Source organism: Psittacula echo (genome assembly GCF_963264785.1).
Source record: "Psittacula echo genome assembly, chromosome: Z".
NCBI classification, from domain to species: Eukaryota; Metazoa; Chordata; class Aves; order Psittaciformes; family Psittacidae; genus Psittacula; species Psittacula echo.
The window spans coordinates 53,883,854-53,955,942 of record NC_137742.1 but is presented as its reverse complement, the minus strand read 5'-3'; positions in this window follow the sequence as shown (position 1 = coordinate 53,955,942).

Here is a 72,089-nt window from a genome sequence, read left to right as displayed (position 1 = left end):
TGCCAGAAGCTGGCTCAGCAAAATCCCAAACCATTCTGTCCTAGCGACACAGGCCCAAGCTTTTGCTGACTGCACTATCACACACACAGACCTGATTTGGTTGGTTGCACATGAATGCTGACATTTTTTAAGAATTACAGCATTTATAGGTAATGCTTACAATAATTGCTAACTGAATTAACTCCCTCTTTTTCTGTGCTTCTTAGTTTCCATCAAACCGTTTGTTTGTTTTTTAGTCTCTCTTTCCCATGTGTGTGTAGTATAGACACTCCATCTATGTAACCATGTCCCCAAAAAGTGACTGGTCTAAAGAGGAAGAGATTATACTCTTTGCTGGGAGCTAATTGAGTTATTTTCTCAGCCTTGTTTGCAAAACTCTTATATACAGGCTTTCTTCTGAGCTCAGCATGGCCCTCAACTGAAAATTTATTGCAGAAGCCAACCTCAGCATCCATGATATACAGCTGCCCTTAGTTACTTATTTATTCCTGCAATGGAGTTACCTATCGTATATCTACGGGTTTTATACACCTGGGACAAAATTGTCCAGCAGGATGGTTGTTAGTGAATACCACTTATGCCTCTGCCCAAAGGTAAATGCCTTATTTTATTCTCTGTTTCAAGCCTGAATAGGACCAGCTGAGTCCTCTGTGAGTGGAAAATACTGACTTTCACAGACATTTGAGTCAGATCTATTGCAGTTGGCCACTCAAACATGCCTGGAGCTTGATGTTTTGAACACAAGGGACTGTAAGTTTAGTTGTTCACATTCCTCCTGATCCAGAAATTAACTGAGGAAAGAAAAGCAAAGTCTATGTTTTCAAATGCATGTTCGAGTGGGCAAGATGGCACAATGTTAATACTCGTTAATGATTTTTTTTTTTTTTAATAAAGAACTCTGTCAACAAATACATCCTTCTTTATGTCAAGCTGCAGCGTTTTCTACCATATAATGATACATTAGTAATGCATGCCTGAACTAGTGATGCTTTTGTGAGAACTGGTAGAGCCTGAAGTAGATCTTGAAAGTTCCATTTTACAAAATATCTGGAAGCATGATGTGGACAGGGAAGAGAGATGGAGAAAAGAGCGTAGATTTTTTGATTAATGTAAAGGGAGACCTGTGAGAAGAACCTTAGCTTAAGAATATGGATTCACACACTGGCTTTCACCACAGACCTCAGCATGACTGGGCAAGTTACTGAATCTCTCTTGGTATTTGTAAATACACACACTCTCTCACAAACAGAAAAACTCTGTGTATGTGATATGCATCAGGACTTTAAAACACTTCTGGAAGAGTATTGGTAAGACTGTTAAGGCAACTGAACCTCAAGAGGTAGGAAACCTTTTCTTCACTTTTAGACACCTGGTTCTGCAGGTGTATAGGAAAATTCACGACATTTAAATGCTGTAGGAAGAGATTAAACTAAGCATCATGAAACTGATTCCCACCCAAATTCTTTGGTATTCAAGAATGCTGCAGTTGGCTTGTTCTGATGGCATTTGGGTGAAACGTATGTTTTTCAGAGTGAAGCACAAATGCTTAAGTATAAACATGCACATAAATGCAAAAGATATGCAATATGGTATTTTATATACACACAAATAAATATATAATACAAATGTCCAAATGCTTCCTCTTCTGGCAAAGAAGCTCACAGCGGGATCTGCATACCACTTTGAAACTCTTCGGAGAGTACTGGGTTTCCTGTGGCCTCCCTAGTTCAGTTGCAGCTCTAATCAGCTTGTGCGCCATAGAGGACCACCAGCAGTGCCATCCAGCCTATGATATCCACGACACTGGAGTCAGCAGAAATCATAGTCTCCAGTGAGCCACATATTGGCACTCATGTTAATTAAAATCAGTTTGCCAACAACAGATGATTTCTTCTACCTGGGACCACAGGGTGTCATGTCCATTTCTGTAGGTACTGTGACAATTTCCACAACAAAAAAACCCCACCACATTATAAATTATTCCTCTAAGCATGGGTTATTAAGCTATAGTAGAGCTTTAGTCTTCTTTTGTGGCAGTCTTAATTTTTGTAATTGACCTGTCTCAGCCTTTCTTTGATCAGGATGGCATCCTTCTTTCTGGGGATGCCTTCTCAATGTGATAGGTTTGGGTGTTTGCAGGAAAGGAGCTGCTGGAACTTTCCATTGCCCTCACAGCAGAAATTTCCTCTGGCTCCTGTAGTCTATACCCTGGGATTTGCAACATACTCACTTAAAGGTGCAAAATCTAAGTTTATGAACAAACACAAGCAGAGGGGTGCATTTGAGCACGATCAGGCTGGCACCAGCAATCTGATCAGCACACCTTAAGTGACTGTTTGCCATTTCAGTGGCAGTGCATAGTGAACTAGCAGTGAGAGGGTGTTCACCAACCATATTTCAGTGGCAGTGGCATCAGTGTATTCCCACCCACCAGTGATCACTTAATCATGCTCTTGGGAACTGCTCTTAACAGCCAATTTTGCAATACTCTGAACATCTTGCAGCATCTGCTAATAGAAAGATAAGAAGTGTCAAAATGCACATACTTCTTAGTACTCAGATGAAACCATGGTATAGACCAGAATTAACTGAATTCATAAATGCAAGATCTGACACAAAAGTTCTCCTCTTGTGAGAATCTGACTGAGTACCAATTTGTAAGGGCCGAGCCCATCAAAACAGCTATTCTTTCTAATAAGTACAAGGTCCAGGGTAACAAGATATCACATTCATAAGTGTATTTTCACAATCAAAGCTAACATGATCTAGCACAGAAGTTTAGTACAGTTATTCATCACCAATACTATTAAACAACTCTCTGGTGAATTACACAGCATGCTTAACTTACAGAATTAGGGTCTATAATAACATGCAGTCATAACATGCCTTTCTTGCAAGATGGCACTTTTGTTGCATGATTGCTGGACCCTACATGCTTGGAAAAACATCCTATGAAAAACTCCAGCCTCTCTTTGAATGAGGCTGAGAAGATAGTTTGACACTAGGATGAAGATAAACAGACTTGGACAATTTCTTTTTGGTGTTAGATAACTTTTGAACAGGTGCTCATTTTTGCAGGAATAACTGTATGATGTCACCAAATGAGGGTTCTAACTGTGTATCCGTATCTTATGCTAACTACATACCTAAAGAAAGTGCACTACAAACTGCACTTCGAAGTTCAGGAGACTTATAATCTAAACAACAAAACTTGTAAGGGGGTAATTTGACAATAAAATTCACAAACATGCATCAGCAACTGATTGCTGTGCAAGTAAGGCTCTGCAGGAATTGGCAGCTCTTATCCTGGACTGAGAAAAGGAGCTCCATACTAAAGTACATAAACAATCAGATGAGTGTGAGAGTAGGACCAAAGGAGTGAACTCCCAAATAAATCTGTAAAATTTAATGGCCCATAACTATCTTGGACCGTTACATACTGGATAGTCCAGCTAGTCAGATGTGGGACTGAGGTTATAATCAACAGGAGGCTGGTCTTAGTAACTGTCATATGAGAAGGGCCTTGTTTTTAAGTTTTCCATCCAAACCGGTGACTTCCAATGTTTTTTGGTGAGGCGGTGTGTGTATGCATTTATTTTCCTCACTGAGTAATTGAGGGATTTTTGAAGTCTCAGTGAAAAGTTGCAGGAACTCTTCTGTGGCCTCAGGTTGGTTTACAGACCTGAGAACAGACACTGATAATGTGGGAATCCCTTTAATTAGTAGGAGAGTTGGTAAGACTTTCTGGTCTTTTTTCATGACTGTGCTATAATGTCAAATAATTGCAATGAGATGCTCTGAAGGCCAGAGCAAATGATACTCTGAAATGAGAAAAAACCTTTTGAAGACCCTGTCTTTTTAATTTCCCTTTCTTTCTGCATGGATTACAAGGTAAATTAACAGCATTTGTTCCTAACAGTTGCAGTAGAAGCATTTAGGATTAAAAGAGAACTAAAAAAAAAATACAGATTATTGGAGGTCTGTCTTTGTACGACAGAAGATGGATTAAAATGATAAACGATTATGTCCCTACTGAAGATTTTATAGATTGTGGTTTATGATGTCTTGAAGCACTTCCACCTCATCGGGAGAAGCTTTTCAGATTAACAACAGACAGTGATGACACAGCATCGTTACAGTGGTAGTAACTCACTTTCCCATGTGATCTGCAAACTGATAATGGAAGTTAGTAACAGGATAAATCCATGGAACAATGGCCCTCAGCTGAACTCTGCTTAATGATTCAAAAGGACATGAGATCTTCAACAGAGTAAAGAGAATATGCTGCAGCTAAAGGTTCCACAACAGCTTTGAACTTCCCATTAGCCAACAGCTACCTAGCACAAACATGTGCAGAAAGGCAGCAAGCAAGGCAGACTACTGGTTTGAACAGCCCGCTGTAGAAATAACTACATGCTCATGAATTCAAATGGGAACAACAGTGAGTAGAAACTCTTTAAACTGAATTCATACTCAAGCCATTTTCCTTCCCTTCCCCTTCACTAGAGATTTTGAAGAGTTTAGCAAATTAATTCTTTTTCCTGTCAAAATCTGAATAAAATGTTCAAACTTACTAAAATTAGGCTGCCAAGCCTATATTTAAAGAATTAAGTATAAAGTCATGTTTCTGTAACCTGTCTCTCTGTAGGTAGATCTCTCCACCTGGCCATACAGTGTGTCATATGCACAGAAATTTGTAGAGGCGAGGACTTCAGCAAATAGAGCTGAGCCTTCGAAAGTGCAGTAAAGCATCTTCCAAGACAATTAATGCACAAAATAAAACACACCGTAGAGTTTTGAATAATCTCTCCCCTTATACCAGGAGAGTGCCTGGAAGCAACATCTCCTATCCAAGTCTCACTGTTCAACACCTAATTTAATGCACAATTATGCCCTGCAAGAGATAAGCATTCTGGACAGCAGAGCAATAGTTTATTTTTAGTTGTTTACACAATTCAGCTGTTTTATGTGGGTTGACCTGTCCAGTCCTAAATTGCAAGTCTGAATGCAAACCTTTATAGCACAAAAAGATCATTCCAGGGGTATTTCTAGTTGGATATTGACGAGTGTCTAGCCAGTATTGTATTTCAATTTTCTGTTTCATTTAGAGAAGTGGAAAACAAAGAGCTGCACTAATTCCTGGGTTAGGCAGGTGGAGACCAGCCTAACTCAGAATAACGCAGTGGGAATACTGCAAACTAGAGAAGGTCTACAGAGGGAAAGCAGCCTTTCCCAATGATTACAATGGCTAGTCCTGTTCCAGTAACATCTTGCTGCCATCAGAAGGGGTTCTTATCAAGACGCTGATATAGGTTTTCAAGAAAAACTGCCAGTAGGACCCTTACCAAAGTTGACTGTTCTTGCGCCCTGGGGTCCACTGTGAAAAATACCCTTTCTCTTTTGCCTGTGCTACTATTAGTTTACAGCCTTCCCTGCTGGCACAGGACCTTTTTAGCCCCATAAACAATGAAAATAAGGGCATAGTTATAATCACAGAAAGCTACTAATATAAGGTGTTTACAGGTATGAGCTTTTCCCCCAAGGAAGCAAAAGGCAATCAGCTGGTTCTTATCAATGACTGGAAATTACCTCAGGGAGATAGGACAACTACACCAAAATGCTAATGATGATGGCAGCTAGGGTGTAGTTTCTGCCATGCTGGTCTTAGGTGAGTATGCTGTATCACGAAAGGGAATGGTGTTAATGTCCATTCAAAGGTCTGGGAGACTTTGCTGGATACCTGATGGTCGCAGCAACATGCAGCTGCTTGGCTGGCTGTCCTTACTAACTTCCTCCTTACTAACTCTCTCCTTCCTGCAGCATGTTGCCTTAGGCAAAAACAAAGGGCTCACAGAGCAAACTGAAAATCAGAATACTCAGATGTAGTAAAAAAGGCTAAAAAAACCCAGACTAACTGGGGGATGGGTATCTGTAGTGGTCTGTGAAAGAAAAGGGAGGGAAATAGCCAGTTTTAAAGTATACAGCAGGTCTAAGGAAGTCTCGATGAAAACTCCCTCCCAGGGTGGAACAGACTGGGAGATGAAAAACTTCTCCCACTGATATTTGACAAAGCAAATCAGCCAGACATACAAGTTTGATTCAGAAGTTGCTGGGTGAAACCATAGCTGAGGCTATTGTACCCTGCCAGACCAGAGGCAAATACCTACTTTTCCTGACAAAAACTGTGCACTTTATACACTGCTGAGTCTCTGGGATTTCCTGTAACTGCTATCAGACCTACAAATATCACTAGCCTTACAGGCTAAAATTTTCAGAGGTGTTCTTAATTCTGCAAGTGTGCAGCTGGACAGCAAATCTGTGTAACTTGAAATATGTCATGGCACTTACCCTCAATGGAGTTTCCTTCTTGGAAAATTATGTTGCAACATACGAATGTGACTTCAAACTTGAGGGGCCATCAACAACCTTGAGAGGAACTGGTTATAAGAATAAATAGATTCCTTATCACATTTCTAACTCTGATCCTTGAGTAGACAAAACTAAAACACTGGGGAGAAGTGCCTTTCAGAATTACCCTGAAAATAACTAAAGTGTCTTTTTAGAAAATACCTGAAGTTTTCTCTTTTTGTGTGTGTGTGCATGAAGAGTTGTGATACTGAGAAAAAATGTCCCTGTGCATGGCAAAGCAAGGAAACCAGTAAAGCCCTTCCTGGAGTTCTTCTGTGAAAATGTTTGCTCTCTGATCTGTGGGAGGGAACCTGAAAAATTCCACAACAGAGTAGTGTAGATCAGATTAGACTAGATTAGAGTACAGTAGAGTAAGTTAGGATAGAGTGGAATGGAGTTGAGTAGGATAGGATAAGATAGGATAGGATAAGGTAGGATAGGATAGGATAGGATAGGATAGGATAGGATAGGATAGGATAGGATAGAATAGGATAGAATAGGATAGGATGGGATAGGATATTTCAGTTGGAAGGAACCTTACAATGATCATCTAGGCCAAGTGCAGATACTATGCTAGTGGCTGCAATTAACAAATTCAGCTAAATATATAATATTGAATTATTTAAGTTCTAGCAGAAACAAGAAGTCTCTTAAATGACTCTTTTGCGAAGCCAAAATTATTTTTCAAAAAGTTCACAGCTTTATCTGGTACAAGAAATGAGTTGGATACTTTCTACTTTCCTATGCTAGGAAGTTGTTCTGGGTTCAGCAGCAGCAGTCAGTTTTTCTCCTTCTTAGTAGCTGGTGCAGCGCTGTGGTTTTGACTTCCGGCCTGGGAATAATACTGATAAAGCTGATGTTTTCAGTTGCTGGTCAGAATGTTTACCCTGACCAAGGACTTTGTGAGTCTCATGCTCTGCCAGGGAGGAAGAGAAGCCAGGAGGAAGCAGGGACAGGACACCTGACCCAAACTAGCCAAAGAAGTATTCCATACCACAGCATGTCATACCCGGGGATGTAACTGGGAGTTACCCGGAAGGGCACGTTCTTTTCTCGGTCGGGCTCATTTCCGTCAGGCGGTATCGTATTCTCTTCCCTTGTTATTTCCCTTATCATTATTATTATTGGTGGTAGCAGTAGTGATTTGTGTTATACCTTAGTTACTGGACTGTTTTTATCTCAACCCGTGGGAGTTACATTCTTTTGATTCCCCTCCCCATCCCTGAGAAACTGTGTGGCTGACTTGCTGACTTGCTTAAACCACGACAGTTCTTTTTGTTGCCCAAAATGGGGCACAAAGGGTTGAAACAACAACAGATCTGACCGGAGTGTGTTTAATCTTATTTGTGATAAGCATTCAGTGTTTTGGATTAATAGTCACTCGTCACAATGCTGATTTATTGGCTCTCAAAGTTGTTGTTTTTGATCTCACAGTTTCAATATGCTGTAGCTTACTTAGAGCCGGTATTTGCTGTGTTAGTGTTTTTCAAGTGTGGGGCTTGGGCTAAGGTTATTGTCTCATTGTATTTTATGGTAATGACTTGTAATGCAATAGAAAAACTGATCATGAAACTGATCTGGCTTATGTTCCCAGTGTGGTTACCACTTTTTTACTTTGGGAAGTATATAATACAAGTGCTTAGCAATTACACATCTTTTTTCTCCTTCCTGGGTGGTCAACCTGTGAAGGAGACACTCTCCTACCCTCCCAGTGCCCCTCCCAGACCATTTACAGCATCGTTTGAGAGTTTTGAAGTTTTTGAATGGCCTTTTAATATTGTTGAGACCTGTTTGCTGATAGTGATGGGGATCACCATGTTGGCACGCATACAGAGTGTGTTTTGTCCACAACTATTACGTCTGATCTCAAGAGTTAAGCAGAGTCAGTTTTGGGTCTTTTCTGGGGTTAGACGACGACATAGGGGAACTGAAAGATTTTCCCCGAGGCTGGACAGCCATGATTGGCAGGGTGTGTGGGATAGTATGGGCAAGTATCTAGGTCAGTGGACCCCTCCAGTGCTTTGCAATTTCACCACTGAACAAGTGCAAAATCCAGAAGAATTAGTAAAACACTTAAACGAGGTGTGCTGTCATCCTGGTCATACCAGAGAGGGACAAATCATGTCAACGTGCTGGGGCTTGGCCTATGCTTACCGGGCCTTGTTCAACACTATCCAGCACCTTCAAAAGGAAAGAAATGTCCCTGGATCTGAGGGCGAAGCAACAGACAGCGCAGCTACTCCAGCTCCGAGCACAGCAGCTACACCACCCCCAGCGACAAGTACAGCAGCTACTCAAACTTTGGCTGCAACAGACAGTGCAGCTACCCCAGCGACAAGTAGAGCAGCTACACCACCCCCAGTGACAAGTACTGTTGCTACTCAAACCACAGTGATAATCACTGCAGCTAAACCAGAGGACCAACTCGTACCAGTATCGATTGCCCCTGTATGCAAGAGAAAAAGCAAAAAAGTGGCAAGAAGGGTGAGACAAGATGAAGAAACAATGTATTCACCACCCGGGCCACCATCTGATCAAGAGTCATCATCACATGATGAAGAAGAGGTGACTTCTCAACCTCGGACCTCAACCAAGCTACGGAATATGCGAAAAGATTATACCCGTCAACCAGGGGAACACCTGGTTGATGCTGGGACAATGGGGCTGATGGTCAAGAACTAGAAGGTATGGAAGCCAAACAGCTGGGATCACTTGCTAGAGAAGGGGGAATTGACAAAGCAATTGCAAGAGAGAAAAAGTCCCTCAGTCTTTGGAGGCGGCTCTTGGCAGCTGTGAAAGAAAGATTTCCATACAAGGACGATGTTACGAGTCGTTCGACCAAGTGGACTACTTTAGACAAAGGCATCCAGTCTCTGAGGGAATCAGCCATCGTAGAGATGATTTATCACACCAAACCGAATAACGAGGATATACCCATAGACCCAGATGAATTCGAATGTACACGGCCCATGTGGCGAAAACTTACACGGAATGCACCATCATCATATGCCCATTCATTGGCAACAGTAACCTGGAATGACGTAGTACCACTAACAGTGGATGAAGTGATTTATAAACTCCAAGAGTTCAAAGACAATCTCACCGCTTACATCATCTCAGCTGTAGAAAAACTGTCCCAGGATCTCAAACAATTGAGGGACGATCTATCTGATTTATCCAGCTGCTTACATGTACCAACACACATCTCGGCTATTAACAAAAGGCATCCTATTGTTCAAGAGAGAAGATACAGAAGGCATACACCACGGGCCACTCTATGGTTTTACCTGCAGGATCATGGAGAAGACATGACGAAGCGGAACGGAAAACCTACTTCAGCTTTGGAGGAACGGCTGCGTGAACTGAAAATAGGAACAAGGGTCAAGGCTGATCATCCCATGAGAGCTGCGGCTTCAGTCTCTGGTGAGCAGGTTCCCAGATGGAGCGGAAGAGCTGATTTCATTCCAGCTCCTGTGATAACGAAGAATAATCCCTTTCAACATGACTTAAGTGTCCAATGCTGTGATGACTGTTAGAGGGGCCCTGCCTCCAGCCAGGTGGAGGTAGGGGACAATCGGATTTACTGGACTGTGTGGGTCAGATGGCCTGGCACATCAGTCCCACAGAAGTATAAAGCTCTAGTAGATACCAGTGCACAGTGTACCCTGATGCCATCAAGCTGTCAAGCAGTGGAACCCATCTATATTTCTGGAGGGACAGGAGGATCCCAAGAGGTGACTGTACTGGAGGCTGAGATCAGCCTGGCTGGGAGGAAATGGTAAAAGCACCTCATTGTGACAGGTCCAGAGGCTCCATGCATCCTCGGCATAGACTACCTCAAGAGAGGGTACTTCAAAGACCCAAAAGGGTACCGATGGGCTTTTGATATTGCTGCTTTGGAGACTGAGGAAATTGAGCAGCTGTCCACCTTGCCTGGTCTCTCAGAGGACCCTTCTGTTGTGGGGTTGCTGAAGGTCGAAGAACAACAAGTGCCAATCGCGACCACAACAGTGCACTGGTGGCAATATCGCACCAACTGAGACTCCCTGATTCCCATCCATAAGCTGATCCGTAGACTGGAGAGTCAGGGCGTGATCAGCAGGACCCGTTCACACTTTAATAGCCCCATATGGCCAGTGCGAAAGTCTAACGGAGGGTGGAGACTAACAGTAGACTATCGTGGCCTGAATGAAGTCACACCACCACTGAGTGCTGCCGTACTGGACATGCTAGAACTTCAGTATGAACTGGAGTCAAAGGCAGCCAAGTGGTATGCCATGATTGATATTGCCAATGCATTCTTCTCAATTCCTTCGGCAGCAGAATGCAGGCCACAGTTTGCTTTTACTTGGAGGGGCGTCCAGTACACTTGGAACCGACTGCCCCAGGGGTGGAAACACAGCCCTACCATCTGCCATGGACTGATCCAGAATGCACTGGAACAGGGGCAAGCTCCAGAACACCTGCAGTACATTGATGACATTATTGTGTGGGGTGATACAGCGGAAGAAGTCTTTGAGAAAGGGAGGAAAATAACCCAAATCCTGCTGAAAGCTGGTTTTGCCATAAAACGGAGTAAGGTCAAGGGACCTGCACAGGAGATTCAATTTTTGGGAATAAAATGGCAAGATGGACGTCGCCAGATCCTCAGAGATGTGATCAACAAAATAACAACGTCTCCACCAACTAATAAGAAAGAAACACAAGCTTTCTTGGGTGCTGTGGGGTTCCGGAGAATGCACATCCCAAATTACAGTTCGATTGTAAGCCTCTCTATATTCTTCTATCGGAAGAAGAATGATTTTAAATGGGGCCCTGAGCAACAACAAGCCTTTGAGCAAATTAAACGTGAGATAGTTCATGCAGTGGCCCTTGGACCAGTCCGGACTGGGCCAGATGTAAAAAATGTACTGTACACCGCAGCCGGGGAGAATGGTCCTACCTGGAGCCTCTGGCAGAAAGCTCCTGGGGAGACTCGAGGTCGACCTCTCGGCTTTTGGAGTCGGGGATACAAAGGATCTGAGGCCAGCTATACCCCAACTGAGAAAGAGATACTGGCAGCCTATGAAGGGGTTCGAGCTGCTTCAGAGGTGATTGGCACTGAAGCACAGCTCCTCCTGGCACCTCGGTTGCCCGTGCTGGGCTGGATGTTCAAAGGCAGGGTCTCCTCTACACATCATGCAACCGATGCGACATGGAGTAAATGAGCTGCACTAATTACACAGCAAGCTCGAATAGGAAATCCCAATCGTCCAGGCATTCTAGAAGTCATCATGGACTGGCCAGAGGGCAAAGATTTTGGAATGTCACCAGAGGAGGTGATGCGTGCTGAAGAGGCCCCACCATATAATAAACAGTCAGAAAGTGAAAAGCAGTATGCCTTGTTTACTGATGGGTCCTGCTGTATCGTGGGAAAGCATCGGAGATGGAAGGCAGCTGTATGGAGTCCTCAACAACAAGTTGCAGAAACTGAAGGAGAGGGTGAATTGAGTCAGTTTGCTGAGGTGAAAGCCATCCAGCTGGCCCTGGACATGGCTGAACGAGAAAAGTGGCCAGTACTTTATCTCTATACTGACTCATGGATGGTGGCAAATGCCCTGTGGGGGTGGCTGCAGCAATGGAAGCAGAGCAACTGGCAACACAGAGGTAAACCCATCTGGGCTGCTGCACTGTGGCAAGATATCGCTGCCCGGGTGCAGAACCTGGTGGTGAAGGTACGCCATGTAGACGCCCATGTACCCAAGGGTCGGGCCACTGAGGAACACCAGAACAACCAACAAGTGGATAAAGCTGCTAAGATAGAAGTGGCTCAGATGGACTTAGATTGGCAACATAAAGGTGAATTATTTTTGGCCCGGTGGGCCCATGACACTTCAGGTCATCAGGGCAGAGATGCAACATACAGATGGGCCTGTGATCGAGGGGTGGACTTAACAATGGACACTATTGCCCAGGTTATTCATGAGTGTGAAACATGTGTTGCAATTAAACAAGCCAAACGGTTAAAGCCTCTTTGGTATGGAGGACGATGGCTGAAGTATAAATATGGGGAGGCCTGGCAGATTGATTATATCACACTCCCACCAACCCACCAAGGCAAGAGCCATGTGCTTACCATGGTGGAAGCAACCACCGGATGGCTGGAAACATACGCTGTGCCCCACGCCACTGCCCGGAACACTGTCGTGGGCCTTGAGAACCAGATTTTGTGGCGACATGGCACCCCAGAGAGAATTGAATCAGACAATGGGACTCATTTCTGGAATAACCTTATAGACACTTGGGCCAAAGAGCATGGTATTGAGTGGATGTATCACATCCCTTACCATGCACCAGCTTCTGGGAAAATCAAATGGTACAATGGGCTGTTAAAAACTACACTGAGAGCAATGGGTGGGAGAACTTTCAAGCATTGGGATACACACTTACCAAAGGCCACCTGGTTGGTCAATGCCAGAGGATCTGCCAACAGGGCTGGCGCAGCCCAGTCAGAACTTTTACATATTGTAGAGGGGGACAAAGTTCCTGTGGTGCACATGAAGAATTTGCTGGGGAAGACAGTCTGGGTTATTCCTGCTTCAGGTAAAGGCAAATACACTCATGGGATTGCTTTTGCTCAGGGATCCGGATATACTTGGTGGGTAATGCGGGAAGATGGGGAAGTCCGATGTATCCCTCAAGGGGATTTGATTTTAGGGGAAAACAGCCAATGAACTCAGTTGTATGTTGTTGCCTGCTATGTAATACTTTTATAGCCCATCAACTAGAAGTCTGCAGGGCACCAGCGACTGGCCCTGACTTCCCTCCAACCATCATCCCAACAGAGAATGAACTTTGATAGAACCGGATGAGTTCTACAGTAAAGGAACGATCAACATCAGCAGGCAACGATCCAACACTGCACACAGCCTCTCCTGCCCTGAAAGACTGTTACAAGGGATGGAGCCCAACATCATGGACCGAATAGACTCAACAGCTTTATAGGAATTGGTCCATGCACTAAGATAACAGTGCACTGAGATGAGAGCGAGGGTATATGGAAAATGTGGGATCTGAGTGTGACGTGAATGGTCTGGAATAAGGGGTGGATACCCCTTACACTCATGACTGTGGCCTACGGCCACACCACCCTGAAAATGCCTGATCTTGTCTAATCTCGGAAGCTAAGCAGGGTTGGGCTCGGTTAGTATCATCGTAGTTATTATCCATCGGTGGATGGGAGACCTCCTGGGAAACCCGGGTGCTGTAAAAAGAACTGTCGTGGTTTAAGCAAGTCGGCAAGTCAGCCACGCAGTTTCTACTCTCCCCCCCGCCAAGGGATGGGGAGGAGAATCAAAAGAATGTAACTCCCACGGGTTGAGATAAAAACAGTCCAGTAACTAAGGTATAACACAAATCACTACTGCTACCACCAATAATAATAATGATAAGGGAAATAACAAGGGAAGAGAATAAGATACCGCCTGACGGAAATGAGCCCGACTGAGAAAAGAACGTGCCCTTCCGGGTAACTCCCAGTTACATCCCCGGGTATGACATGCTGTGGTATGGAATACTTCTTTGGCTAGTTTGGGTCAGGTGTCCTGTCCCTGCTTCCTCCTGGCTTCTCTTCCTCCCTGGCAGAGCATGAGACTCACAAAGTCCTTGGTCAGGGTAAACATTCTGACCAGCAACTGAAAACATCAGCTTTATCAGTATTATTCCCAGGCCGAAAGTCAAAACCACAGCGCTGCACCAGCTACTAAGAAGGAGAAAAACTGACTGCTGCTGCTGAACCCAGGACAGTAGTATAGACAAGGAATAGTACACCTTGCACGATTTAGGAGTAGTCAAACTTACTTGCTAAGAGGCAAGCACAACATGTGCATAGTGCTTCATGTGGCACAGGGATATTTATCACAAGCTCACCCTATGAAGAAAGATACAGATGGAGCGTGTTAGCACAGCATTCAAATCCTCTCACCAGGTACAGGATGCTTGCTACTAGTGACATAATGAAAACAGCTTGAACACAGCCCTACACGCCCTGAAATCCCTCACCTCTAACCCAAACATGCAAAGCTAAAGACACCTAAGAGCTAAAATGATCACAACATATGTCCTTTCTTCTTGGAACTTCCCTGCCTTTACTTTTTCAGTAATATGTGAATGCCTGAAATAAAGCCCCAGGTGCCACTGCCTTTACTGTCCTGCTTAGCTTTTTTTCTTTTTTTGTCTATCATATTGCCATTTCTATTTATTTTTGCAGAAACATTGGCTTTAAAAAAAAAATATAAGTTATAATAAATGGGTGCTGAAAATCCAGCTCCCTCCAGAATTACTGTACAGAAGGAAACAGATGTGCTTGTTATCAACACATGCCTGACCAACTTCTACTTTGCCTGCAGCTCTCTCTTACTCTTGATACAGAATTCAAAGGTTTGATAGAGCAGTCAGGAAAACAAAGAAGAAGTATATTTTCCTGCAGGGCTGTTGCAGCCTTGGGTGCGTTCATAGTGTGCTGGCTCTCTCTGAGAGTTGGAGTGTTGGCAGGTCACATGGAGACCTGATCATGCTTCTTGACACTTGGGAGGGAACTATCTATAGGGAAAGAGAGCTCTGTTTTACTTGAAGTCCACGTTCTCTCTGCATCAGTCTCAGGCTGCTGTGGAGGAATTCACTCTTGACGTACAACAAATAGACCAAAGGACTGTTTTGGTTCATCCCCAAAACATCATAGTGAGGACTGGCATAAGGGCAGGCCTTATTGCTGTAGGAAGAGAGACAATATTCCCTTTGTTCTCTTGAGTTAGGGGCACCAAACTCACCTTGGAGGGGTGTGAACATCTGATACTATAAACAATGTCATCTAAAAGCTGCTTCAGATATATGCCTCCAGATTCAATCAGCGTCATCTTTGCCTTTTCCCTTCATATGCTGTGACCTGCTCTTGCCTGTCAGAGGGGATTTTCCATGACCTCTTTGTAAAGACCACAATGTTTTGCCCCCACTTGCCTTTTCTGGCCTTTACTCACTGAAGTTTAATTGGTACAAAAGAAATAAATTTGAAGGATCCTGTCTAAACTTTGTGCTAAGGAACATTTCCCACAGCCAGAAGCCGAATGACCCGAATGACTGATTTTCCAGTGCATAAGCAGTGCAAAGTCGACACAACCATCTCTGCTTTTCTTCTCATGCACTCTGAGGAAAGATGTTCCTACTTGTCAAATTTGCAACAGGAGGGTGTGACAGACTATTTTTCTGTCATTTCCCATGGCTGGGCAGTTCTGGGCTGTTCAGCAAGCTCTGAATCTAAAACTTCCACAAATCAAAATTGCAGGCCTATCATGCCTATGCCAAAGCCCCAAGCCCAGCTGATTCATTGAACCCTTACAAAGATTAGCCATTAGACAGTGACAAAATCTTCATAGCACAAATTGCAATTAATACAAGCTAACGGGACCTCTTTATCATCAAGCATCTGTTTGCAGTCTATTTTAATCATGGTACATTCAGGTTTCCAAAGACTGGAAATTGAGGGCACAGCTATGTACTCTGAATTTAACAACAGATGCAAACTGATGCCTGCTGGGCATTAACATGCTGGTAACCTTCTGTACCAGAGAGGGAAACGAAACCCAATACAAATGGGATTAGCAAGAAGAGAAGCTAGGTATTTCTCTGCAAGCAAATAGAAACCATTGTGCATTTATTGGAAAGAGGACAGAAAAAGTCTTGCAGCTGAACTCCTTACCTCATACCACTAGGCTTAAGGCATGATAGAAACCTGGCAAACTTGACTTCTCCACTTACTCTAAACAAGAAGCATTTCCATAGGGAGGGACCAGCCTCATGCTGGTGACAGGGTGACAGAATATAGGGCACTCATTTAAAATTGAATACTTGACATTCTGTAAAGCTACTTACTAGATTATCTGTGGCAGCTTGTTACTGTAGTCATAGCCTGGATTGTAGTCCACCTCCTACCTCCCTCCTTTCAGAAAGTAGTGAGTATGCCCTGTCAGTAAACTCTAGACCCAATTACACAGCTAAACATAGCCTTGACCCTTGAAGACAGGAGACCTTTTCTTACACTTGAAATCCGCATAGGAAAAAAGTCGTCTCTGACTGACCCAGATCCAGTCTTTATCTTAAAGACCACATGCATGAGAAAATTCATCATATCCAGCAGGAGGCTGATCTGCTGGTAATTATCTTGTGTTTTGCAGGGGCAGGCATTACATTGTGAACAGACTGATGGAAAGGTAGGAGGACTTTAAGCAGCTGTGGTAAGAGAAATCTATTTGCACTCCTGAGAACAGCCATCTTGCAGAAGGCCCCAACACAGAGGATTGTTTGGTAACGGGCAAAAGCAATGCAAAGAAAAGTCAAGTCATCCTGTTGGGAAGGCAGTCCTATGAAACCTCACCATGCATAAGTGAGTGTCTCCTACATGTTGAGGAGTCACCAATGCCCATGGAAAATGGAAGTGCCCTATTGTGGGCATAAGTATAAATGATGTTTTTCCGTGGTGCTGGATTTCACAGTTAGACTGACCACTTGCGGAAGCTTTTCCCCTCACTCAAACTTTCCACCTTTCTGGTTTGGACCTCAATATCTAATATGGGTTGAGCTGAAATGTCAGCCTTTCACCACCCAGACATGCTGACGGTCTCTTTACTCTGCCATGAATCCACTGATTCACCTGAAAACTACTCCTGCAAAATGAATGTTTTTACTAGTTTCTGAGTCAGGTCTTGCAATTGCAGGAATGGGAGAGAAGACACAAAAGAGGAGTCATGGAATCATGCTTTGGAGTTGGGACAAGCACTGACTTCCCAGATTCTGGTTGGTTTTAGATGAATGTGAAGGTATGGAGGTACAAAAATACAGAAGTATTGAGCTAAGGTTGAATTGCAATGAATTGGGTAAAGTGTTTTAACAATGCATATGTATGTTGATACACAGGTTTTTACTGATGTTGGGTTGGACTTGATGATCTCAAAGGTCCTTTCCAACCTAAATGATTCCATGATTCTGTTTTAGAGACAACAGCTTTCACACCCTCTGAACACCTGTCCTGCCCACAGACAAGCAAGGCTTGTGAGAGGCAAAGTGTACTCCAACAGCACATTAAGACCTTTATGTGAAGGGCTTTTCCCTCTTCTGTTTTTGCTAGATCCCCTGGAGACCTACAGATGTGGTTAGCAGAGGAGATCATTAACAGGAACAGAAGGCACCAAAAAGCTACCCTTGCAAGCATCAGGGTGTTATAGGAGCTGGCCATGCAGCATGGTCATCCCAGAGAGGACTAAAAGGTGGGAAGGCTGACTGGCCATGCAAAGAACATAACTGATTTAATTTGGGGACTGTTCATCTTAAACCTTCTTCCTCATTCTAATGACTGTGCCAACATGCCTGTGTTATCATTGTCCTTGAAAAACAGTGGCAAGATGCATGCTGTAAACACTTTAGCAGTGGAGAGAAAACCTCAAAGGCTATAACTTACTTATAAACACAAGGGGGAAAAAAAAAAGGGGGAAGGGAAGGGAAGGGAAGGGAAGGGAAGGGAAGGGAAGGGAAGGGAAGGGAAGAAGGAAAGGGAAGGGAAGGGAAGGGAAGGGAAGGGAAGGGAAGGGAAGGGAAGGGAAGGGAAGGGAAGGGAAGGGAAGGAAAGGAAAGGAAAGGAAAGGAAAGGAAAGGAAAGGAAAGGAAAGGAAAGGAAAGGAAAGGAAAGGAAAGGAAAGGAAAGGAAAGGAAAGGAAAGGAAAAAAGGAAAAAAGAAAAAAAGACTTAATTCTGCATACTGAAAATATGAAAGCAGACAAAAATCATTGGAGCAGTTTCATAAGAGATTTTGAGTGGTACTTTTTTTTATTTCTCCTTGCTGAATTTAGGTTAACGCCACTAGACATAATTTTATGATTTGCACCTCATTTTGGTCTGGTGGGCCCTATGGACTGATTTACAACATCTAGAGAAAATCAGGACCTTGGCTACATCTATGGTAAGGCACAGGAATATGGCTGCAGCTGGTGGCATGCACACAATTCCCATTGCATTTCTGTAGGCTTGGTCAGTATGATGGCAGGATTTGCCGCATGACAGTGATGAATACATGTAGACTGGTGTAGAGATAGCTAAACAAGAGGAAGCAAAAGACTGTGCTCTTACAGAAAAATACTTTCTCCCTGTAATAAGTGAGGCACATTACGAGTAATGTAGGAAAAGATCCTTATTGACATACTAGTCTGACTAGCCTTTTTGCTCCTGGTATCCTTCAGAATCTTCCCTACACCAGTAACAAAAATCCCTATGCAGTTCACACTACTTGCCCTATCAGCACAACTGGGCTTTACACAAGTGAGGACCCATTCCTACAGGCACCCAACAGCTCACAATTCTTAGCTGTGCATAAATAGAAGGAGCAAGTGAAAAAGAAAGAAGGGAGAGGTATTTTCCTCCCTGATCTATAAAAAGTTGCACAACATGTCCCATTTTATTTCACCAAATACAACCTGGTACTTTGTAAGCTGCTAAATTTAGTTGTTTTTTTTCTGTTGAGCTTACATTGCATACTGGACCCTGACTATCTGATGTTTGGACAACTCTGGATGCTTTTAGCATGTGTCTCACAATTTTTGTGAGGTCTTGTGCTCTTTCCAGTTAAGGATTTAGGTGTAATAACTAAAGATGTGTTGCACCTTTCAGCTGAGTGAACTTGTGTAAAGAAATTACTGTATCTAAGCAGGAAATCCGCTGCTGACTTGCAAGCAGTTAGGTGGTCATCTCAGCCATATCTTTCTCCTGGCTTTCCCCGAACATACTTCCTCTTCTGTTCTTTGTCTAATCTCTTGGAAACTGTCACATTGAAGTTATGTATAAGTGGACCATACCTGCCTAGTGCAAGAGCAGAAAGAGAGCTGCAGCACCCGCTACAGAAAGGGCTTGTAAACTATAGTTTCTTCTAACCTTTCAAGGCAGAAGAAAGGAAGACACTAAAATCGGCCAGAAGTACACAAGAGCTTAGGCAGAAATATAGACAGCAAAACATGGCCCAAACTTTTGATGCTTTTGCATGAGACATCCTTCTCTCTTTTCAGTTCCTCTGCACTTAGTGGACACTAGGTGTTCACACAGGCACTTACTGTGACTAATTGTGCTTCTTACTCTTCAAAGTAACTAGTAACTTTATCTCTCATCTTCAGTTCTGCTGTTCACAATGAAGATGTTTACAAACAGGGACTGTATAGGTTGCTATGTGAAAGGTACATGTGAAACAACCTGCACCATGACTCCTGGGTCTTGCTTCTTCTCATATAAACCCTTTCACATTGCGTTACCTATGAATCATAGAAGGAGAGTGAGCAGCATTTTCTCCTGTTCTGTTCCCTAATGTTACATTTGCTGGGGAGAAAGTCTGTTGCATAATGTGCGTAATAATCCTGGACGTGGATGCTTTATTTGCTACCCTGAGGACCCTTCAAGCAAAGCTGTCTGTTGATTCCCACAGCTTGCTTTTTCACGGCACATTCTGTGATGGACACTTGAACATAGCTTTTATGACAATACTGAACAGTTCCAACCCTACATCTTGATCACTGACTTCACACTAGGCTCGGAATAAGACCTTCTTCTCAGCAGTGTTATTTATGGCAATAATAAGGCTCTAAGCACACCTAGCTCAACATATTTCTTCTGCAAGCTGCATTAAAAAGTTAGGTTTCCTGACTCCGTAAATCAGAATACATTACTCATCAGCAGCTGGACACCTGAAAGGCTGATCTCAGCCAAGATGAGGATGAAGCAGTTCAAAAAAAGAAGCTAGATCAAGGGATATCCTGAATCTGACCCCAAGGTCTTCTAAGGCTTATGTCTCATAGTGATCAATACCAGGTATTTCTCAGGAAATATTCTGCCTACTTCTGGTTGCCTGTCTGCTAGATTATCTCAACCTGATTGAGACTAGCATAATACCCAAAGCACAGCAACTAATATCCTTTCCAAACTTTCATCATAATTATTATGTGTCTAGGTATTCTTGTAATTCATATAAGTTGCTAAAGCTTCTCAGAATTTAACTAAACTCTTAAGTTCAAAATATTTCCATGGCAGTGGATTCCACAGTCTAATTACATATTGTGAAAATGTCACCTTTCATTTCTATTCTGCCTCTGAATTCTTGTATTTTGAGGCAGAAGTGTCTATTCCTTCATGGTTTTTTCACTCCATTTTATATTTTCTTTCACCTCTTGTTTGTCCTATTCACAAAAGAAACAATCAGATGCAAGAGTAATGACTTAAAAAATACGTTAGATTTCCACACAAAGCATGAAATGACAAAGGTTGCTTTAACTTGATCTGAACAACAGCTGCTTCTATAAATCTCTTCAGTTTATGCTGTTTTCCTACATCCATGCCAATTCCTGAGAATTCACACTCTGCAAGGTTAGCTACCTGCTGAGGACCGATTTCTCCCCTGCTGAACACCTGAACGAAATCACTGGATAATGCTCACTTATACTGGCTGAGGACCTGGTTTATAGCACCTTATCTCCATGACCTCTTCACAAAAATTCGGATGAAAGCAAATTCTCTTTCTACCTTCATTGCTTTTCATACCCTGTGTTTGAATTTAACACTTTGTTTTAGTTTAGCTTAATTCTGAGTGAAAGTGCCCACACCAAGTTTAATTCTATATAATAAATGCATTTCAAAAATTAATTCAGATCCTATGGCCTGAATGTCCCAATGTAAGCATGTTCCAGAATATTTATGTGTCCTGGGTTCAGCAGCAGCAGTAATTTTTTCTCCTTCTTAGTAGCTGGTGCAGTGCTGTGTTTTTTACTTTTGGCCTGGGAACAGCACTGATAACACTGATGTTTTTAGTTACTGCTCAAATGTTTAGCCTGACAAGGACTTTGTGAGTCTCATCCTCTGCCAGGGAGGAGGGGAAGCTGGGAGGAAGCAGAGACAGGCCACTTGACCTGAACTAGCCAGAGGTATTCCATATCACAGCATGGGGTACCAGCATTCCATACTGTGCTTGGGGATGTAAATGGGAGTTCCCCGGAAGGGCTGGCTCACTGCTGGGGTTGGGCTAGGTGACGGCTGATGAGGTGTTGTATTCTCTTCCCTTGTTATTTCCTTTATCATTATTATTATTGGTGGTAGCAGTAGTGATTTGTGTTATACCTTAGTTATTGGACTCTTCTTATCTCAACTCATGGGAGTTACATTCTTTTGATTCTTCTCCCCATTCCTCCAGGAGCGAGGGGAATAGAGAAAGGGGGGAGTGAGTGGATGAACTGTGTGGCTGGGTTTAAACCACAACATTATGAAATACACTTGTGAAATACAAGATACGAACAAACCCGCCACAAAGAGCAGACCTCAAACAAACAAGCAAAACAACACAATACCTCCTGCCATCCCCCCAAGGAATTATTGGATGCATTTATCTCTTAAATCCATCACCTGGAGGCTTCCATTAAAAAATTCCACAACCGTGAACATTTCACAGCTTTAACATCCTGAATTATTCAAAGATCAAGTTCTTCTCTTTCTGAACACCATGAGTGCTCCTCCTCTGTCCCGCCATCAAGAACAACAGTCACAAATTTCTTGCAGTGGTACTGACACTGCTGAGCCTCTCCTGACTTTCCAGTCTCCCACGAAGTGCTGGCATGTGATTTTGTCTGATCTTAGCCATCACCTCTGCTTGTTCCTCTCACCTGAAAAGGCAGATTTTTTGCTGTGTTGCTTTAGTGTTGTAAACAAGGAACCTGAGGGCCATGATTCAGCATGCGTCATCACCTCAGGAGTCCAGTGAAGTTATGCCCCTGTCCTGTCACAAATTCGCTCCAGAGTTGTTGAGGCTTATAAAACCCTGAGTGCATTAGGAGCCTGTAACTGCAAAAAAGTGGCATCCAACCGTATCGCTGTCTTTAAAAGTTGCTCCACATGATGGGAGCCATTGACCGTCTCTGTCAGTAGCTGCTGCTTTTCTGCTGTTTGCAGATCTTGGCACCAAAATTTGTGCCAGAGTGACATTTCTATAGCAGCTCCCATTGACTGGAACAAAAACAATAATTTGAAATTGACAGCTGTGATGGAATGAAATGTTTCCACAGAAGGCACTGCACAATTATTTATTGCTAATGCTAAAATCGTGGGCAGTACACTCCTCTGGAAGATTTTCCATCCAATTTGTATTGTGACAGACATGATTATCATGCTGACAAAACCAAGGCATCACGACGTGTAAGTCAGAGCACAGAAAAGATGAGAGTTTAACTCTTGTAATAACAAAATCATCTGGCATCAGTTAGTAATATAGATGTGCTTCCTAAATTTTCCCTATGAACACTACAATCAGAACTAGTGGTCATTAGTTGACTGCAGAAACAATTTGGCACGTCTCAACGAGTCAGCTAGTTTCTTTTTAATGAATGACAATTTGAAAAAGCTAGTAACGTCATAGATAGCAAGAAAGAAACAGAAAACATTATAAATTCAATTATAATCATTAACCTTGCTGACACAATGATTATCCCCAAATCCACTATAATTAATAGCAACCACCCAAGCAGTCTCAGTGGATTCTAAATAGTAATTTTAAGAAGCAAAATACAACACCCAAGAAATCCAGAATGCAGCATGATAACTGGAAATCTCTTGCTTCTGTTTCAGATATGAACAGTGACTAGCGTGTCAGACTTGTTTTCACATCTATGTTGGTTGGTATAACAGAACATCTGCTATTACCTCTTCCCACAGACCCTGCCTTAGGTAACACTTAGGAGCTCAGTATGCACAGCAGGAATTTATGATGAGCTCTCAGTTTAGATTCCCATCACTACAAAGAAAAAAGGCTAAAAAAAAATCAGGAAAGGAAACGCCAGTGTCCATCAAAACCAAGTGGGAGCCCAGGGTTTGAAAACACACAATAAAGGAGCAATGGATGTGATATCACAAGTCATTACATTAAAGCAACAATACTTTCTTCCCACTGAAAGAGACCAGGACTTTATCACAATGTCACATCAGAGTCACTGGCATTTAGCCCTGAGAGAATGTCTACTTCCTTTCTAAATGCCGATGCAAACTTAGCTGGATTGACAGCCTCAGGACCTGACCCTTTCAATTTAGATACACAACAGGAACAATGCTGTCAGAGTGAGATGCCTCTAGCTCTGATCGCCAGGACACCTGTGAAAGGACAGTTTTGTCCTTCTGCCCTTGAGAGGGTTCAGTCAGTTTTAGTCTTATTGAGAGCAAGATTTCTTTGCCTGTTTGTCAATTCACCCTTCAGTCCTTGTTTCCTAAAATCCTAGACACTCTGTGTATGCAACAGATGTCAATTTAATTTGATGCAAAAAATTACACACATTCTTCTTCTTTTCACTGCAGAAGACAACATTCACCTCATGATTTCGGAGGAGACAGCTTATTTCCAAAGAGGGAAGATGTTTCATACAGTTTAGGTGCTACAGCAAGTATCTGGATACATGTACCTCTATACAGGACTTTACTACTGATTTTAACATAGGTAATAAAATTAGAAGACAATGCTGTTTGGAAGGACTTTATGAAGGACATGGAGTCCAGCCCTTGCTTGAAGCATGACTCCCCAGTTCAATCAGCTTTCTACAAGCCTTGTTCAGTGAAGTTTTGAGAATGCCCAAGAATGTTGGTAAAATTCCCCATCAATTTCCTTCACACGTTGGGATTCTTATATCTTTCAGGAAAACCTATGTTTATCTAATGCTTTTAGTTAGGCATTAAAAACTTGCAGGTTGCTTCGACCAGAAGGAGCAAGGGGTGACAAACCTACCCTCTCTCCGTTCTAGGAGACCTCACCAGAGTTTTGCACCTTCTACATGCTAAACCAATACCGTTTCAAGGGGTCCCCCAAATAGAAATTGACTCACTGTTGGAACTGTTGTTGATGTCCGTCTGCGTTGGCGCCACGCTGTACTGAATTGACCCTTCAGAGGTGGCACTTCCTGACAGTAAATGGGAGAAGAGAAGGAAAGAAGGGAAAGGGAAAAGGAAGGGAAAGGGAAAAGAAAGGGAAGAAAAGGGAATATTTAGATAATCTCACTGAACAGATCTGCAGGCACCCTCCAATATTTTTTCATACAGCTTCTTACTGTAAATTCCTCACTCCTCCAACACACACACACTCATACGCATGCAAGCACATCTCTCAGCTGAAATCTGGAGAAGCTGGTTTCCTTGAGTCCTGCCAAGGATTCTCATTTTCTTTGCCTGATTGTCAGACCACTGAAAAAGTCTTGTACTAGAGCCATTAGAGAGTGGAAGGCATGCAAGCTGTAGAACTGGTGATGCCATTGCAATAGGTACATGCAGGACTTTACTGGAAGATAAGATCCTTGCAGATCAGGCTGTGAAGCCTTAGTTAATCTTTCAGCAATTCTTTAAGGACAGAGCATATGGTAGGACCTGAATGTTAAACATGAGCATATCAGCCCTGCTGTCTTGTTCATTAACGGACATTGGATGCAGCAGAAAAAATACCTTGGCAGCATTTCTCATTACGAGTAACTTTTCTCTCAGAAAAGTACAATCCAAATCCTCTTTGGCATTAAGGTTATGTTTAACTCAGGTCAGCAAAAGCTGCGTTAGTAATCTGACACACATCTCCTTAGCAAACTGCACTTGTGAATTTGCCATGGAGGGAATAGTCCCTGCTGCAGAAGGTGCAGAGGTACAGGCATCAGACTTTCTCTGAGGTTCTTTGTTCAAGACATGGTTCTCAGTAAATGATGCACCAAAGGGGGACCTTTAGGCTGAAAGCACTTGAGTCCATGTATCTTAACATTCAAGGTCATGCTCACTGTAATTCCAATCTATTTCTCCTTTTCTTGGTCTTCCTGCCTCCGTATTTGCACAGGGCCTGGATATCAGAGTATATGACCTCCCTTTACCTGCAGTGTTGATGGAGGACCTTCAGGTATCTACTATACTGTGAGCAGCCCAAGGAATCTGAAAGGTTCATGGAGCTTTTAATAAAAATAGTTTCTGTGCTGCTGCTACAAAGCATACAATGAATCCGTGAGCACCATGGCTACATGGCCATGTAAACAGCAGGAGACTTTTACCAGTGAAGGGGAAAGGAGCTCGGCATTCAAAATCTCAGCCTCATTACTAGGGCAATAACAGTAAATGAGTCTAAATACCATTCTATAAATAAGCATTACCTTTATTGAGCTTTTATTTCTTTTTAAGTGACCTCCCTTCCTGACTTGTTCTCATAGAATTTGACTGGACCATACATATTACTTAATAATGAAGACTGATGATGAAAAACATCATTCACATTATTTATAGGATTTTCAGATAGGACATGCAAAATTAATTCTTCATTTAAGAAAGCACTGGAATGCACACATGAGCATCAAGGCCAGGTTGGATGAGGCCTTGGGTGACATGGTTTAGTGTGGGGTGGCCCTGCCCATGGCAGGGGGGTTGGAACTAGATGATCTCAAGGTAATTCCAACCCTAACTATTCTATGATTCTATGATCTAGAAATACTCATTATACTAAACGAAGAGCAGTTAATGCTAAGTTACTGCTGGCAGATGCTTATACCCATTCATACAAATGAAGAAGAATATCACTGAAGCTATTTATGCCTTGTAAGCACAAAGGCTGAGGAGAAATTTCACTTTGACAGTCTTCCTTGCAGCAGAATCAGCTAAGGCAAGATAAAGGGCCAACCCTCTGAACCCTGGCAGAGTGAGAAGTTTTAAGATACTACTCTCGAGCTACTTTGAAAAATCCACTGTCTCTGGGGCTTTTTGTATGTTTACTGGTACTTACCTCTGCTCACAACAACTTTTCACTAAAAATCAACAGTAGCACAAACACTTTCGCAGTCTTCAGAATTGCATAATAGAATCAGGAAAAAAGTAATTTGGTCATGACCTCTTGTCCTCTTGCTGTTTCAAGAGTAACAGGAGCACATACATCCTCTTGTTCAGATAAAGGTGAGGTGAGTGATGCATTGGCCCATTGTTTTTTTAAAGATCACATAATATTCAGAACTACTCTTAATTCAGTGCTATTTTCATTGCTTTTCCAAAACAGCCTTCTCAAATATAATAAAAAGCATCATGCTACCTACTTAAGCTTTCATTTCTAGAATAGTTAGGGTTGGAAATGGCCTTAAGATCATCTAGTACCTAACACTAAACCATGCCACTCAAGGCCTCATCCAACCTGGCCTTGAACACTGCATTCACAACCTACCTGGGCAATCCATTCCAGTGCCTCACCACCCTCACAGTAAAGAATTTCTTCCTTATATCCAATATAAACTTCCCTGGTTTAAGTTTTAACCTGTTACCCCTTGTCCTGTCACTATAGTCCCTGAAGAATAGTCCCTCCCCAGCATCCTTGTAGGCCCTCTTCAGATACTGGAAGGCTGCTATGAGGTCTCCACGCAGCCTTCTCTTCTCCAGGCTGAACAGCCCCAAATTTCTCAGCCTATCTTCATGTGGGAGGTGCTCCAGTCCCCTGATCATCCTCGTGGCCCTCCTCTGGACTTCTTCCAATAGTTCCATGTCCTCCAAGTGAGAGGTCCGAGTGGTCCACCTATCAAACTGATGTCTCTCCAATTTAGAGACAAGGATGTCGTGTGGGACAACGTCAAAGGCTCTGCACAAGTCCAGGTAGATGACATCAACTGCTCTTCCCCTGTCTATCAGTTCTGTAGCCCCGTCATAGAAGGCCACCAAATTGGTCAGGCAGGATTTCCCCTTAGTGAAGCCATGCTGGCTGTCACCAACCACCTCCTTGCTTTTCATGTGCCTTAGCATGCCTTCCAGGAGAATCTGCTCCAAGAGTTTGCCAGGCACAGAGGTGAGACTGACTGGTCTGTAATTCCCCGGGTCATCCATTTTCCCCTTCTTGAAAATGGGGGTTATATTTCCCTCCTTCCAGTCATCGGGAACTTCATCTGAATGCCATGATTTTTCAAATATGATGGCCAGTGGCTTAGCAACTTCATTCACCAGCTCCTTCAGGACCCGCGGATGGATTTTGTCAGGTCCCATGGACTTGTGTACGTTTGGGTTTTTAAGATGCTCTCGAACCAGATCCTCTCCTACAGTGGGCCTAGGGTCTTCATTCTCACAGTCCCTGCTTTTGCTTTCCAAGACTTGGGTGGTGTGGTCAGAGCCTTTGCCAGTGAAGACTGAGGCAAAGAAGTCATTAAGAACCTCAGTCTTCTCTAAATCCAGGGTAGCCAGCTCTCCCAATATCTTCCAGAGGGGCCTACGTTGTCCCTAGTCTGTCTTTTATTCTCTACTTATGTATATAATCCCTTCCTGTTATCCTTAACATCCCTAGCCAAGTTTAATTCTAACTGGGCCTTAGCTTTCCTAAGCTAAGCTTTCCTAAGCTTTGCTTCCTGTTTATCAAAGAAACCACTTGTAAAGCATTCTTATTGTTTATAAAGGTTTTCCCAGAAATTGTCCTCCTCTGATCCAAGTTCTTTTGATCTCCAACCTCTATTCATCCTGTTCATCACTTCTGTTTGCATAATAGCTTTTTGTTCTTTAATTGTTCGTTAATTAACTGATGGACAGGGGCAGAGCAGTTGACATCATCTACCTGGACTGTGCAAAGTGTTCGACACTGTTCCACATGACATCCTTGTCTCTAAATTGCAGAGACATCAATTTGATGGGTGGACCACTCCGTGGATAAAGAACTGGCTGGATGGCCACACACAAAGAGTTGTGGTCAATGGCTCAATGTCCAGCTGGAGACCAGTAATGAGTGGTGTCCCTCAGGGATTGGTGTTGGGACCGGTTTTGTTCAACCTCTTTGTTGGTGACATGGACAGTGGGAATGAATGTGCCCTCATCAAGTCTGCCAATGACGCTAAGCTGTGTGGTTTGGTTGATACACCGGAGGGAAGGAATCCCATCCAGAGGGACCTTGACACGCTTGTGAGGTGGGCTGATGCCAACCTTATGAAGTTTAACCATGCCAAGTGCAAGGTCCTACGCCTGGGTCGGAGCAATCCCAGGCACCGCTACAGGTTGGGCAGAGAAGAGATTCAGAGCAGCCCTGCAGAGAAGGACTTGGGGGTGTTGGTCGATGAGAAAATGAGCATGAGTCGGCATTGTGCAATTGCAGCTCAGAAAGCCATCTGTATCCTGGGCTGCATCAAAAGGAGCATGACCAGCAGGTCCAAGGAGGTGATCCTGCCCCTCTGTTCTGCTCTCGTGAGACCTCACTTGGAGTATTGTGTGCAGGTCTGGTGTCCTCAACATAAAAAGGACATGAAACTGTTGGAAGAAGTCCAGAGGAGGGCCATGAGGATGATCAGGGGACTGGAGCGCCTCCCACATGAAGACAGGCTGAGAAATTTGGGGCTGTTCAGCCTGGAGAAGAGAAGGCTGCGTGGAGACCTCATAGCAGCCTTCCAGTATCTGAAGAGGGCCTACAAGGATGCTGGGGAGGGACTCTTCATTAGGGACTGTAGTGATAAGACAAGGGGTAATGGGTTAAAACTTAAACCAGGGAAGTTTATATTGGATATAAGGAAGAAATTCTTTACTGTGAGGGTGGTGAGGCACTGGAATGGGTTGCCCAGGTAGGTTGTGAATGCTTCATCCTTGGTGGTGTTCAAGGCCAGGTTGGACAGAGCCTTTGGTGGCATGGTTTAGTGCGAGGTGTCCCTGTCCGTGGCAGGGGGGTTGGAACTAGATGATCTTAAGGTCCTTTCCATCCCTAACTATTCTATGATTCTATAATTGCATATTGTTCTAGTATTAGTTCATTAGAGCTTCTTACTACCTCCTTTGCCTGTCTTGCCTTTGCTTCCTTACTAATGTGTTTTAACTGTTCAATATTTTTCAGTAAGTTACTACTGCTTTTATTATGTCTTTATTTCTTCAAATATTTCTTTACATGTCAAAACTTCTCAAATGCAATACTTGTAGAAGCCTCTCTGCCTATATGATAGGCTAATACATTTTGTCACTCACTTTCTGTGCGTCTCCTGAAGGATCTACTTTTCAAAGCAAGAAATAAGAAACTAGAAGTGTTTTTTAAGGTAAAAAATACCCTATTTTTCATACCCTATTTTTCAGTGCTGTTGCAGAATGTTTATTTCTAGTGAACTGTCAACATTGCTCTTTTGAGTTTGTGAATATATTTTTCTGTTTTTGGGGAAAGTTGCAAACTATTTCACAAGCATTGAAGCAATTTTACATACTAGAATATTTTATGTGCTCACAAAACCAGTTTCAATTAAAATTGCATTAATAGTTTTGGCAATTGTCACTATTCTCTTTCATTTAATTTAATACTTGTCTTATTTACAGCTTCAGCTCCTTGGAATAAAAGAAAATCAAAGTACCACAGCTCAATACAAAAAATTAAAAGCTCAGACAAAAAAGAAGAGTAGCCTTTGCGGCTATGCTTAAAAGCCTGAAGACTTGATCCTTTCCTGCTCAAACCCCAAAATATTAAAGCCTTTAAACTTCTATTTCTTTATCATAGGTAATGATTTTCAAGGCACAGTTAAGAAAGAAGGTAAAAAGAGTCCTTACTGCTGTCTTCAGCAGCCTCATGAGAAGGGAGAGAAAAGATGGAGACAGACATCCCAGAGAATCACAGAGAAAAGGTGAGAGGCAGTAGGCACAAGATGCAACAGAGGACACTCCCATGAGATCTTAGGAACAATCTTTTTCCCTCAATGAGGGAGGTCCCCATTACAAGAAGATCTCATGAGTTCACGGGTTCTCCATTATTGGAGCTATTAAAGAAGTAGCTGGTCAAAATGTGGAACAATCTGACTTAGTAGGGCTAGTGTTGAGGAGTGGGAATCAGAAGCACCCTGCAGAGGTCCTTCCAACCTGCATCATTTTACGATTTGTAACACAGGCATTTAGTGATACTAAATTTCAGTACTTACACCACTCATATTTGAGAGAATAATCACTGCCAGGTGCTGCGACACCTTCAAGACAGCTACTTCCCCCCATCTCACTTTCACATAAGTGCTCTATATAATTCAAAGATATCGCTGGAGTGAACAGTATGTGTAAAATCCAAGATAGAACCATAGGGGAATCAAAACAGCAAAAAAGATGCTGTGTTGGAAGATATAAATTCCAAGAAAAAGGACATAGATGGATATTGTAGCCATTAAAATCTCTTTCAGAGAATAGTCTGATCAAGAAACAAATGCAAAAGTCTACTTACAGACTTCTTCAATTTTTAGAAGATGTAATCACAATTTACACAGGGCTATATGAATATAAATCTGGCCTCTGAAAGCTAGAAAATTGCTGGGTACCCTGGAAAATGCATACCCAGCACATGCAAGCTTCCTCAGACCTCTCTGACAATGAGTCAGGATTCAGAACTTCACCTTCAGTCTCCCAAACTTGTACCATGTCCAGGAGATTACAGCCAGAAAAACAAACTGTTGCAAACAGCACGGAGCTCTCTCAAGGGCAAAAGCAAAGCCCCCATAGGAAAAGATCCAACCAGCTAATTTCTTCTGAAAACTGATTTCTTTTTTGTCCAGGTATAAAATGAAAGCCAATGATTCACAACAATTTTCCCAGCATTCCCAATGGAGTGATGTTCCTGTGTCTGAGGAGAGACAGTGATACCCAACACTACCCAACACTCAAGGCCCAAAGTGAAGGTAAGTTTCACTGGGGTGCTGGAGAATCAAAACCCCTCACAGCATTACAGTCTCACCAGCAATGAGCCTTCAGGATTTACCATTCTAGACATCCCCATCAATAAAGGCTGGTGCTGCGACCTCAGCCCTCTCTTTGAAATTGTGGCAAAAAGCAGGGATGTTGTTTACAACATCCAGTGTTCATTGGCTGTGTTTTGGTTTGTTTTGTTTGTGGTTTTTTTAATATCTGATATTCTGAAAGGCCAGAATATGTATTCAAATTACAAAGCACGTTTCTAGGAAAACATTATTATTATCTCAATAACACCTAAACAGGCTCTGATTTATCAAAGATTTGTAAAAGGCAGGCAGATTTAAAAGTCAGGCAGTTTAATTTCCTAGAAAACTCTACACAACTTATTGCATTCTCAACTAAGCTGCTGTCATTCTTAAGAAACATAAAAACCAAACAGATCTGTCTCTTCATATGCATCCACACTGATTTCTTGCAGACCTCCCAGTTTTCATAGAATCATAGAATGGTTTGGGTTGGAGAGGACCTTAAGATCATTTAGTTCCAACCCCCTTCCATGGGCAGGGATGCCTCACACTAGACCATGTCACCAAAGGCTCTGTTCAGCCTGGCCTTGAACACTGCCAGGGATGGAGCATTTACCACTTCTTTGGGCAACCCATTCCAGTGCCTCACCACCCTCACAGTAAAGAATTTCTTCCTTATATCCGATCTAAACTTCCCCTGTTTAAGTTTGAACCCGTTACCCCTTGTCCTGTCACTACAGTCCCTGAGGAATAGGCGATCCCCAGCATCCTTGTAGGCCCTCTTCAGATACTGGAAGGCTGCTATGAGGTCTCCATGCAGCCTTCTCTTCTCCAGGCTCAACAGCCCCAACTTTTTCAGCCTGTCTCCATACGGGAGGTGCTCCAGTCCCCTGATCATCCTCGTGGCCCTCCTCTGGACTTGTTCCAACAGTTCCATGTCCTTTTTATGTTGAGGACACCAGAACTGCACACAATACTCCAAGTGAGGTCTCACGAGAGCAGAGTAGAGGGGCAGGATCACCTCCTTGGACCTGCTGGTCACGCTCCTTTTGATGCAGCCCAGGATATGGTTGGCTTTCTGGGCTGTGAGTGCACACTTCTGGCTCATGTTCATTTTCTCATTGACCAACACTCCCAAGGCCTTCTCCACAGAGCTGTCAATTTCACCCAGAGGACAAAACACATCTTCTCTTGGCAGAGGCTATCCATTTCCATAGCCTCGTCCTACTTCCTTTGAATTTATTATCACTAAGCAACCGGTTGCATCTAGGATCCCTGGATATGAAGACTCCACTGTGAGTTTTATCATGATATCAGAGAGTGAGTTCACGAAAGACTTACTTGGATTTCTTATTCAATGCTGTGCCTAAAAAAACGGAATTTCAGCTTTTTAACCTAAGGCTGTTAGTAACAGCCATATAGAAATAATAAGATCACAGTCAATGCAGATGTCCTGTAGGGAAGAGAAAATTGGCTAATGACTTATTATTTGTCTGCAGGATTAGTTTTAAAAGGTTAGTATGCTTTTCAGGGGATATTTTAGTACTGCTACAGGTTGCCTAAGAACCAATTCTGCTTTACTCTGCCTCATAACTCCACAGCATAGGAAAGCTTTCTGAAAGGATCTTAAATAGTCTAAGTGGCCTTCTTGGTATAGCATTTTCAAACACTCTGAAGTCATTTAGGTGTTTCTGAAGTCATTAGCAGAATATCAGGCTTTAAAAAAGATTGTAACAATACACAGCTTTTAACAGCACCATTTTGATGTAAAAAATACCAAACCTAGAAATTTGTTTCAAAGTAGATTTTAAGGAAGTCTCAAAGAATTATCAGAAATCAAGATTTCTAAAATTTGCACTGTCTCTTAAAATGGTTTAGCCCAAGCTTTCCTTCTGGACCAGCTAAGCTGTCTAGACTTTCTGCAACAACTCCTGTCAGCATATACCAAATCCATATCTCAGTGGCTTTATGAGGGATGAATTGTTAAGTGGTAGGACCATCATCTGGACAAGGGATTATAAACAGAGATCAGAGTTAAGGATAATGCTTGCAACCTGCATTAGTGACCGGAACAACCTAGATGATTGTGAAAGGTCTTAGCAGACAGACCTCACAGCACTGCGCTGGGAACTCCTATCTAGCCGTGTGGAGCTCTACACTCCCCTTTCTATCTCTCCTCATCAACAAAATCCTTCACAGCCTAATGGTAGTTCTAATTATAGAGCAGAAATTTCTTCTGATAAGGAGGTGATTTACACACTGTAGCACCCTCAGTGCAGATGCTCCTTTAATATCTGAAAACACTCAACTTGAAAGGCAGTGAGGCAGAGCGGCTCAGCACACACTTAAGGCTATCAGTCAAAAGCCGTACAAACAGGAACAATTCTTGCACTTCCTAAAACTGGAGTACTTCATTTTGCAACCCTAATAATCTTCTTTAAAAGTAGTTTGTGTGAGTAATAAATAACTCTACATCAATACTTCTACATCATGGCTGAGCTTTCTAGTACAACTTCAGGAGCAGCAGGGAGCACAACTGTAACTAAGACTGCTATGAGTAGCATTGATAGTATCCAGCATTATCAATACAGGAACTGAATGACAACAAAAAAAATCAAGAATGATTGACTTCAGTGTTGAACAGCTTCAAGGCAGCTGCAGACAGAAACCAACACATTAAGCCAGAGAAACACCAATGTCCTGTCTTTCCCTATGAAAATTCTCCAAAGCAGAGCTGGTTTTTGCATGCTTTATTTCTTTAAAGTGGCACTGGCTGGAGCCTTGTTGTGACCTTCTTGAAAATCAGAAATAAAAATGTCGGAGTAGTGGGAATGGGGTCAGCTTCTTGGTTCACATTAAGGAATCACTGAGATAGATGGTTCCTGGCATTTGCCCATCGTTGCTCAAAAATTGGAGTGAATGCGTGTAGTCTAGTAACCGTATATGCTGTGAACAACTTCTGGGTAGACATAAGGGGAAGAATTCTCTACAAGAGTTTTCTTCACAGAGCAAATTCAAAACAGGCAGAAACTCTTTGACCTATAACACTTCTGTGAGCCATCTTTACTGGGATCTGTGCATTCTAGCCACCTCTTCAGGCTAAAGAAAGTAAAGCAGCTGAGGAATTACATAATATAGGTCTATCAAAACATAAGCATCGCAGAGAAAATTGGCAGGGATCATTTTTTTCATCACTTCTTCTCATCCAAGGATTAAGAGCAACAAATATAGCTGTTTCAAAACAAAAGGGTGATGCTTATTCATGCAATTTATAGTTTCACTTTGGAAATGCTACCTGCACAGCACTGTAAATATTTTAAAAAACCCAAAACAAACAAACAAAAAAACAAAGCTGAAAAATAAACAGGCTTCAGAAACAACTGAACAAATTCAGAGAATAAAGTCCTGGATGGACTTCTAAGTACAAATACTCCACCTCCAGCTCAGGAGTCCCATAGCCACCACTTTCAAAATATCTGGACAATGCTCTATGAAGAGATACTATGTCCTTGCCCTATTCTTGTAATTTCTTGTACAGGAATGCCTGTTTGGATATAGGACATTTGGCTTAGTGGACACTGGTCTAATCTGTCATGACTATATCCATGTGACATGCACTCCGTGAAGCCCCTTGATGTGATGGGGCTTTAGGGTCAGGGCAACTACACTATAGTAATTTCAGAGAAGAAAGAAGTGTATGAAATGGTAACTAATAGACAGTCACCTGTTCTGGCATGAGTATTCATCTGGGGAGCCTGAGGCTTCAGGGTATCCACTGTTGATAATTATATCTTATCTTTGTTCATACTTTGGGAATGGAGATGAGCTCCAGAACAGATAGCGCATAATCACCAGGGGCTATGAAAGAGGAAGACTGCATCTCCTAGCTGCCTGGAGAGTTAAAAGCGAAGAAGAAGGAAGCAGCTTTCAGGAGCTAAAAATAACCCACCTTATTGACATAGCCTTGTTTGCTTCATGGTTGTGTGATGGAAAAATGAAATTCATCCATTCTGCCATGAAAAAAAGACAGCAGGCCACAGCCACTGTATGGCCCGAAAAGGCCAACCTGGGGAAAAATAATTAAATAATGGCAAAGGATACTTACACAGTCACTACTGCATATGAGAAAATGTATTTCTTTTAATACATTTGCCATAACATTTATTACAGCCTTCCAGTATCTGGAGGGGGCCTACAAGGATGCTGGGGAGGGACTATTCATCAGGGACTGTAGTGACAGGACAAGGGGTAACGGGTTCAAACTTAAACAGGGGAAGTTTAGATTGGATATAAGGAAGAAATTCTTTACTGTGAGGGTGGCGAGGCACGGGAATGGGTTGCCCAGGAAGGTTGTGAATGCTTCATCCTTGGCAGTGTTCAAGGTCAGGTTGGATGAGGCCTTGGGTGACATGGTTTAGTGTGGGCTGTCCCTGCCCATGGCAGGGGAGTTGAAACTAGATGATCTTAAGGTCCTTTCCAGCCCTAACTATTCTATGATTCTATGACACATTTTATCAAAGTAACCGGTGACTGCACTGACTTTGGAGGTGGAAGAGAGAGGGGGTTATCTGGAGTTTGGCTTCCATAAAGTGCTAAAATCACATATTCTGAAGAGTCACCCAGGCTTTTCCAGAATCTAGCTGTAAGCATGTTTGAAAAGAGAGAGCCCTGATCTTCAAGCCCACTTGAAAAAGTAGCTTAGGCATCATTTAAGTTTTGCTTTCCTACAGATTGCTATATCCTAGCCACCAACCACAGCAGCTGCCTGTGTCCTCAAGAAACCCACCATCCTTGCCCCCATAATCCTCTTGCCTCTTTCCTCCATGCCTACTCTTCCATTGCACTGAAGTTATTGCAGTTACTTCATTTCATCTTCCTTCTCCTTTGGCCATACAACCAACCAACCTATGCAAATCCCCGCTACAAATGAACCTTCCTCCAGTGAATATATTGAGTTGAAGCATGAAACTTATTTCTCAGTAAGTGCCCCAATCTGAAAACAGAGAAAAGTTTTTGCGAACGTGAGTAGTGATTGAGTTACATCTGGATGATCCAAGCAAGCCAACACTGTGAGTCAGCCTGTCAAAAGGCACAGTGTTATGTTTACAGAAAATAATGCCTTTCTCCTCTGTTTATGCAAACACCTTTCTTACAGTGGAGGTTACTTCAATGAGTAACCTCCACTGTAAGAATTTGAAAGCAACGAGAAGCATTGCTTTCAAACCACTTTTCAAGCTATAACTGCAAAATTGAAATCCAGAATATTCTCAGGATCTTCCTACACACATCCTTATAGCAAATAAATTCCGTTTTCCTCTATTAGGGAAGCTATAGTAATATATCAGATAGAAATAAAGAATTTGTAGTTATAAGGCAACTTGGAGACTTGAACTGGATGATTTTGCAGCATAACATTTTTACATTACTATTTTTCCATATGTCCATGTAAGAAAATCACACTACATGTGGCTGCCAAACTCCACAGGACCAAGTATATTCTTCTTCACATACTTTCTTTCTTAGCCTTTTCTCACTTCTATGTGCCCCACATAATTTGCTTACTGTGTTTGCTTGAACATATAGTCAGCAAAGTATTTATCATTCAGTACAGATAAAAAAACTCCAAACAACCTAATTACAGCCTTTAAATTATTTAAATATCAAATAAACCAGAGCAACATATTCTAGCTTAATTGCTTCTTACATGCTTGAATTAGGTTTCACTAGAAAACTGAGAAAAAGCCTTTCTTCTATACACAGTATATTGAAAAACAACACTACCTTACATATTTTTAAAAACTTTATTTTTGGGATGAATTTTCCTCATTTTAATTGCAAAGAGGGATAAGGAGTTCACACTTTGTGGCTGAAAACCCTCTCAGAGCAGCTGTGCAGCTTGGGGAGGTTAGCTGAACTTTTGAAGTATCAAAGATAGAATTCAGTACTGCAAAGCTGTTTCTATCTGCAGTACAGACAACCCAAAATAGAACCCAAAGTGGGACAAAAAAGAACACAAGATAACTCCAGAGTTGTGCCTTTTTCTCCATTGCTATCATTAGTTACATGCTGCTGAGTAATTTGGTGAAACTTTTTGTCTGGCTGTAATTTAGATGAGTAAAAAAAAAAAAAAAGGACATAAGGAAGAGGCTATAACAGTAGCCTCTCAACCTCACACAGTTTGATAGAGGCATTTTCAGCTCAGTTTTATACAGCTGCTTAACTGAAGAGTGAAGATAAGTAGCTACCTTCATGAGAAAAAAGGAATACTATAACAACTGGAAATGGACAAACCATTTTTTACATCAATGGATTATCACAGATGAGCTCCACTTATAATGGAACAACAGAAAACGAAAAACTAAATCAGCTGCTTTCAAACGGTGACATAATCGAAGTTAATACACTAAATATCACAGCCAACCTGGCTTGTGCAGCTCCATAAGATTTTCCCACCACAGAAGAAGAGAAATGTGTGTAGCTTGGATGCTTTTCTCAGAAATTTCTACAGCATGGGGATGTTTTTAAATACCTTTAGACTACTCAGGGTGTTTAACATTGCTAAATATGCAAGGATGAAGCATGGATTAGAGCTGACAGTCAGATTTAATATTTTTAATCAGAATTAGTATTACAAAAATAGCGTAGAAATCCATAAAAAAAAATTACAGCTTTTGAAATAACCTTAGATTTCGCTATGATGTAGCAAGTGTCACTCATTTTCTTTTCACCTAAGTCAAAGTTTAACTAATTTGAGCATGCTAAGATTACTCATATTTCCCTGTGATACTTAATAGCTCCTATCACAGGAAGCATTCACAGTTCACAAATGTTAGCTAATTAAGTTCTAGAACTCTCTGAGAGAGAAGGCATCAGTGTACCAGATGTCTCAAAGACCGAAAGCTTTAAGCCAAGTGATGCGTGGAATGAGAAGAACATAGCCCAAGAGTTCATCTTCTTGGTCCTTTACACTGACACTCAAAGTGCAGCCTCTTTCAGATTTACCAACACATGGATGGAAAAGGTTTGTTTCCTAGGAGAGCACCAAGCTCTCCCTAAAGCCTCTCTTCACCAGAGACAAGCTCATTCCCCAGGCAACGGCAGAAATTTTTTAGCTTGTGGAAAGTGTAGGTTAAGAAGTGAATCAAGAGGAGTGAACATCCCTGTGCAGGAGCAGGTCAGGGGCTTAATCTCACCAAGCATCTGCAAAGACAGAAAGGAAACCAAGTGGGCAGATGCAGAAGGGCTTCTTAGCAGTGACAGTAATTAGCTATGATTTGTGGAGGTGGGGTGTATAGGAAATTCACTGCAACTTGGAGTTAAAGCAAAACCTGATTCCACATGCACCACAGGTTGCTGGTCTAAATAATGACAGAGCAATAATTTCTGTAGTGCTGGATCTGCTGAATGAAGCAAGGAAGATGTGCCACTGCAGGGATTGAATAGGATAATCATAAGTCTCCATTTCTGCTTGTAGGGTGGGTGGGTGCATTTAAGACACTTATTTTCAAAGGGTAGGTAGGCATGTGAATTAAAGTGTAAGCATGCTTATTCTATCTGCTTACTGGTTGCTAGGCACAAAGAAGCAATGTACTTTAAAAGCTGAAATATCAAGCTGATTGGATTGAATGTCTCAGAGCTTCAGTGTTGCAGTCTTGGACTGGCTTGAAATATCTCCTCCCGATCTCAATGCTCAAATCCTTCCATGCATGGAAAGCAAGGCGCAGCTATAGCTTCTCTGGTTGCTTTTTTGTCTTCGGCTAGCGCACAGCTCACTTCATTGTCTAAGTTATGAAGCCTTCCAAAGAACAAAGGCAGATCCAGACTGAACAGTCTCCTTTTTCTCTGCAACGGTCCCTTTCCCCATAAATCTGCATATCTCATCTCTGCATGAAGGGAAAAAATGAAGGCCTCTTCCTGTACGCCTTGTGCCCAACTGTCAAGTAGTACACACCCTGGGTCTTACTGCATCTGGCTGCTGCAAGGCATGAAATCTTTGCACTTTTCTTTGTCAGAATCTGGTTTCATTGCAAGCAGGAGGTTACCAGTGTCATGTAGGTATACACATTGTCTGAATAGCCTGTGACTCACAGAGTTAGTAAAGATGGCCATTTCAGTAACTTCTCTCTGATATTAGTATTTTGTAGCCTCTAGATAATCTCTTTTCTTCTTACCTCAATAAAACCCAGCCAAATTTAGAACCATCTCCAAGGTTCAAGTAGCCTTCAAAATACAAAAGCCTTGGTAACCCACTCAGCTAATGAAGATCACACAGAAAACTCTAAACACTGGTATTTCATTACCCTTAACTACATTGATTTCCATCTGCACAGGCAAACATTCATCAACAATTAACCTTTTGCAGAATATCTGAGGCTATAGCTGTGCTCCCAGTGGTGTGCACTGTTTTGAGGGTATGAACAATCCCCCTGATACCGGGACATGTGAAATAAGCAGAAGGAGTGAAGAAAGAAGACAGCTTCTCTACTTCTCTCTTGCATAAGCAAAGACAGTTTATTTCCCAAAAAGATCTAAGTGTGTTCCTAGAGTTTAGTAGGATGATCTATAAAAGGATACAACCATCTTTGGTGGGGAAGACAAAACAGAGCTGGTGACCAGCCAAATGGACATATACTGAGATATCTGACTGCATGATTTATACCACACAGGGATTTCCTAGCTGGATAGGACATCACTGCTTAGACTCAGCCATAAACACTCCTTATAACAACTTCCTCCCACAACCTACCAGTGTCTTTCTGATCTGCTGCTCCTACCTCTCTGCAGTCATCTTGGGTATAGCAACCTCCAGGCAGTACTTGAAGCTGAACTGCTCCTCCAGCCAAGTCCATAACCTGTGTAGTGTTGCACAAATCCTTATTTCAAGTCCTCCAAATGTATCAACTGACATGTGAAAAGGTATCTGTAGAGCAAGGAAGATTTGTCTGTGTGGGAAGCAAGCGCCTTTTGGGTCTTAGCCAGCCAACTGATAGACACGATACCCTGCAAGAAGTGTACACTGCGGTATTTTGTTTACTGAAAGTAGCTGTCCTGCAGTGGAAAGATTTGTTGGTTTCACTGGTTCTGTAACAGTGCAACAACCTACTTTCGTTTTGCATGAACTGTTAGAATAGATGAAGCTGTAATGGATTTTCATCTTAAAACTCAAAGTTTGTATAGAAACTATATCAATAGAAAGCAAGTTAGGAAGCTCCCAGAAACTATCCTGCCAGGGACAGCAACGTTTCTTAGGAGGCGTAATATGTTTCTTTTTCCTTTCACTGTACTAGACACTCAATATGACCAGCTATGTATTTCATCACTAAACTAAAGTAGTTCTTTGAGTTCAGTGAACAGTGACTAGATAAAATAAGCAAGCTTACAATTTAGACTTTAATTGAACAAAATACTCAAGCATGTAATAACTTAAGACAACAAAGTCATCAACATAGTCACATGTGCCAGTTAACATTCTGTGGCTTTCGGATCTCACGGTCAAAGATGAGGAACATTGCACACTGGATGGCTAAAACGCAGAGACTTCCTGATGCAATGAGAGTTGCATTTGCAGAACACAGGCAGAATTTGGCTCTTTTACCATCAGTACATGTGCAGCAGTTTTACCACAAAGCTGTTCTGCACTGTAGTCATTGCAGTCAATGAAGAACGGCATATGGCTAGTTAGACGCCAGAGTAAACAACCTCCATTCATCCACAAAGCACTAAAGCAACCAGTACTCTTTCCAAAATGTGTGCCTGGGTAATAATAAACAGTTTGGCTGCAATAAAAATCTGTCACCTGAATTTCTCAAGAAGCTGTTCAAGTACAAAACAGATACCCCTGAGCTGCAGTGATAAATAAAGGGTTTCATTTTCTTGTTTTAGAAATATTTGGCTCAAACTGTAGGTTACAGGGTGCAGAAAAAGCTATGCTAATTCATATCAGCTTTCCAGTTAGCTTAACCTATATGAGAAAGCACTTCTAGCTGGATCACAGATGTAAACCCTTTGTAATGCCAGTGTTATGGGAACTACTGCATTTGCTACTTATGGGAACTATATCTATATGGGAACTAGTTATGGGAACTACTGCATAAGGCCAAGCAGCCATCAAACACCCAATCTGAGAGAAAAATCTCACTTATTGGTATACACAGTCCACTTAGAACCTGCAAGTCCCAAGTCTGTAGTTTCTTCAGTGGAAAAAATAATACTTTATTGAAATGCAAAAATTACAGACTTCATTCTGTATGAATTTCAGCACCATGATTACATTATGTCAAGTGCCAAATGTGCACACTCTGAAGTTAGTTTTCATAATATCTCCTACTTGAATTCTACAAAATTTGATAATGGCTGAGGTATATTGTCTCCTTTACTCAGCTACCCGTTTTCATCAAACTTGGAGAAACTTGAAAAATTGGAGATCACAACCCTGCAGACAAATTCATTAACAGGCTTAAGTGTTATCTGGGAGACAAAGGGAAGGCAGGAAGACTTAATGACTGAGGTACCCACCTACACATAACCTTCTAATCTTCATTTCTTTAGGAAACCGGAGTACAAAAATTATTGTAATATTCATAATTACCAAAAAGGGATATTCAAAATTTACATAACCTTTTCCTAATTTAATGTAATTTCTGTGAGTCTGCAGACAATCGCAGCTGAACTCTCTTACCTCCTTAATAACACTGGCTATTAAATGATGGAACATCCAACAGAAAATCAAGAAGACCCAGACAGCAAACATTATGCTCAGTCTGGCAATTTATGTATTTTGGTAGGTTTTTTAATGCATTTCATTTTCTCTCCCTCTGCTAGTGTTCTTTTTTTCACTGCATATGAGCCAAAGGCCAGTAATTGTAGCTCGGGTGGTGTGCCATTAACTCATTTCACTCATTGCCAGCTGCTGGGTACAGGGGCTGTGAGCATGCAGGTATTTTCTAACACTCATCTCAACCAAACAATACCGAAGCTGTAAAGCTAGGAGAAAAATAACCCAGGAAGATCTGCAGCAAAAAGTATCCATCTTTGATATTCTCCTCTTTAGAGGACATCTGGCAGCTTCTTCCAGCCAGGGTATCTAGGTGGGCCCTGGGCAGGCTTCTTGGGCTTTGCTGTTGGAGAAATAAGGGCAGGGCATAGTTAGAGGCAGAAACTCTTGGAGAACTGTAAACTAGTACTGGTGCACTCTGTTAGCTGATCTAACCTTATGTGAAGTGAAAAAGTGACTTTGTGTTGATTGCAACGAGCTGTGGGTGAGACCTACTCAGACATACTCATGAGAGCTTAACTTTGGCCCACATTTGCTCACCTTGAAGTTCCCAGCTGCTTTAGCATGGGCATGAGTGATAACAGACCAATACTGAAATTTGGAAGAGTTACCTTGGGCTTCAATGGCAGCTGGGACAGAGTGACTTAGAATGCATTTAAAATCTGCCCTATTAATCCTTCTTCTTGGATCTGATTTCCATTAATTAGTCTTTGAGGGCCTGAAATTACATGCAACGTATCTGCAGGAGACAGGTAAGCAAAAAAAGTTTCTGGAACTAACTTCTGATTAAACCTCTTGAATAATCCAGTTTTTGAGACAGGGTGGAAAAAGGGTGAGGGATAAACAAGGAAGTGGAAAGAATTAGAAAGATGTAATTTAAATTTTTTTCACTATACAGCTTAAAATGATAAAACCCAGAGACCTCAAGCATGAGGTAATTTTCCCCAGCATCTTGCTTTCTAAATATATCTGCTAGCTCTCTTCTTTCTCCACCTAATTAAAAGGACTGATGTCAGACCCTGCAGTTATGTCAATAGCTGCCCTACCTCCATTTTGCTCCTCTCTTCTTCCTGACAGCAGATGCCGTGTGCCTGTGAAAAGCAGAGTCGCAGGGCTGTGCCAAGACCTTCCTCTTAGGTGTGCCAGGGAGAGGTGCAAGAAAGGAACTCCACAACAGTGCAGTGAGACAGAGAACAAAAGCAAAAGCAAAGCCCTGACAAAAAACAAAGCAAAACTTTTTCTTTCCACATCTTCTGTTTTTCTACATTACAAAGCATCAGGTTTTGTGGGACACCCTCAAAGACTACAGAGTAGAAAAGAACAGTGTATATACCAATATCAATATTAGGTTCATCCTGGTTGGGACTGTGAAATAGCTTGGCGGTCTTCAGAGACTCAGGGCATGTCTGTACTCACCATAATACACTGCTGAAGAACTAGCTCACAACAAGGTGTAATAGCTAGGCATCTCATATGGTTCTCTGAGAGGTGTTAGTATGACACCGTAGTGAAAACTTAGAGTGACCCTTAAAAAAAATTAATGAAACACTTTAATCTGGAACATCTTGTCTCCACATTTCATGCAGAAACTTTGGAATCTGCATTTGAATAGATTTCAGGGATGACTGATTTAGATACCAAGTGTCTTTTCACTCATTCAGTGAACACAAATTTTCTGTGTTTGCACACCTTTCTAAAAGAAGAGGAAACTCTGGTGGGTATATGCCTGGAAAATGTAAAGAGAAACCTCAGGAGGCCATTTCTCCTCTTGAAGATACTGCAGAGAGGATATGATAGGAAAGATTGGCAGAAATAATGAATATTTTATCAAAAATGTACTAAGAGAATTCTCTCCTGATTTTGCAAATTATCATGCATGTGAGGCTTTTTATCCTCTGGTAACTACAAATCAAAAGCTAAAACCCATTTCACTACCATTATTTTGTATGGTCTTTGGCTAGCAAGGGATCTGCGTGCTTTTTAAATAAATAAAATTTTAAAAAGGAAACAGTAGCAGCCCAAGCACTGAGGCAAGTTTCGAAAGACCAATTCTTCCATGCAGCATGTGAATCATCATTTCCAGGAATCATTGTCATTAAGATCAGAAAATGGGAGTGAACACACTCACGTATAGTTTCTGTCTATCGTTCTAAAAATGCTGCTTCTGGGCTCCCTTACAAAGTGTGGAAAAAGAAATCTTCATCCACAGTGCAGACTGGGACTGCCCTATGACTCTCCAGGTGCACCTGTATCATCAGTTCCTGGAAGAGCTCACGAGGGCAAAGGTGAGCTCTCCCTTTCAGTTGTGAAGGAATTAATACTGTCATCACTACCACAGTAAGAAGACTGTCCCACAGTAAGAAAAAGAAATAAGGCAGCAAGCAACCTTAAACTACAAATGGCCTTAATTAATTGTGTATTTTTTAACACTCTGTACTGATTGCTATGCATGCCTGATAGCCCCCAGTCTGACAAAAACAGGGCTCAGAAAGCTTTCCGATTCATTAGACCTGAAGGTAAAAATTGAAAGCCAATACATGACAAAATTATTGTAATCACTTCTCTCAACATTATTACCGAAAGCCTACTTACTTTGACTTGTGACCTGCTAACTTCATTTCAATTAGGGTCTGTCTTCAAGGACAAAACCACTTTGGAAAAGCACCTAGTGAACACTAGGCTTCCAACATCCTTTATAATACAGAGGCCACCTTTATTAGGTGGGAAGGAGAAATATTTAAGGAAGAGTCTCTGAGAGGTGAATTTTCCATCTGTTCAGAGAAAAGCATAGAAGGAATGAAAGAATATTTAATAAAGGACATGAAAGTGAATGGACCAATTACCCAGTTTCATCACTCAGCAAGAGACAAGAAATAAGGTACATCCCTATCATGGAAAGATTTTTCTTTGAAGTGCCACCTCTTGATGTTCTAGCTCTTGACTGACCAAAATTTACATGCTATGCTACTGTGTCACCCAAAATACCCACTACCAGTGAACTGATTGAATTCGTTGGTTGTGCAGAACGTTTCCTTCCAATCAAAATGGTGTGAAATCAACGAAAAATTTTGTACCTCTACCAGGGCTATTTTAAAATTTACACACATTGCTATTATTGACAGTTCTTAATTTGATACTTAATAGATCTAAATAATTCAAGTAATGATTTTCTTCTCTTGCAGCTGATTCTGAATGAGTCCTACTGTGGTAGGAGAATAAATTCTCCAAAGATGCACAATACCTAGTGCCTCATTCTTTAGCAAAGATCTGTATGAACTCTCCCAGCTTTTGTCAAGAAAGGTCTAGTTAATTTTTGCCACACATCATGATGGAATGATAACTCTAAAATTGTCAATTGACAGGTTGAAGTACCAGAGGAGCCATGAGAATTGTTTCCTTTTTTCTTTTTAAATGAACTTGTTTTGTTCCACATATTATCAAGGTGTGAGCATTAATGGATAAAAACTTATTGTCTCCTAGTTGATCACTTAGAGTGACTTAAACTGGAATATCTGCTGGTAACTACCATACAAAAATATAAAGATCAAAATGATCCATATAGGTCTTATTTAAGTCATTCAGGGACATGGACTGAAAAACATGTTGTAGATACAGTGACAGAACTTGTTTAGGCACAACGTAGGGTGCCTCCCTGACCTAAAAACTCCCTTTGTCAATGAGAATTTTATTGAAAAGAAATATGCTTAATTTCCGAGAACATCATTCATTTTGGATGCAAAGTGGCTCCAGCCCCTCTTTAAACATTTTCTTATCTGACTAAATGCAGGTGTTGTTCTTGACAAAAAATTAATACAGTCCCACTGAGGGCAAAGGGACAATTACTGACAAAAGAAGGAAGAAGTCTAACGTTGTTTTAGTTGCCTGCTCCAATAGGTGCATGTCTTTCTCTTACACATTCCCTAATTCGGGCTAAAAAAGCCAAACAGCATTTCACTCATCTGCTATCAGGCATTTCACCAACATTTGAGGAATGCTGCTACTTTTCAGAAGTTTATTCTCTGCTGTTTAATTTCAGTATGCATTCAGAGCTCACCAGTCTTAATCCAAGCACCATTGCCCTTATGGTGTTAAGCCATATAGTGTCTTATACTGCACATATGCAACATTATTTTACAGTTTCACGGTTGTGTGATACTCCCAATCACTAGTGAATAGTTGTAAAGTATAGGCTGTAAAAAAATCCACCACGTTTTTTTGAGTTCATCTTCCACTTCAGATCCTACTCTCTTTAAAATGGTGGTTACCTTCAAGGGGAGGCAGAATAGCACAAGGTGATACTCAGTACATTTACTCCAACACCACCATCCAACCTGAGACCACAAGGGATGGATCTGGGTAAGGATGATCTGAAATGTTAGGAAAACTCAGGGCTTATTCTTCACCGATTAAATCTAGCTTTCTAGACTAGATAAGTCTAGTCATATTGTATGTTTTTCACACCTTATAAAATACCTGGCCAATATATTCTAAGAAAACAGAAGCATGATAGTTCTAAAAGATACATTACTTCTATATGTATGAACATTTTCAAGTTACATGTAAGTAACTGACCTATATCAATTGACCATTTAAACTACTGTAATAATTTATTAACAAAACTTTGACACAATCAGTGATCTGTAGTCCCACTAAATCTGAATTAAATCTGATACAGACAAAAGTATTAATGCTTCTTCTTCTGCAGCTGCCCAGGGTCTCAATGACAAATCCCAAAGCCATGTTATTTTTGTCTCAATTTCTACAGAATGCACCAGTCTAAAGTTTCTTACACAATTTTTCCTGAATTTTCAAGATTTTAGTCTGAGTTAATACATACATAAAGGAGAAAATGTGGACTGATTAACATCTCTCATCAATTTTGTTCTTTCCCTCCCTCCTATAGATGACAATAGAAAGGAATCCTACTGTTCTACAGTGCAAAACCAACAACAAATCAAGGACTTGGAAAGGAAGTAAATTAGATTCTCTATAGATCTTCCATGGAATCAGGCACTCTTCCGTGAAAGAGTGCCTGATTCTATTTAAGTAAATGGCAAGATATACACTGTTTCTAAAAAAAATCATGTTGAGCTACAGATTCTTTGAAAGTTTTAAAGTAAAATTTTTCCTGGTATCTATTGGCAAAAGTATAGCAGGCTCAGGAAAGAGATGGTCAGGCACTGGCACAATAATATAATTTCGGCCCATTAAAGAGGGCAACCTAATAAATCAAGGTCTTCTGTAAACATAGTACAGTGCTAACTGTTTCAAATAGCTGAAGACAAGAACAACCCAGTTTATAAACTAATATAATTTAAGAGCCCTTAACTTTGCTCATGTTACTGAAAGCAAAAAGATGTGCTCTAGCAGACTGCTGCATCACAGGAAAGGCCAGAGGTGTTCCAACAGGGTGATAGCCTCAATAATGGAGAAGGGATAGATCTTGGAAACACAGCAAGTTTCTCTACTGTGACATGACATGCCAGAGGCATGAAGTTTCCTTCAAGAAAAGACAGTCAATGGACCAGATGATTCACGCATGCAATGTGGCAGAGATCCACCAGAGGTTTGCTTTAATTTGTGGCAGACAAGATCCTGTTATGCTAAAGGCAGGGCTAGCTTGCCACACTTTTAGTTCCCTACCTGTGGAACTAAGCAGACTTATGCCACACACACTTTTTAAAACAACAAAAAATAATCCTTACCAAAGACATGTAGCTGACTAGGGTGTGGTACATCCATCTTCTGTGATCTGATGTATCTACTCCACATGGGCATGTGACAGGATTTACCCAGGTAATGGAAAACAGGAAGTTTTATCATTCCAGGTGTGTATCTTCCATAAGTCAGCGTTGCAGTAGATACTTAACAGATGGACACAAGGACAACAAAAGCTGTCATAGACAAGACAGGTGCAGAACAACAGGGACACTTTTCCTGGGATCCCACAGGAACACTGTGGCAAGGCCAAGACTTCTCATTTTTGTGTGGCCTCAACCTACGTTTTTCCAAAACATGCAATGCTCATCGTTAGGTGTCCAGATTAATGAAAATGATTGTGAAAATGAACTCCAGAGTAATATCTTTCCACTTAGAGATAAAGCAGGCTATCTGCTTAAAAACTCTTGAGCAATGGCATGTACACCATCTCTTGCTGTTCCACGCCCACTCCAAACACTTAATTGGTCTGGAAGTGATGCCAAATGTTAACTTCACTTGTAAAATGTCACAAAGTGAAATACAAGCAGATTGTTGCTGTCCTCCATTCCTAAAATAAAAGCTTTTCACCTATGAAAATACAAACACCACCTAAAGCCCAAGGTTTTGCCGTGGTTTCTAGCTCGATATTTATCTGGGACTATCACAAGTTACATATCCACATTTAGCATTGCAGTAGTGTATAGCCACTTTAGGGACTGGCAACAGTCCAATAAGTTCAGATAGAATGCTGCTTTCTAGGAGATAATTTGTCTGATAAGGAGATCTTCATAATTGGGGATGGCCTGTTTCTGGTCTCTGGGCTAAATTAGACTTATCAACAGCAAGTGCATTTTGCAGATTAATGAGCTCCATGGTTACATATGTCAGATATGCTGGACCACTGAAGTATCATTTTTCTCTCATGCATTCTCACAAGTCCCCTGTAGAAGATATATACAGTTCCCATAGATTCAGCAATAATGATACTGTAATTCACTGCTAACAGTCATGGGAGGTACATCAGGTATCTGGTAAAGGACATGAGCAACAAGAGTATGGACATGATAAATGTTAGTGAGATTAGGCAACATGCCTGTCCATACACATGACACTGCAGTGAAGCCATGGAGAATCGTAGGATCACAGGATAATTTACATTGGAAGACACCTTATTAGATTATTACATGTTCACTGGGTTTTGTCTCCATTCCAGGGGCAAGTCAGCTTAACCACTGAAATTTTTTCAGCCAAACGACTATGAGAGTGTAGGGGGAGTTGGCAACTAAAAGGCTGAATAGCATCAGTTACATTTTGGTGCATATCTAAATACCATTCATGTCTTAACTGCCTGAGGTAGGAGTGCTGTTACGCTCTCTCACATGGGTTGGATATGTTGGGACAACATCAGCAAACTATTGTGATGAGAAGCTACCCAACTGTCTTGCAAAAAAGTCTTCTCAAATTGCAATTTATTTAAATCATATGCTCCCAGAAGAGCAACAGTGAGCAATGTAATGTGAAAAAAAGCCCATTTGTACCATGCTATTTCCATTGTAATTTGTAATATGATATTTATTGTCCCTTCTGCAAAGATATACACAGAATCTCACTAAGTTCAGGCAGGGTCTTCTACTACCAAATGTCTCAAAGTTGGTGCAAAAGCAATCCCAATTCTAATAACAATCTTGAAATTTCGCAACCTTTTTTTTGCATTGAATAAATACGCGTAAAAAAAAGCTGAGAAATAGAATATTTTAGGCAGCAGTAAAACTGTTGGAAGAAAGAAGGTTTTACTTCAGTGGGCTGAATCTCCCAGGCTAGTCACTATCAGGACCTCACCACTGTGTGGGTGGTTGCTGTTCTCTGTTAAAAGCATCTCTGTAGACATACAAACTTAACATTTAAGCATTTACAGACTTGAGGCTACAAATCTCCGTGCATCAGCAAGCATGCACGTTAACGCAAGTATACAAGTGAGACTTTATCTTCTTATTGCAGTAACACACAGAGTGCCCAAGCAAACAAAGGCCCCATGTGGGAAAAACTACAAGTAGTGTCTCTGGGATCTGGATGGTCTTTGTGTGTTGCCCTCCTTGTTTTTAATATGTGGAACTGCAGAACAGAGTAAATCACAGTTAAATAGCAGAGCTAGAAGTCCTTACATTCTGGACAAAACCACCAAGAATGAACAGCTCTGCTCTGTGTTTCCTGCTTTCCAGTGAAATCACTGACTATGCACTTCAGCCTGTCAGTGGGGCTACAGACATCCATATGGTCTCCAACAGCTAAAGATACACAAAACATTAAGCCAAAAAGCCACAAGTTAGCCTAGTAAGTGGCCAGAATAAAAATTTCCAGATCAATCAGTTCCATGCAGGCACACCTTGCAAATTTGCCTATGGAGCATTATTCAGTGTGCACAAAAGAATGCCAATCTGCCTTCCATTACGCTATATACATAGAGAGAGTACCGCCAGTTTAAGGTGTTAACCAAAAATAGCTACTTTGTTTTTAATTCACAACCTGTTGGAGTCCAAATTAACTTTCCTATATAGACATGGATTCGGGCATCTCTAACAAAAGCTGAGAGCCAGCATATTCTGCAGCAGTTTTTTGTTAACGTTCAGAAACATTTGTGCAATGTACCCAGCCGAGAGCTCAATGAGGCTTCAAAATAGACACAAACAATAAAATCAATTTAGGGATGATGCAAAACTACTGAGTTGCCTGTGGCGGTCTGAAAACTACTGGCTGCCAAAGAAATCAACCTAAAATTGCAACACTTATGATTTTATGATTGTATCTCTAATGCTGGCAAAACTGTGGGCCTTGGGCAGAGTCCCTCAGTGAGAAGCAAGTTTAATCTTCAGTCGGCATCATTTTAGCCATGGAAAAACCAACTTGAAATATGGCTTGCAAAGCAACCAAACGCCAATCTAGTAACTACTGACTCAGACTATTTATAAATAATAAGCAGTTGGCCTTTTGGGTATACTGCTAGAATATGCACTGCATGAGAAACAGGGAATTGATGTCCTTAAAGATAAGTGTCAACTGGAAATAACTGCTATTACAACAGCTGTGTGATAAACAGTGAAGGATTCTCTATCGTATAAATCCTGCACAGCTGTGGGCCTGCAAAACACTGATAACTGACAAGCACTAACCATTTTTAACAAGGAGGATATGTAATACAACATAATTGCTGACATCAGCTATCTGAATTTGCAGAAGCAGTTAAAGAGGCTCCACATCCCAATTCTTTGCATGAAAGATCATACTTTTGTCAAAAATAATTGAGCCTGCCATTAAATGTCAAAAATGGTGGCTTACTGTTGAAAGCAAATGGGATTTTGTTAAACTTAGCAATTTGATGGTGAACCTAAATGCCTGCGATCTTGTACAACTAAACCACTGAAGTCAGCACTGGCTACTCACATGATTTTATTGGGATTGGTATGATTTTATGGGGTTTTTAATATTGTTGCAGCTCCTACAGTCATACAACTCCATGGGAATGCCAACAAGATATTTTTATTTTTATTATTTTATTTTGTTTTATTTTTATCTTATTGTTATTATTTTATTTTATTTAGCAGTAAATGTCTAGCTCTTGCAGCTGTGGAGAAACTTGTAAACAAGATCCTATAAAAATTCACAAACCAAGAAGCAACACAAAAAGACTCAGACTACAATCTGGTGGCTTATCTATTTCTTTAAATATATTATTGATATTTTTAAAACCCTAAACCACATCAACAAAACAGATAAAAGATCCCATTATTCCATATCACGAATGGCAAATGCTGGAAGGTTAAAAATTGAAAGAATGCAGAGGGAATTGCTCCTCTCTCATGCTGGAAAATGCAAATCTATACGAAGGACTGAAAAAAAGCACCTGTCCAACCTGCCCAATTGCCTGACCTACATACTTTGTCAGAGGACAGAGTGGGATTTGGCAGAATAGGGGTGTCAGTGATATTAGCCTGCAGAGGACAGGGTGGATCATATACTCTGGGACTTGTCTGTCTGGGGACTTTTTCTAGCACAGCTATTCTGTACTAGCTCCAGTAGGCACTGATGTATCAGAATCAAAAGATTTTATTCTGAATTGACCAGACTAAGATCAGTTTGAACACAGAACCAACTATTTTTTGGACACGAGCCAGCAATGTGCACTTGCAGCCCAGAAAGCCAATTGTATGCTGGGCTGCATCAAAAGGAGTGTGGCCAGCAGGATGAGGGAGGGGATTCTGACCCTCTGCTCTGCTCTGGTGATACCTCACCTGGAGCGTTTAGCTCTGGAGTCTTCTGTACAGGAAAGACAAGAACCTGTGGGAGATGGTCCAAAGGAGGCCACGAAGATGTTCAGAGGGCCGGAGCACTTCTCCTGTGAGGAAAGGCTGAGAGAGTTGGGGTTGTGCAGCCTGGAGAAGAGAAGGTTCTGAGGACACCTTATTGTGGGCTTTAAGTTCTTAAAAGGGGCCTGTCAGAAAGATAGGGAGAGACTTTTTAGTAGGGCCTGTTGCAGTAGCACAAGAGGTGATGGTCTTAAACTAAAAGTGAGATTCAGGCTGGATGTGAGGAAGAAATTTTTTATTCCCAATATTTTTTTTCCTTTTCCATCCAAGCAAGTGAAAGAAATAAAAATTAGTGTACCATGGTTGCTATTTCTAGACATGAAAAACGTTTCAAAGCACATAATATTTTCAAATTTTAAACCCCAGGCAAATAAGTGGGAAAACAATAATAAAAGGAGCAGGAAAACACTGCTGAGAAACTTCCCGTTTGTATATGCTTATCTCTGCAGAGGAATTTTAAATGCTCACCTGATAATTTCAACAAATATGTGACAAACTCACATGTTTGAATATTCACATGAGTATTTCCTGAAATAATCTAAGTAAAAAATGGAGAATCTTGTGATATGAAAGACTCAACCCACCACAACCCAACAGATAACTCTGTATTACACACATATCATATATATAATATATGGAGTAATGGAATCAACCAGGTTGGAATAGACCTTCAAGATCATATGGTATATATTTTATATATATTATGCTAAATGTATACTAATATATATAATAATTATAAATACATATGAGGGTGGTAAAATACTGGCATAGGTTTCCCAGAGACATGGAGGATTCACCATCCCTGGAGACGTTCAAGGCCAGGCTGGATGTGGTTCTGGGCAACCTGATCTAGATGAAGATGCTCCTGCTCATTGCAGGGGGGTTGGACCAGATGACCTTTGAAGGTCCCTCCCAATCCAAACTGTTCTATGATTCTATGATTCTATTTGTTAATTGAGAGGAACTACAATGTTTTACATTCATACTCTATTTTGATCCTATTTTCTCCATTCTCCCCACTCCATCAAATTGGGTCTTAGAAAACAAAAAGGTAGCTCCAGCACCATGCTTTCTGAGCTTTTCCTGGGAAAAAGGGAAACCTAAATAACATTGCAAGACCGACAGCAGATTTGCTATGCTAAAAATAGACCAAAATCCCAAACCAAAACATGACAAATGGGTAAAGTATTTTTCCTCAGAAATACATATTAAATTGCACAGTACAATCTGTATGATATCACTTGAGTTGTTGAAGGTGATGCTCAATTAAGTGCGTAATACAGTGTTTCATAGTGTGTAACAGCACTTCTTGCTCAGTAGGCTTCTGGGCTGCATAGAGTATGATGGAAAAACAGCCAGGCAGAAGTCTCAGACTGTGGCAGCTGCTGAAACAAGAGGGTCCCCCTTTAGTACATATAGCAGGGTGAAGAATATGTTAAAGTTGGTTTCCAAATGGAAAACAGGTGGACAGTATGTTAAAACTTGTTTTCAGATAAAGATGTTTGCTTATTTTGTGGCCTTCTAAAGCAAGCTTTAAAGCACATTGAAGTACTTTAACAATTGTTTAATAACACTATAGTGATAGAGTTCAGTGTCAGCTGTTATGCACTGTCTGCAGGCTTGAGTTGTCATCTTGGAGCCTGCATTTGGAGGAACTGGTGGGCCACCTGTAAAAAGTCCAGAGGCAAGCAACAAAAATCACTTGAGGTCAGAAAAATACATCTGATTTGGGAGAAGAAGGGATGAACTGGTATTCTCTAGAAGGGAAAAGGCATGAAAAGATATTTCAGTTCCTAAAACCTTGACATGAAGAGGATTGGAGGACTCTGTTCTTAGTGTCTGTATCAGATGGAACATGCAATTATGGCCATAAGCAGCAACAAGGTTAGACAATAGGAAAAGCTTTGCAGAAAGGCAGGGCTTCCTGGTGGCATTGTGGGGAGCCAGCTCCATCACAAGAAGTCTTTCAAATAAGTTAGAAGAACATGTTATGAAGTGACCTTTGGATAAAAGATGAATGGCACAATCTTTCACCACTGTATTTGACATGTGCCATGGCCAAACAATGACAGAACTCCTGCTTAATAACTGGCAATACCAAACCTCTCTTTTTTACTATAGATTCCCTGTACTATCTCCAGTGTCAAAAAAGGAGACTAAACTGCTGCCAAAATACAGCAAATAGGTGAAGTCTGATGGTGTGGGGTTCTGATGATTCATTCCCGTTTATCTCAGTGCTTGCAGAGACAGTATAGGGTGGACAACCAGAGACACTCCAGATGTGGTCTCTCCAGAGCAGAGTAGAGGGTCAGAATCCCCTCCCTCATACCACATACCAATTGTGGTGTAGCCTCCAAGAAAAACCTATGTCCAGCTTTCTGCCATCAGGGCTTAACAGCTCTAGCAGTTTCTATTGCCCTGCTGTTTTCTGGGGGAAATCTTCCATTTATGTGACTGTGTATTTTTCCAATACACATTTCTCTTCACACAGCTAGTGAGGTAGAAAATGCAACTGGAAACCAGCTGCTTGTTTTTATTGCACAAGAGTGCAAAGTTCAAAGAAAAGAAGTGAGACGGATGTGGTTTCTGCCTCCCAACAACAACTCACTACCCTGCTGTGCAGCATATAGGTGCCACCTCTCCTGAAATCGTCAGCTTTCAGCAGCATCACCCTTCCATGCTCCTGCTGACAACATCAGTGCCTCCACCTTTCCTCCACAGACTTTACATGGCAAAGGGCTCCCTAGAAAAGGTCAATGCAAATCTGACTGCATGCCCTCTCTTTTCAAGAGAATGTCATGAGCAAATATTTCATAATCCAGCCATGAATTACTTTACAAGTAATTACACCTACATCTGATAATTCTCTGGGGTCAGTGCACGGAAGTTTCTGCACAGTTAACGACTGCTTTACTCTAAAAGGACTCATTATAGAACCCATTTAGAATGCTGCCAAGAAGCAGAAGCAAAGAAATTCCAAAGATAGAATATGCATAGATTTCAGTCCCATCATGCACTATTAGGAAGTCCCTGAGCAGCAGATGGGGCTTGCAGGCTGCTCCTTGCAGCTAGTAGATTTTACATCACTAAGTTATTTCCCCATCTGTTGCCCCTCTACCACCTTCAGCTCCTGGCTAGTCTCCACAGACAGAAAAGATGCAATCTATTATTTTTCCTCATGTAACCAACATTCTTAAATCATCCCTAAACTTTTCAAAGAGAGCTTCATTTTGTTTTTCTAGGCTAGCACTTTGCCAATGCCATAGATTTTTGTAATAGCTATAGTTGGCACTGAAGCCCACAGTTACAAATAGAACCAAGTAAGTCAATCATCCATTAATGGGTAAAGAGTTACTATAGCTAGTTTCTATAGGACAGATATCAATGCAGTGGCATATAGGTGCAAAGTGGTTTCACACAGTACATAGAAGCAGGAAAACATAGACCTGGGCACGCAAACATAGACAGAAGTTCCAGAGATGAGACACACAAGGCAGATGTCCTGCAGGCTACCCAATTCCTTCAGGTTAACCAAAAGATGTGAGAAACACAAGCACTACACAGCAAAATACCTTGACAGATTCCAGGACAATTAACATGAAGAAAACAGTATAGAGTGAGATGCATGCATTATAATTACATACAGACACACAGATCCATTATAGGAGGGATTGTCAACAGCTGCTCCCATCACTTCTACAGTATTCTCATTAAAATATGAAAACAAGTGATAGCAATAGTTTACAAGAAAGGGTGATGGGGACTGCTGGTGTACAATCCTCAGAAATTATTAAACCTACAACATATAACCATGTGTACATCCGTGCAACCACATTATAAAGGTGCTCATTCCCACCATGTGCTGGGCACTGTCCTAGACGCTCAGGCCCATATGCCTACCATTGACAATACAATGAATTCAAGGACAGCTGAAGGCAAGCAAGATTGAAGTGTGCTGCTCCTGGGAACTGTTTTGTTTTCTGATCAGTTTAGGTGTTACAGACTTTGCAAGGAGAAAATGTATGAGGCAGGGTTAAGCTCCAGAGATAACTTTCCCTATCCTTTGTCTTTCTCTGTATGTCTCAGATTAAAGGCACACACGAACATAAAGAAAATGAGGAACAAAAGAAAAACAGAGAGAAAACAGATCTCTTTAGAGCCCTAGAACCTACTCTTAAACATTATTTCTTTCACACCAGACCCTAAGACCACTGCATTTAGCCTTGAGACACTCTATGACTCAGCTGTTGAAAGGAAAGCAGCTGACAAAAGGAAAGAAAAGCAAGGGGAAAAAAATAAGCTGAAATTCTGTAGCTAAGAGAGCCTTGACTTCCGTACAGTACACTTCAACACTCCTTTTCATCTTTACCACGGGCTCCTGGGTGATGCCAAAAATATAAGGATCACCCAAGCAAGTTTTGCCCCTTCCTCACTCTTTTGCTAAGGAAGATGCTACAGAAGGTTCACTAATTACAATGTTCTCTGTTTTTTCACACGCAAAAATCACTCCTCTCAGCACTTCTAATGCAGCATCTCATGCTTTAGATATTACACAAGAGTAACAGGGAGGAAGAAAATAAGGCACCACCTTGAAAACTTGGCAGAAAAAGATAGGTTTCTAGTGCTCAGTGATCTGCAACAGGTCATCAACGACTGGTTTCTTAAACTGTAGTCCCACTCAGTGCAAGTAACAGATGCCCCTTCTTCATCTTTTATTCACTCCTCTGCAAATGATGCTAATGCTGCTTTGACAAATAGCAGCCAAAAGCTGCCTGAAAGAATCTGGCAGTATTGAGAATAACACAAAAACTCTCGGCCTTCCTCAGGTCTCCGAAACACAAGGAGGTTGGAGTAAATGCTGCTGCAGGGTTTGCCAGAGCTGGCCAACTGTGCTGCTCACCTGTCTGATGTACCAGGGCAGGGGTTGAGTACATGGAATCTGAAGTCCCTACCACACCACCAATGTACCATGCTTGCCCACTTTCTTCGTATCTGTGCCAAAACCATGCTTGTTGTCTTTTGAAAGCTACCCCACTTTAAAACAGGAGTAAGACAGCCACATGGGAATTTCTGCACCTGGCTTTTCATCCGAGGTCAGTTGTGTCTGATCTTATATACTACTTGGGCTGACAGGAGCATCCTGTCACAGCTTCTGCTTGCCTTTTGGCTGGATACCATGAGCAGTGGTAGTAGTGCCAGGTATCACCTGGCTGCTGTCCCTGACATGGCACTGCTGACACTGCTCTGGCGTGAAATCAACCACCAGAAGCAAAACTGAGCTCACACACACAGAAAGGCAGGGCTTTGTATTGCCTCCTTTAGAAGCTGTGGTACTTACCTAGTGTTTTATGGTTCTTTAATTATTCCACTACAAGTACATGAGTTGGCTACACTTCATTTGTCTGTGCCCTTCACAACACCGCTGGAGCAGTTCTGGCAAGGCACAAAATAAAAGCACCAGGCTTTAACATCTGACTCATGCCAAATGGGATCGGTTACAGATCCAGACTCTCTAACCAGTTAAGTAATTCATTTTTTCCAGTTGCTTTCTCTTCCAGCTCCTGCACAATCAGCTGCAGCCCATGACACACACCCAGTTGACTCCTCTCCCTGCCTGTGCCAGAAAGAGTGGCACTGCATAATGGCAGAAGGTGACAGACATGCATAGCATCACTGGGGTTTTTTTTCTAGCTCCACCAACTTCTTCCCAAGGAAGCAGCATCAGTTAAAGAGAGGAGAAAACATGCTTTGTGCAACACAACAATCACCAGCGTGGTTTGAAAAGGTATTGCAAGGGAAACAGGAGGTCAGCAGATAGCACCAGCTATAACTTATAGTGCCCCTGCTATTGTGCCAGTGCTTTCACTGCTTTTCACCTGTTAAAATGCCTTATGGAAGAGAAATTAAAAAAAAAAATCTGGTGAAGAGCATCACACTACACCCTCTGCACCTTCAGTTTTGGAAGGTATGTCAAAACTGCACAGAAAAATCTACATCAATAACTTTTCCCTACATCGAGAGCTTCTTACACATGTAGGAAACAAAACAGGCCCTTAAGAAAAGTGATTATTGCCCTGCAGGTTTTGCTCTGATCTGGGGAACGCAGCACTGACATGTATGGACTGCTGAAAATGAGTGTTGCTTCCAATTTGTTCCTTGATATCTGGTGAGAAGTCCTCCCTGACTGAGTATCTTAGAAGAGCTGAGGACCACTCCAAAGATGATGGAGGAAACAACGGGAAGCTGTGGTAGCTGTGACAAGACCTGCAGGGAGTTCATTCATCATAAGATGAATTATGTGAGGCCACCCCGTAGTGCTTTTTTTGTGTTATTGTCATGACTGGGTGTTGGTTGCCATCAGCTCTGTATCAGCTCACTGCTGCATACTACTTCTGTCTCTAAAGAAAAGCTTGCTGTAATATGTACTGTTGCTAAGCATTTGCTTTGCTTTGTAAATCTCTGCACAGTCAATAATCTATTACTTGAAGTACCGGTATCCAATGTACTAAAAATAAAGAAACAAGCAGTTTAAACTTTATGCAAGAAAAAAAATCCTACTGTGACATACATAATGATGATGAAATATTATATATCTTTTTTTACATGTGTGCTGATATTAGACTTTGAACAGCAATTTGGGGTAACTCCTGTGCTTGAAGCACCAGTGATAGCCATGGTTACGTTTTACGTAAAGAAGACCATTACGTATTCCCAGAGCCATGGAAAAAGAGATGTGGAAAAACAAATGTGAGAGATTGAAGGAACCAAAAGGTGACTTAAAAACTGTTACTTTACTAATTTTATTGCATTTTTGAAGAGGAAATGTGGTGGTAGGGCTGCTCCTTCAAGAACTGCAGAAGCACTGCTAGCAAAGGGGAAATAGAAATAGCATCTTTATGAATTGTAAGGGAATATGTGTTCTCTTTCTGCCTCACCTTTTTCTCAAGGAAACTGTTGAGGTGATGAGTCCTTTAAAAATCTCCTCCCCAAAGCAGGAGGGTGGAAACAGGATCCCTACTGTACTACTGTTCAAAAGGCACACTATTTAACCACATTGGAGCGATGTTGGAACAAAACCACTTTTCCTCCACCCTATCAAATCTAATTCTGTATTAATATTCGGATTTGCTTTCATATGCTGTATCTACCTCTTTATAAGCACAAGTATTTGTACATGTATTCAGATGTAACACTGTTTATAAATAAGAGACTGTGTAACTCAATACGTAGGGGAAACTGTTATGATTGATTTGGAAACATGAGGTACACCTTTTGGTATGCCTCATTTTACACAGTAACTAGAACTTGGACAAGGAAAGTGGGATAGGAAGATTTCCCTGTAGCAGCTCTGAACACAGCTCCTGTCCAGCCATCAAAGACAGGATGGTAACATATTCAATGTTAAAAATCACTTGAATTGCCCATGAAAAATCATTTCTTCAGATTTCCTTCATCCATGTGTATTGAAGAGCTGTGCCACAAAGCAAAAAAGCCTAATGAGCTGTATCCTCTTTCAGATTTCCAAATGCATGACTTCTTAATTGTTTCTGAGTAGTTAATTGTGTATACTCGGTTTTCACTGAGCCATCAGCTGACTTCTCTTTACCTCTCTGTAACCAGTCTCTTTACTAACTGATCATGCTGATTATCAAGATATGATATTTTTTCCTTCCTCTTGAAGGCTATGGATCAGGGGATGCAAGTAAACTGGGGAACTTCATTTGCTCCTTCTCTTTGTCCTCAGGCCTCTGATGGCTTCCAGTAGTCCCATACATCCTTCTGGCTACCAAGCCAAACACTGTGGGGCAGGAGCAGACAAGGAGCAGTCAGAGCGTATGTTTGGGAACAAAATACCTGCATCCCATCTCTGTCCACCATGTGCAAACATGACCCCCCTTTTTCTCCTTGTATTCCTCACAGAAGTAATGGTTTCTCACTGTCAGGCAGAACACATACCTGATCTCACATGGGCCCTTGTAGGTCTGACAATCTTTTCCTTCTAAAGTTTGTATCAATGTGAGTCTAATGCAACTGGACAAAGACAGTCAACCTCCAAGACACCAAAATGAGAAGCATCCCATTTTGCTGCTTGGGTGACACACAGCAGGGCTAACCTGGAAAAAGTGATGAGAAAAGTATGCACTGTAAAAATAAAGTAAATGTATAAATAGCACATATTACATCTGCCAGGTTTTAGGAAAGATACAGAGGGCCAGATACATTGCAGCGATAAAAGGATATGATTTTTTCAGTATTCAACAATGACTGGGCAGATGACATTCCTGTTTGCTGACTCCCTCCTGAATTTGGAACGATACTGTTTTTAGAGGGATGATCCCTAAAGTTTCCAGTAACAGAAAACTATCTCCTACTCTACAAACACCTCACTTCAGTATTTAGAACATGCAGCAACTGAAATTAAAAAACAAGCAAACAAAACAAACAAAAAAAATCCCCAAGCCAAACACTGAGAGTCATGGAGTTAAGACCATGATTTAATGTGGAGTTTGAAAGCAGGGCAATGTGCCACTTTTTTACCCCCTCACTTCTAAAACCAGCTGCCTCCAGTTGCCAAAACTCATAAATGGAATTGCTGCACTGCAACCAGGGTGAAGTAAAAGCACAGTGGCTTCAGAAACACTTAATTATTAGCCTTCAAAATAAGGAGCCTTCTCCTTGTTTTACTCCAGGACCATGACCATGACTCAGGCTCCTAGGTAAAAGTGTCTCCAAGGGGGTGAGGCTAAAACACATCGGCACAAAAGTGTGTTTTCAGAAGTTGTCCAGGTTGCTCTTCAAATTTTCTTGTTTTGCGGGCTTATAAATTACTGTTGACTGACTGTAAGGATAATACATGCCACAAAAAGAATGTGCTGTGAAAGCAAAGCACAACCTTGGTTTTGCTATGCACCCAAGCTGCTCTCTATTATTGGGTTGAAACTTAGACGTGGTTCTGGATCGCCAGCTGGGCTTAAACCATGACACCCCTTCAGGACACAATGATCTCTGAGCATGGACATAACAATTTTAGTGGTATTGAGATGTTGGCCTCAAATGCCTGCTTCTCCAGAGGCAATAGGGTTGGAAAGCTGTGCAGACACCTGCAGGCAAACTACCTGCAAGTTAGTTTATGCTGGGAAGCAGAGTGCCCTATGCTTTTGCAGTTTGGACTTAGCAGCTGCACTCATCACTTCCTTGGATGCTGGTTCTGCATTTCATCTACAAAAAAACATGCTCCAGGAGTGCTGGAGCCCAGCCCTTCTTGATCTCTGCATTCATTTTGTCTCTGTTCCCTTTCACCTGCTCCCTCTCTGGGAAAGAGGCAGGCTGTCACATCTTCTGATCTTGCCTGACTAATGCACCATCCTTGCTAAAGTCTTTGCTCCCAGGCAAGACAGAGGCTTCTGCTGACTGGCTGCAGCACAGCTGGTGAAGGCTTTCTCCCCTTATTACTGCCGTTTTCCTTTTCACTCCACTCAGACTTCTTTGAGGCACTTTTGAGACATAGGGTCAGTGTACTTCTGGCTCTCAGTTAGCTGAACCTCCCTTTCCCTGTGGCAGACGTCTGCGGGAAGCAAAGGCCCCAAAGAAGAACATAATTGAAATAAAGGATATTATTAAACAGCTTGCCAAAGCCACCTTCACTTCTCAAACTGGTAAACGTCCATTGCATTTGTTCTTGCTATGAGTTCAAGGACAGTTTTGCTGCTGTGGGATGTCTGAAATATGACATTTCAGAGGCAATCCTCTTAAGTGCTGTGCAGAGTTTTATAATAAAGAGAGAATTTTAAAGTGGGGATTTTCAGAAGGGGGTACTGGTTAGAAATGCATAGTAAAATTAATCTTCACCCCAGTGGCAGACATTCCTGTGCAAATTTCCTGTGTGGTAAGTTATTTGTGTAAGTTTCTTAGCTCTGAATGTAGTGCTGTATGCTCACTGACTGAATGTCTTAGCCAATAAAAATGCATTTGTAGCAGATGTCAGCAAGTGGCCCCAAAACTTCAGGCACATGCTTGTGACCCAAAATGAAAAAATCAATTAAAAAAAAAAAAAAAAATCAAGCCTGGGATAAATGATGCACTTACAAGAAGAGAAAAAAATTACTCAAAGAACTGACCTGGCTTCAGTTTGCATCACAGAGTCAGAATGTCAACTGGAAGAATTAAGCATATTGCCCTGGTTAATTTTCATGCGCACATTGGCATACCTTCAAGTAAAATTTCTCAAGAAGTCAGAAGAAAGTAATTTCTAGGTTGCTCTGGATTGCCCAGCAAGTGCTGTTCTCAGAGCAAGACATGGCAATACAGAGCAGAGGACCTTTTAAAAGCCTGTCCAACCCATGCTGCCTTGAAGAGCACACTGTCAAAAATTCATTGCTCTAATGAGAATGTATTGTTCCTTTATGTGGGGTAATGCTTCGCATGTCTGCATGTGAGACCAGCTTCCACAGAGTGCTCAGCACTTGGCAGCTTTCTTTGTGACACTCCCAGATGGTCTTTTAAAATTGCACTAGGAAATTTGAAAATCCACATCCTTCTTTCCATGTCTAAACACTGGTGCTGGGAACTCTCTATGGCTCAGAGCCTAGAAAAGAGTAGGAGAAAGAGAAACTGAGTTAAATCATCCACACTCTGAGTTTATTCTGCATACAAACCACAGTGATTTTCCAGATCACTATGGCATGCTAGAAACTCAAATATTATTACACTTTCTGATGAAGAAAGGAAGAAAAGTGTTTCCTCTCTGGAGTGCCTGAAAGGCCAAAACAAGGCTATGAGAATGCTCTTGGAACCCGAGTGATGATGTACACTGAACACACAAAGATGCTGAAGCGCTTAGGGGTGGCTCATTCCTGGCAAGTTATGAAAAAATCGTTTAGGTTGTACCTCAGAGGACTGTAAAGCTTTCTGAAGACAGTGCCATCTTCAGAAGGACTGTGGTTAGTAAATATCCAACTGGTATGCATGAAATCAGGTCTATACCTGTAGGTAAGCACATAGGATTTTCCCATCTCAGTCCGTTTTTATTAAACAGGTAATGGTGATGTCACTTCTCCTTTCAGAACAGTATGAAATAGTCAAATGATGGCAATACATGAGGGACCCCACCATGTTTGTGCCATGGATTTCAAAAATCTTGAACAATGCTCTCACACAGTCTGTTACTTTGACAACCCATAAGGTTAAAATGTGAGTCCCAGATGATGAAGCTAAAGGCAATCCCCGAGTAAATACTCTGATCCTTGCTGTATTTATAGCTCAAAACCGCTATGTGCTGGAGCAGCCTTTGAAGATCTTATCCTCTTTCACAACACTCTGTTTTGAACTTCTTTACCAGCAGAGTATGTCTCTGATGGAAGAAACTTGTTGAATTTAAGGCTAGCAAATGCAACTGTAGACAGTGAAAATTACGGAAGACGGAAGGGGCAGTGAGTATAGAATATGCACTCTTAATTACTGCTTCATTTGTAACGCACAGCTAACTTTGCTCATTGACATTTTCCTAGTGCTGTGTGCTCAATATACTTACTATTCTTGTCTCAGCAATTTCTAGTCATTTTGAGAGAAGCAAGAGAATTTCTTACTACATTGAACATATTTTTTGCACTGTTACTTCTCTAGGCAATCACTTTGTTAGAGATTTCCTGCCTCTTACGCTTGAGAAACTGCTTTTATTTAAAAAGTAGGCTTTAATCATCCTGGGAGGAAGAATTCAAGAACTTTGATGTATTGTGCTGGACCTAAATCCATCCACTTTGAGTTTCAAACTGGGAACATCACCAGTTCCAAAATAAGATATAAAAGGATCTGTACAATTAACTGGCTGGTTTGCTGCATACAAAGGTCACCAGCATCTCTGACTTCATACTTAGGCACAGCCAAATTCAGGCCCTTCTGTCCCCAGTATGCTCAGTTGTGACATAAAGAAGCCAAGGCACAGGGGCATCACCTCACCTTTGGCCATTCCTGGTTTTTGACAGTTCCATGTAAAAGCATAAAAAAGTCACTTGTAGAGCTAAGGACCAGAGACAGGGGTATCCTTGAGTCATTTTCAGCGGGAGGAAAAGTGAAACAGGGAAGACCAGCACCGCAGCTGCAGACTACACCTGACATGAAACAGAGGATGGAAGGGGACAGTATCTGAGGTACCTGCAAAATACTGCAGCTAGCAAGCCTATGCAGTTGTAATACTGCACCCAAGGGAGCAAATTCCTCAGTTTTCATTTATTTCAATGAGGATTTGAGTGTTTAATTATTACAAGCCACTCTAGGGAGAGAAGGGGGAAGAGGGAGCTACATGAACACACACTCACAACTCAAAAGCCAGTATCTGTGCTGCTAGCAAATGAATCTGTCAATGTCCTGAAGTGCTACATTTGGACAGCAGCCATCATTAACGGGCACATTGGAAATATCACTCAGTTCTAATTACTGAATGCTTTGGAAAGTATGAATGTCCGTCTATGTAATAGAAATGATTTCACACGCATTGTTGCTAAGTACAGCAAAGATGTAAGCATTTCAAACCTTTTCCTTTGACAAATAGCCATAACTTGACAGTTCAGATGCAGTCCATATTTATCTGGGCTGTGGTTCAACATAAAATCTTTTACCGTCATTCAACTGTCCAAAACATCAGTTAACAGAAAGAATTCATTGTGGGGTGCTGGAGGAAATGAAATCAGGTGGTCTTCTCTTGCTGAAAAGGCTCTGAATGCTCAGTGCCATCACTGAATTTGCTCTGGCCCATGTCAGTACTATAAGATGGCAATTGCACCAGCCATTTGTGATGGCAGGCTTTTCAATTGAGAAATTCAAGAAGAATAGCAGGCTTAATTGTTGCTGTAAAACATTTCCAGCAAATATATTTTTGGTTCTCTTTGCCCTATAGCAGCATCTGAAAGCAGATATCCCCTGTAGCTGTAGTTTGCTGTTCATGAAGGATGGGTCCAAAATGCTTTAGAGCCCAAAATCCCTTTCACAGGAAAGATTTTTCTCTAGTGACAGCCAAGAAAAGAGGCACTTTGACTATCCTCCCTTAATTCACCTGAGGATGCGGGTGGGGGTAGTTTATACTGCTTTTGACAGCTTCAGTATTACCTAGAAAAGCAAGTCAGTGAAACTGTAATCTTCCTGTGGAAAAGAAGGGTACTCTACTCAAAAAGGCACTCAGGATAAATACCAGGATCTCTGGCTAAAGGGGAGATGGAGAAATGGATATACTAGGATGAAAAAAAGCATCAAAAATAACCTTTCCAAGGAACAACATGACAACACAGCAATGTCAAGGGCAGCAGCAAGTGGTCTGTGTGGGGCAGTTCTGCTTGGCAAAACATGGCATCCCAAAGGCAAGGCAACCTGCTGCCTCCTCTTTTCTGTCCTTTTCTCCCATTCCACTTGTTTCAATTTAAAAGTAAATCTGAAAAACAGGCACTTTATCTGCCATGTGGATAAAATACCAGGCCAACTCATCCAAGTATTCTGGGAAAATTTTCAGGCTGTTTTCCTTCTGCAGAAATTGCCTTTCTACTACTTAAAACAACACTCTAAAGGCAACCTGGCAAAGTCTTTGTGTTGTGAAATAGCACGGATTGGTAAGAGCAAGCTATAAACTGCCTCTCACTGCTGGTTGAGCAGCAGGGCAAGCAGCCTGTGCCAAGATGCTTGCTGATGCAGACTGAAGCAAACCCAAGTCTCTACGGCCAGGGCTACATCACCAGCAGTGGCATGTGCATGGCCTGCCTCTGCACACAGCAGCCTTCCCCAAGCTATCAGCCTTGGATATCCTGCCAGGCTTGTGGGATTACTCCATAAGCCAAGAAGTGAGAAGCTCTTGCATGCATGTTTCCCAGTGCCTATGGATTGCATTTGGGGTGCTCCAAAAGGGCTATTTTATATGAGGTTTTTTGTGGATGTGATAAGGGTGAGTGCTGAGTGCTGAAATGACATTCCTTTCAAAATACAAGGGTGACATAAGCAGCTGAAGCACTACTTTCAGCAATCATGCCTAAAAATCTTACTTTGCACAGTTCTTACAGAAGATTTGTGCAGGAACATAGAGGGGATTTGCCATTTCTGAACATGAAGGCTGCTAGAACTCGAAACATAAATCTTCAGAATAGACCTGTGAAATCTTTTTGAGATTTACAGCTGTAAAACTTGGACAGGGATCACTCTGTACTTCTTTTTTCCTGAGCTTTGTCTCTTTGTACACAGTTTTACCGGTCTCTTACAGCTTGAAAGGACAACAGCTATCTAGAAATAAGTCCCATTTTGAGGGGCTGGAAAGGGTAGAGTGAAGACAGTTTTGGGTACCATGCAGTGCCTCAGGCCACCTCTTAGCCTTTGTAAACACCCATTATTTTTTCCAAAGCCTCTGTCAGTAGTAAATCTCCTGCAGCTGGAATGAGGCCCTGTGGGACTCAACATGCTGTGGCAAGCCCTTCGCAGAGCCTCCTCCCACCCTTGTATGCGCTCTGCACCCTAAGCCAGCCTTCAGGAAGCCTGATTCAGTGACTCTGCCAGATTATTAAAGGTTAGGAGGTATCACAGGCCTCGAATATGTTAAGATCCTCATGTTCTTCCCTTCCCACCTGCACCCCTTATGTTTCTTTTGCCTTTGTCATTGACCTCTCAGACAGGTCACCTGCTTCTTGCAGTTTCCACATCTTCCTCATGAAGAATTTTATATTGCATAATAAAGGTAGAGGATTTTCAGCTATTGAGGTGAGTCAAATCCCTGTCTTAAATACCTGCTCTGTTAACTCTGTTTCCGCAGGCAGCTCCCACTCTGTTTATCTTCATGTAAGAGAGATCCAAAAGGTAGCTAGGTTTGTCACCTTCTCTTGGCACTAAATTCACAGGCAGAGTGCCCCACAGCAGTCACCCTCTCTGTTTTCACACAGGATATTCCCTGCTTTTCTGAAGCTGATCCTCACCCATACCGTGTTTAACAACTTAGGTGGAGTTGACTCTCCCTTTCCCATATAGTTCCCTTCTCATGGCCATCACTGTTCCCCTAACCACAATGTCTGCCTGACATAGGGCGCAACCACGGTGCCTTAAGGCTCTGCCTCTGACTTCCTCCATCCCTTACTGGCCACAAGCACTTCTCTGTGAAGTTTCCATTGGAACACAAGGCTTCTCACATCTCTCCACATGCAGCCAGCAGTCATAACCATCACTCAAGAGAGCTGAGGCTGCTACCATCCCATCTGATGCTTTGCAGGTTGATCAGCTCACATTTGTTCAAATAACTGTAACCAGGCTTTTGTATAAGAAAAATCATATAAAAAAGATTCATGAGGTAAAGATCCTTTCATATAAGAAAGATCCGTACGAATCAAGCTGCCTATGCCTTGCCAGACGTCCAGTGTTTGCATTTGGTCTGGCTCCTTGCTGGCTCCTGGCCAGCAAGTCCCCCATCCAAGTAGATTTCTGATACCAGAATGACACGAGCATGTTTTATATCAAATTGAGGACTTGGCAATACAAAACCGCTGAGAAAGAAAATCTACATTTCTGATTGCCAAACCGCAAATTTACAGCCTGACTGTCCTTCATGCAATTGCTTGCACTCATACCTACCTGTAGTGACAAATTCTGGTGGCTTTGGTGCATTTAAGCTCGGAAACATGTCAAGGAACATGTAGCCTTGAACAGGTTGCCGAAACCATGCGACTGCAGTACTTTACACCTACCAAGTAACTGTGGAGAGAAGACCCAGTACTTAGATGTATAATTCAAGGTTATTGCAGCTTTGTTGCTCTGATGCCAAAGTGGTTGATAGGAGCATAACTGAACATAGAAGTGACCAAGTGCTGCTTGAGATATGAACAAACAAGCAGGTGCTGCAAACTATGATACATTAGCAGTTAGTGCTCAGCTTTCTTCTGAATTACAGTGTTCACCAGAGTGTAGTTAATGATAATACATTGCACTGATATAGACACCACTGGAGGACCTCAGAGTGTTTTACAGGCAGTAAACCATTACATTGCATGAATAAATTTTTTACCAATTACTCCCCTCTCCAGGCAAAACTTCCTGCTGGTGCAATTCTGCTGCACTCTGTGTGGTAATGTAAGCAAGAAATGCAACCCTGAGTTTATGTAAAGCAGCTTAATCAAGAAGAAAGAGTGAAAAAGTGTGAGTAGTGGAAATATAATTTCTAAGGCTGGCTTTACTATAAACAAGCTGCATGCCTGCGGGCCCATCCTTGCACTTCTCATGGTTGTTTGCTGTTATAAATTTTATTTTACACTTCAGTGTCTCTGGAATCTGAACTCACTCCCTGTGATCTTAGCAATGACATCAGGAGCTTCTGTTTGATCAGCTAAGGCAGACAGGCTGGTTACTTAGTGCAGAAGAGCATGGGGACAATGATCTTCTGTTCCTTGAATATGAATGACTGTGATCATCTGGACATGTCACGGATGCTGCTATTTATGAATATCATCCACTTGGATTGCAAGAACTCAAGAGAAAGATCTCAGTGGGAATATTTTTAACATTATTTCCTTTCCAGCCTACAGCTTCAGTATATGAGGAGGTGAGACCCAGATCAAAGCACATCAATAAGGAGTACCACAGGCAGGACAGAAACAGAGCATCCTTATACACCACAGCTGCTGTTAACAATCCCTTAAAATTCCTGCAGCATCTCTGTACTGAGATACAGCCCCACTGGGAAGCAATGGTGGACAGTGAAGAGTTCCAAGCAAAACCAACAATTCCACCTAGCTTAACTGTTAGCATAACACACACAGCAGATGTTTCACTAAGAAGCACACCTCTTCTTTACTACTGTCCATATAATCATCTTTTGTCCCTGCATTGCAGAAATACCCATTTTCTACATCAGCATCTCAGACTTAACATCTTCCTGTCTTCCACTTGTGAGAACAAAACTAATAAACATACACAAAACAGCTATCAACAGCAACAGCATTGTATGAAATTCTCAAAACTGCCTAGTCTTCTCTTTCTGTTTCAGCTATCTCAGTCCTGAAGAGTTTAATGTTATCAAGGTGGTCATGGGCCTAGAATATGACCTAGAAAAGAGGGCGAGGGAGCTGTGATTTTATAACGGCAACAGCATCATAGCAGATTTTTCAATGTTGCTGCCACAGAGCTGTTGAATCCAAGAAGAGCAGTGCTGGGGGCGACTTTCAGAGGAGCTGAACTCAATTTCCTTCTCCACATACAATCAGCTCTTAGATCAGTACCTGGTTGGTGCCATGGCATATGGTGCATGACAGAGGTATCCTGCCTGACTCTAACCATTGCCTTTTGAAAATACAGTCAGTGTGAATGTCCTCAAGGAAATAGCAGGGTGTTTTGCTGGATGGATGGATCTCAGGTCAAAATCTCACATTGACAGAATCAGTGAAACCATCTTGGGGGAATTGCAGAGTGAGGAAGAAAAGGAGGAAGAACACAGCTGGTAGACTGTCAAGTGAGGAAGTTCGACCATTAAAGTAAGTTTCTTGATTCTTATGATAAACTTTAACCTGTTGGACTATCTCACAGAGGTATATCACTTGTCATGATGACAAACAGATAACATTTTCCTCTCTTGAGGCCATTTGATTTCATCACATATTTTGACAGCTACATGATTCTGAAGACAGCACTTGCCAAGAGATGTCATCATAATTCACAGATAGTTGTTCCAAGTTACACCAAGTAAAAAAAAAAAAAAAGTGAAATTTAAAGAAGTTTTCAGATTGATTGTTTGGTTGGTTTTGGAGGGTTTTTTAATTTCTTTTTTCTAGACTTCTGAAATCTTAAATTCCCACTGTTACTGTCAGGATTTTCTCTTATTTTGAGTTAAATTCAGATGATCCGTACTAACTATGTTAAATGGTATTCTCAGTCTGAAGGACAGAAAAAATTCATATAACTTCAGATTACTGTATTTCAAGACAACTAATTTTGGATTTCAGTACAATCTACTGTTTCTTGTGTCCAGTGTGAATGAATGTCTTCATTCAGCTGTCATGTCCCATCCTGTGACCTCTTTGTGTCAGCACATTCACAATTTGTGTGAAACCTGCAAGTGAGGTGAGAGTGCTTTACAGTTTTAACCTTTATAATAACAAAAATATCTCTTCAGAGCTATGTTTTGACCTGGTACAATGCAATAATCAAACTCCATTCACTATCACACTGTTGATATATAAACATTAATTTACACAGCAAGGAAATATATAAGGCTCCAGTCCGGATAATGGCACATGGGAAAGGTTTATCTCACAGAGGGAAAAGAACGCTGGGGCATGAATTAGCAGGGCTCATTTGGAGAGCTTTAAACTAGATTCGAAGGGGGATGGGGTTGTAACTGGGCTTGCCCCAGTGGGGCAGCACTCTAGAATTGACGAAGACTGGGAGGCCTCCTATAATCCTAGGGTGAAATCGGTGAGCTCAGCTCGCTCCTTGAAATGCCTGTACACCAATGCGTGCAGCATGGGAAATAAGCAGGAGGAGTTGGAGACCTGTGTTAAGTCAGGAGATTATGATCTGGTGGCAATTACAGAGACGTGGTGGGACAGCTCACATGACTGGAATATAGTCACGGAGGGCTATGTCCTTTTCAGGAAAGACAGGCCAGCCAGGCGGGGTGGTGGGGTTGCTCTTTATGTGCGAGAGCAGCTGCAATGTACTGAGTTCTGTCCAGGGACAGAGGACGAGCGAGTTGAGAGTCTGTGGGTGAGAATTAAGGGGCAGGCTGGCAGGGGCGATACTGTTGTGGGCGTCTGTTACAGGCCACCAGATCAGGGTGAGGAAGTTGACGAGGCCTTCTACAGGCAGCTGAGAGCGGCCTCACAGTCACAGGACGTGGTCGTCGTGAGGGATTTTAACTTCCCTGATGTTTGCTGGAAGGACTACTCAGCAACCCAGCCACAGTCCAGGAGGTTCCTCCTGTGTATGGATGATAACTTCCTCATGCAAATGGTGGATGAGCCAACCAGGAGAGGAGCGCTGCTGGATCTCATCCTCACTAACAAAGGAGGGTCTGGTCGAAGCAGTAAAGGTTGAGGGCTGCCTTGATTGCAGCGACCACGAGATGGTGGAATTCAGGATCTTGTGTGGTAGGACCAGTACAATAGCAAGTAGAATTGCAACCCTGGACTTCAGCAGGGCAAACTTTGGCCTTTTCAAGCAATTGCTAGGGGAAATCCCATGGGCAAGGCTGCTTGAAGGTAAAGGGGCCCAAGATAGTTGGTTGGCATTCAAGGATTGCTTATTCCGAGCTCAAGATCAGAGCATCCCGACACGTGGGAAGTCAAGGAAGAGGACCAGGAGACCTGTGTGGCTAAATAGGGAACTGCTGGGTATGCTCAAGTGGAAGAGGAGAGTTTACAGGTCATGGAAGGAGGGGCTGGCCACTCGGAAGGAATATAAGGCTGCTGCTAGAGGATGTAGGAAGGCAGCTAGGATGGCTAAGGCCTCCTTAGAATTAAATCTGGCCAGAGGGGTCAAGGACAACAGAAAGAGCTTTTTCAAATACATAGCTGATAAAACTAACACCAGAGGCAAGGTAGGCCCACTGGTGAATGGGGTGGGTGCCCTGGTGACAGAAGATACAGAGATGGCAGAGTTATTGAATGCCTTCTTTGTCTCTGTCTACTCTGCCGGAGGCAGTCCTGAAGAGCCCTGTACCCCTGAGACCTCAGATGAAGCCAGGTCACTGGAGCAGTTTGCCTTAGTCGATGAGGAATGGGTTAGAGACCAGTTGAGCAATCTGGACATCCATAAATCCATGGGTCCAGATGGGATGCACCCGCGGGTGCTGAGGGAACTGGTGGAAGTCATTGCTAGACCACTCTCCATCATCTTTGCCAAGTCTTGGGAAACGGGAGAGGTGCCTGAGGACTGGAGGAAAGCAAATGTCACTCCAGTCTTCAAAAAGGGCAAGAAGGAGGACCCGGGTAACTATAGACCCGTCGGCCTCACCTCCATCCCTGGGAAAGTGATGGAACACCTTATCCTTGGTGCCATCTTAAGGCATATCAAGGATAGGAGGGTTATGAGGGGCAGTCAACATGGCTTTACCAAGGGGAAGTCATGCTTGACCAACCTCATAGCCTTTTATGAGGGAATAACACGGTGGATGGATGATGG